Source organism: Protopterus annectens, chromosome 4.part0 (genome assembly GCF_019279795.1).
Source record: "Protopterus annectens isolate FY-2018-M chromosome 4.part0, PAN1.0, whole genome shotgun sequence".
NCBI lineage: Eukaryota > Metazoa > Chordata > Ceratodontiformes > Protopteridae > Protopterus > Protopterus annectens.
The window spans coordinates 238111994-238184082 of record NC_056733.1 but is presented as its reverse complement, the minus strand read 5'-3'; the positions used below and the strand labels follow the sequence as shown (position 1 = coordinate 238184082).

General features: G+C 38.9%; 1 non-coding gene across 1 annotated transcript; it reads left to right on the top strand.

Annotated features, from left to right (window-relative positions):
• The first annotated feature begins 23125 nt into the window (after positions 1–23125).
• TRNAK-UUU lies at positions 23126–23198 on the top strand. The gene has a single exon. It is a non-coding gene; the product is annotated as a tRNA-Lys (tRNA).
• The last annotated feature ends 48891 nt before the right edge of the window (positions 23199–72089 follow it).

Below are 72089 nucleotides of genomic sequence, written 5' to 3'. Positions count from 1 at the left end.
CTTAGAGGGACATAGGATGAGGCAGCCAAGATGGGTAGATAATGAGGAGGGGGTGGACTCATGCCGTGGCAGTGCATGTAAGCATTAATGATCTGTCAGAGAGGGGACAGCTCAAGTCATTGCAAATGTATAAAAAGAGGCAGAGAAAAGCCAAGTTAGGGAGCTGGAGGTAGCACTTTGAGAAGTATTATCTGAGACATCAGCCAGCATGATGGGGAAAGAAGGGATTCAATAGTGTCATGACTAGCAGAAGCACAGAGAAGGGGAGAAAAGCTTAACACTGATAAAAGGATTCAATGGAGGCCTTGTGGGAGGAAGCCAAATCTTAGCCCAGAACAGATAGAGGTGTTCAAAGATAGGATGGAAAAGTATGTCTTCATGATTGCACATTTAAACTAAGATTATAGAGATGTCCCAGAAATAAAACAGAGAGATATTCACTCTGGCAATAGCCAAGAAAGAAAACAGACAAAAAAATGAGTAAAATTCTTAGCAGGTTGTGTAGGATGACATCGCAATGCAAGGAGTCTGGAAAAGAAGATGAAAAAATTGTGGACTGATGTCAAAACATGAACACTCTAAAGAAAGAATCTTGTATAATCACAATTAAAACGTAAAAAATAAAACTTGAATAAAAAATACTAAATAAATAAATAACGAAACCACCAAACAGATTCTTTGGCGGGGGGGGGGGGAGCAAGACTTCTGCACGCTCCATGTGGAAAGCTTCCATCCCTCAGATCTCACTTACTTAAATCTAATAATTTCAGATTCATACAACTCTGCAGAAATAGCAAACACCCCTAAATATACAAACTGCTGTATTTGCAAACAGTGATATTCCTCACTGCACTAAAATACATTTTATACTCTCTGCACGCACTTCAAAAATCAAACACACAGGAGCAAATCTAACATTTAGTTAAAAAAAGCAGTCATATAAATTAATGTTGCCATGGTAACACTGATTTTCAGTAGTCCAGTTTCACAACAACCAGCTTGATAATGGAAACTGCAATGAAGTGCATGCAGTGCACTGATTACACTCCGATATTCAGAAAAAGACAAACCAATAAAGCACCCGAATGCCATGCAACCTGAGCTTTAACAATTAAGTACCCCCCTGCGAAAGTTGTTAAGGTTGGGTCCCATGCTAGGCAGTAAAATCTGCCTGCACTCACCAGCAAATGACAGCAGCAGAATAATAAGAAACTGTTTCTGCCTACTGCCCATTCTGGTAACATGTCCATAAGTTTCTGTAACGAATTTAGAAACTTGCTAGAATAACAGGATTTGTGTTTGCATATATTTTCTGAAGGATATGAACTCTGAAAGTCTGATATATGTCTTTATTTAGTGACTTCAGTCCTCAGTGGTTTGTTTGAAAACCACCAATTTTATGAGGAACACTCCAAAAATATGAAGCAATAATCTGGATGTACTGCAAAAATACGGACAGCAGAAAAGCATGAAAGGTTAAGTGTAAACATGAAGTACAGTGTTACACTGCCTTTCCAACAGTATCCATTGTGTTTTACAACTTTTTTTTTTTTAATTCCTTTTTATTAGGGTTGAAAGCCAGCAAAACATCTTGTGATTTTTTTCCCCAGTAACTACTAGTACATAGAGCAGATAAAACTCTGTGCTCTACAAAGAATTATGATCGTCTTATCGATCGTAACCCTAAATTATGTGTTCTCAACATGGACACCAAGATTCTACTTTAGCTTTATTCCCAAGTTGAATTTCTTGGAATCCATGTCTCGAACACATAATCAGCAGGTTATGATCAGTTAGCCCAGCATAATTCTCTATATCACAGCGGTCAAACTAACAGCGCATCTTATAGTCAATACACAGTTAAGCAAGACTCCATAAGCCACAATAAAAATACTAATTATTAAACAGAAAAAGAAAACAACGCATGCAGCCTATTTCTAGGTTAATATAGCAAATATATTACTAACATGACTCCACTTTAGTATGCTCCGACACTTCACCTACAGAGTTGCAGATTCTATCCCAAAATACTTTTAACAAAGTTGAAAATTGGCTCCTTAACTGTCATCTCATGTTAAATGCTAACAAAACCAAACTGCTGCTTTTCTCCCCCACTCACAGGTCTGCCCCTATAACCTTTACGTTAAAATCCAACAACGGCACCATTATTTCCCCAGATTCCTCAACCAAACTGTTTGGAGTTATAATAGATAATACCCTTAAGTTTGATCTGCATAACAATAAAATTATTAAAACAGTTAATAAAAAACTTGGCTCACTATATAGGATCAAGCTCTTCCTAACACCATTAGCCAGAACTGTAATTCCTCGAACACATCTACTCTCCACCCTCCTCTATGCTTCCCATCTATTTACAAACCTCAGCAAAACTGACCTTAATAAACTTTCTAGCAGCTACAATCACATTGCTAAATTTGCTACTGAAGCAGCCTACAGAACTCATCACTGTCATAGCCTAAATCTACTAGGATGGCTTTAACTGCCTAACCTACTATAATATGCTTATTCATGACTGCTATAGTACCTTTCAGCCTACTGTCCATAATGGAGAATAGCTTTTACTGGAATCCTCTTATCAGAAAACATTAAATTCACATCCCATATATATATATATATATATATATATATATATATGAAGAAATATATTACAGAAAAATCAAAATAACCCACCCTCAAACAACGTTCCAGTGATTAAATTACATTTACAGAATGTTTAATCAAAAACATCTAAATAAAACAAAAACAAATGTTTTTGCAGGTGGGCAAGTCCCCCACTCCACCACATGTGGGAATGTGTTCCCCAATACTATATATATATATATATATATATATATATATATATATATATATATATAATGTGTGTGTGTGTGTGTGTGTGTGTGTGTGTGTGTGTGTGTGTATATATATATATATATATATATATATATATATATATACACATACATGGGTTCACATCTAACTGACTGCATTTGGTCAGCTAAACAGATAGTCAACAGGTATGTGAGATCAACAATCCTTGGGTAGAGGAATATTCCCTTAACTTGGGGATTGTATAATCTCAGAGTTAGTATACATACAATTAACTGGATATGTGTGGGAGGCTCAACTTTGGTGCATGCATACTAAGAACTCAACAAAACACAACACACCACTTAAAACATTGCTGTGCCCCCATACCCTCCCTAACTAATTATACCAACTCCAAGATCACACTACAGTGAGGTAAAGGGCAATGTCATGGTTCTGGGGAACAAATCGCTGATCTGAGCTTTCGCTCTTGTCAGATTTTGTTCTATATGTGTCAGTAAAACGGCATTCACTGTAATGCTGTTTCGCTGACTTAATATAGAACCATTTTACTTTGGTCTAATGAATTTAATTTAATTCCTCATAATGTCATAAAAGCATATTAATAATCTCACTTCTAAATGTGAGGAACATTAAAGAATGCTTGCTGTATTCAACAAAATTGAAACTGTAAGGCTACTTGCCACATACAAAAACAGAAACCAAAAGGATTAACTTAGAAAAAAATATCTTCTTTCTCCCTGTCTGATGCCTAGTTCACTTTTCAACCATACTTTCAGCCAACTCTAGATTAATTTCTCACTTATATTTCTAAAACTCCTGAATTAAAAAAAGTAGAATTTTATCACAATCATGTTTAAATTATGTTCCTTTTATCATACATTCTTCCACCTAACCAGCATACACAACACATTTTATTTTCCATTATTTGTCCTAACATCTCCCTTTCTTTCCCTTTCACTACACATTCTAAGCACCATCACCACATCCTCATCACTTTTAAACAGCAGATTCAAATCATCCACATAACCTCCATCTTTTAGTACTATTCCTTACACATACAGAAAAAGATATTAATATACTCTGCTAAAGCTCTTACAGATCTGACCACATAAGCTACATACAGAAACTGACTGAAACAACATCCCTGATGAACACCTTACTTTACAGAGAAAAACCTATCAAACCTTTATCTACTCTTTCCTTATCATCTTCCCACACAAATCCGCTATCCAACCTGTACCCCTTCACCCACACAAGTCTGAAACCTACTGATCACATTTGGTAATCACCACCCCAACGTCTTCTTAAGTTGTTTCACAATCCATTTCAAATAAATCTTTACAGACAAATAGTTCCTCAGTTATATGTATCTTGAATGTTCCTTTTTAGCCTACTTAAAAAAATACACCTCAGAAATCATCAGCGCCCTAATTTAAAACACACTACAAGATTTCTAATAGTTCATCCTTAAGTAAAAGCTACAAAAACATAACATTTATAAGCCGACCGCTCCACTTTAGAACCTTCTCATTATCTATTTCCTTAATAACCTTCCCTACCTGAGCCACTTGAAAATTACTTACTACCAAGTAAAGTTTCTTTGGCTGAACTACTTGATTTTCTTTGGTTCTAGTTTTTATTCCCTATTACCAATTTCTCTGCTACACACTTATGCTCATATCGCAATCAAATTCACAAACATTTTTGCCAGGTTCCTGTAACATAATCATATCATCAGCATTGCTAATCCATATTCCAGATTCATCCCTTAACTATTTTATTATCTGGTTCTTCTCTGCATTTTCAACACTTTAAAAGGACACAGGCTGTTCTTGCAGTCCCAAAATGCATATTTCAGCTGCCACAGAGATTTTCCTGTAATAGTCTGCCATCCAATGACTCCATTCCATTCTTCCCCTTTCATTCACTACATGACTATTTCATTTTGGTTATGCCATTAATGTAACAATTGTCCTGTATCAGATCACTAAGTAGTCTCTTGTCAACAGATTTTTCCATTGTTATTAAAGAGAGTTTGAATTTCTCCTATTTTTTAAGAAGCTGATTTAGATGTTGATAATTTGGACAACCACAGACCAATGTCAAACCTTCTATTTATGGGTACAGCTTCTTAAAAGGTTGTGTATACACAGCTGGATTCTTATTTGAAAATTATTGATATTCATATGTATTGCCCATTACAGTTTTTTGGTCTAGATATAGTTCAGAGACTGTCCTTCTCAGGGTGTTTCACTATCTTCTTTTGGCTAGAGATCATCATTGTTACTCCGTCTTCGTCCTCTTAGATCTTTCATTAGCATTTGACAGTGCAGACCATGAAATTTTACTGGAGATACTGAGTCATTACTATAGCATTTCAGGTGTAGTATAGTAGTGCTTTGCCTCCTACCTTTTTGGCCATCCTTAGCAGTTTGTGTCTGGAGTTAGTACATTCTCTTCCTTCCTTCCTTTAGAAATGCGGGGTCCTGTGGGGTTTAATTGTGGGCCCGCTGTTGTTCGCTGTGTATATGTACCCACTTGGAGATGTTATCCTAAGGAGAGGGTTAAATTATTGTTGTTATGTTGAGGACATACCTCTCCTTTGTATAAAAATCTATGTCTGCCCACAGTGGATTTCCTTCAGACTTAGAAAGCATCCACAGTTGGAAGGTCAATACACTGTTGAGTTTTAATACCTTGCTATGGACATTCATGTCACTCTTCAATTCCTCTGCTCCTATTTTGTCACTAGACATCAGCAGTGGTGATGACAAACTGGAATCCATGTCAAGGGTATAGAATTTATGAATGATATTTGATAATCAGCTCACCTTTGTGGACCAGTTATCTGCTGTAGTCAAGTTCTCATGTTATCATCTGAAGAATCAATTTATTCCATCAAGTGATTTACTTCTGCCTATGCATGCTTTTGGTCTCTTCGTGGCTGGATTACTATAATGGCCTCTACCTGGAGATGCTGTAATCTAGGCTTGACCACTTGCAATTGGTCCAGAATTCTGCACCCCATCTACTTACTGGAGTATCCTCCTAATACCACCATCTTATGAAGCTAGTGTGAAATTGCACTGGTTGCCAATTTGGTGGTGTTGCTTGTAAAGTTCTCCTCATGGTGTATGTTGCCCTAATCAGCCTGGGTCCTCCTACCTTAGGGAAGTCATTAAATGGTATGGGCCTGTCTGTACCCTGCACTCTTCTGGCTTTGGGCTGCAAGAGGTTCCATGAGTTTGGCTAGAAACATCTGGCAAGTGTCTTTTTGCTTTCCAGAGGCCATATCTCTGCAACCTCTTAATGGGTTTCAGAAGTCAATCCCAACCTTTGACAGTTTTAACAGATTTTTATACATCTTTAACCTGTTTTTTTTTTGGGGGGGGGAGCATTAGCTATCTCATTTAAATATTTATTTATTTATTTTATTTATTGACGTTTGTTAACCAACTGGGCTTGTGGCCCATTTTCAGAGACCTGCAGAGAAAAGCTCCAGTTACAAACAATTTACAGTATATAAAAATATCAGAGTAATAGAATTACAGAAATGTGTGTTTTCATATTTGTTCATTTTACAGTTGTTATGTTTGTTTACCAGTGCCTAGCTGACATGTACTCAAATAAATCTGAATGGCTATTTTACATCTATCATAATTATCATATTTAGGATTGCATATATTTGCACACATTCTACAGTCATTTGAAGTCATTTTATCATTCATACTTGCAATTATATAATTCTGAGAAAGTTTTTCTTTCGTGAACAAAATAAATTCTATACTGTCAGACATTGAATTTCCACACCTCTTCCCCCCGAACTTCTCTCCACATCTCATCAACATATATTGCTTTATAATCACTAAAGCCTATAAAATGTATAAAATTTTGAAAACTTATACCTCCTTATGGATATATCATGAATATGAATGCATGAACTATTGTTCCTACCAAAAATAATGTCTTTTGAGGCCATAATACATTTAATCCAGCATTTTAATAATTTTTCAAAGTATTTTAGATCAGCTAAATGCTTTGCATTTTCACAATTATTAACAATTACTGCCTCCACTCCACACAATCTTTTCCTAACAAACAAACAAAAAAGTTTTATATCTTAAACATTTCTAAATGCTTGAACTCAGAACAGTTTGGACAAATCACTGTTATGGAAAAATGTATTTTCATGAATAACATCAATAGCTAATGTTCTGCCTTCATATGAACACCAGCTCTTCATTATCATCCAGATCCAACCTATACCTATTAATATACTAGAATATCTGTCCTCTTCCGCTACTGCTACTATAGCTTTCTCTTTTCTCAAACCTTTTTTAAATCACTTATTTCTTACACTCTTAAATGAATACCCTCTAAAAGAAAACTATCAGGATTAAAATGAACCAATAATCAAAAAGTTCCCCTTTCCTCTGAAACAGAGTTAGCACTAACAGTCAGTGACACAATATTCATTCATCGTTCCTCTTTTTATTTGCATTCATGGCTATAGCATGTTTTCTACTTTACTTTTTAGTATTAGAAACATTCACCTTACTGTCACTATCTTTTCTCAGAAATCTTCTTCACTATTGCCAGTTTCTTAGAAAATAATAAACATTTCCTGCTGGAGTCCTAGATAGGCCTTCATTTGCTTCTCCCACTTTTCTTACCCATTTTTCACTCTAAAGTCATTGCATCATCCTGTGACTTACATAAGCTAGTAGCATTTATTTCCCTTCCTTCTGATACACCCCTTTTTTCTGTCTTTTCATAGTTGTAAATAAACTCCTTCTACTTCTGTTCCAGACATATTTTATGTAGTATCTGAAATCCTGTCCTTCCATGTTACATGTGCTACACCAAAACGTTTTGCACTTGCTCCTTTTGTGATTTCTCCATACTGCAGGCATAACATTTTTGTACAGTAATTTTATCATGGCCCTACTTTCCATAGTGAAAACAGGATTTGGGCTGGCCAGCATAAAAAGGACGCCTTTCTCAGAATTAAAAATTAACCTTTAAGATAAATACTGTAGCATGGACTCCTTCACTTTTTTCACTTTTCTTCCCATCTGTCATTCAAAAATATTTCAGTATTAAAAATACACTCTCAGCATCTTCAAAACATCATATAAACACTGTTGAAAAATATTAAATAAGTAAAATTTAATGTAAATTGTAGTCTACTGATGAGTAAACCTGTTGTCTTTCTAATGCTGTCATTGGATAGAAAAGATGTTTAAAAATCAGGCAGGTAAGAGGAAGAGAAGGCAGCACACACGTCAGAAGGGAGTAGCAGTATGGGTTTTATTCCCTGCGCCAAAACAGCCTAGATGACTGCAGAGACTGGAGGTCAAGGAAGGTACAAATAATATGCATTTCTGAAACATCAGGAGGTGGGTAGAGGTGATAAAGCAAAAAATCTATAGGAACAGCTGGAAGACTTTGGTCCTATCAAGCAGCTGATGAGCGAAATCTGAAAAAATGTTGAAGTTACTGTTAATCAGTCTAACCAAATAAAACAGAGTGTAATTGATAAAGAGGACAAAGTAAGAAAGATAGTCCTGACAATATATGGCACTTTGGTTGGACATGAAAAGCAGGATTTGCTGAACTATATTAAAAGATGGTGGACTGATCGGGGTTTACCAATGTATCATTAGACAGTGAATCTTGTAGTTGCTAGAGACCGAGATGAAGTAGAGAAAACCTAGGCTGATTCCTCTTTTTTTATATTATATAATTTTATGTATTTATATATATATATATATAGAGAGAGAGAGAGAGAGAGAGTGAGAGAGAGAGAGATAGGTTTACTATCAAATGTTGAAAGGCAGAACATTTTTCCATCAAAAGATCAAAATATAATATCAAAAATGAAAATAAAATTTCATGTAAATGTTGAATGTGATAAACACAATTATCAACATTTGACATGCCAGACTTCCAGTTTTGAAAATTCATGTGTCCTTTTACGTTTTTGTATGGGGAGCAAGCCCCTTGCTTATTATATATACCAACACCGAGATCATACTACAGTGAGGAAAAGGGTCTATACACCTGAACATTTCACTTGCAGGCTTTCTTCATGGCCCATGAGTATTAAAAGGTAAAATCAAATGTATGGTCATGCTGTAAAGCATGAGCCAGTGTTAATGTGAGATACTGATTTAACTCTGGAAGGCAGACAGATATGGGCAGTGGATGGGTTTGCACAGAAGATTAGTAATTTGCTGTAGTTGGCTAATAACTGTGTGTGTTTATGTAAAATAATGTTAAAATATATTACTGAACTCCTTATGTATGTATTTATTTATTTGCTTGTTTGTTTGCTTGTTTTAGTTACAGTCAGACTGAGATGTACACAGACAACAAAGTACCTGTCATTGTTCAGTATACTGGAGCACTGTACATCAAAACGACTGCTGTTATTTGCTCATTTGTTTCTGGGTGGGCCTTACAGGACTAATGTGATTTCTGTGAAACAAGTTGAAATTATTTACTGTGTGCATGTGTGTGTGTGTGTGTGTGTGTGTGTGTGTGTGTGTGTGTGTGTGTGTGTGTGTGTGTGTGTGTATCTGTATGTGTGTGTATCTATATGTGTGTCTATCTGCAATAAAGATTAAATACTTAAGTGTGGCCTATTCAAATAGTAATCAGACTTATGAAGTGTACACAATCAACAAATTGACTATAACTGCTGGGGGGTGGGAGGTTTTCTATGGATGAAAATAGCTTCCTGTCTTATCATTTGCTTAGTTTAAATAATCTAGCATTGCAGAACCATTGTGAGGGAATTTGTATAAAGTAAGCTGGATTACTTTACTGTGACTACTGTGTGTTTGTGTGATATAAACTTAAAATCCAATACTCTTGCCATTATTATTTATTTTGCATGACAATCCATATATCTGAGCTGTACACAGTCAAAAGTAGGTCCATTATTGGATACAGCGGCTGTTTTTTGCTCATCATTCTGGTCTGGCTCTGCAGGACTAAGGCAATTTGTGTCAAGCAAGCTGGAAAGCTGACATTAAAGTCCCTTAGCAGGCAAAATCAGGAGAGGGAGTCAGAATTGCAGTAATAGGTAAGGCAGTTGAAAATACTGATGACAGCTTGTTTCAATTCATCACTTTCAAATATGAGTTTATAGGATAGTATTCGTGCCATTAAAACTCATTCACAGGCAACACCAGGCATAGGCGTGTCGTGCTATGGCATTAGATAAGTTAGTACCTGAAAATGTTGATGATATCTTCTTTAAAGTTGGTACTTTCAAAAAGGACTAAATAGGACAGTGTTCTGGTTGTTAAAACACTTTAAGAGGCAACACCGTGGGTAGAAATCCAGCATTGTGTTAATAGATAAGTCAGCACCTGAAAATACTGGTGATGGCTTGTTTCAAGTTATCACTTACAAACAGGAGTCTGTAGGACAGTGTCACTGCCATTAAAACCTCTTAAAGAGCAATCCAGGAGTAGGAGTCCAGTACTCTGGTGACATATAAGTATATGCATAAAAATACTGACAACAGCTTGTTTCAACCTGATGTTTTCAAATAGGAGTGCATAGGACAATGTCCCTGCAGTTAATATCCTTAACCCACATAACAAGGAAGGTAAAAGTCCAGCATTATAGTAACAGATAAGTCATCAGTTGAAAATAATGATGTCAGTGAGCTTGAAGTCATTGCTTTCAATTAGGAGTACATAAGACAGTGTCCCAGCTGATAAAACCTCTTAGAGGACAACAACAGCAGTAGGTGGCCAGTGCCGGAGTTAATAGATAAGTCAATACCAGAAAATACAACGGCTTGCTTCAAGTCAGCACCTTCAAATAAAAATGTATAGGACAGTGCCCTGTCCACTAAAACCCATTAAAGGGCAACACCAGGAATGGGAGTCTAGTGGCATGGTAATAGATAAACCAACACCAGAGGATACTCATGACAGCTTATTTAAAGTCACTGTTTTCAAACAGGTGTGTATAGAACAGTGTCTCTGCAGTTAAAACATGTTAAAAGGCAACATCAAAAGTAAAAGTCCGTCAACATAGTAACAGATAAATGAGCATCTAAAATACTGATGACAACTCATTTCAAGTCAGCACTTTCAAACAGCAGAGTATAGGGCACTGTCCTAGCCAATAATACCACTTAAACGGCAACACCAAAAGTACGCGCCCAGCACCATGGTAATAAATAAGACAGCACCTGAAAATACTGACAGTTTATTTGAAATCAGTCCTTTCAAATAGGAGTGTATAGGACAGTGTTTCTGCAGTTAAACCCTCTTGACAGGCAAGACCGAGAGTAGGAGTCTAGCACTGTGGTAATAGATAAGTCAGCTCCTGAAAATACTGATGTCAGGTTGTTTTAACTCCGTATTTACAAATAGAAATACATAGTAAAGTGGTACTGCAATTAAAACCCCTAACAGGCAACACCATCAGTAGGAGTCCAGCACTGTAGTAATAGATAATTCAGCACCTTAAAGTACTGATGAGGGCTTATTGAGTGTCGGCACTTTGAAACAGGAGTGAATAGGACAATGTCCTACTGTTAAACCGCTTAACAGGCAACATCAGGAGTAGCAGTTCAGCTCCATGGCAGCCTGAAAATACCTACAGTAGCTTGTTTCAAGTGGCTGCTTTCAAATTTGAGTATATAAGACGGTGTTCCTGTAATTAAAACCTCTTGAAAGACAACACCATGAGGAGGGGTCCAGCTCTGTTGTAATAGATAATTCAGAAAATTAAAATACTGATGACAGATTGTTTCAACTCTGCACTTTCAAATAGTTGTGTATAGGGCAGTGTGCCTGCCATTTAAGCTCTCTAACAGGCAACACCTATTTTTTTTTAATTTCTCCAAGTCTTGTTGGTTTCTAATGCCATAACAGGAATGGACCCCATTCCTAATTCAAAATATGATTAAAGTTCATGAAATTAATATTGTTTCAATCTTTGATGTTAGCCAGAAGTGCTCTTTGCAGCACCCACAATGTGCCCAGTAATGACTCCTACTGCGATTCATATGGAGTTACATGTATCGGTAACATATCTAAGTATGATTGGAAATTCTTTTTTATAAGACCCATTGCTCCTATTACTGTTGGGACTGTCTGGGTATCTTCTGACATGCTTGTTTAATTTCTCCAAGTCTTTTGGGTTTCTAATACCATGACGGGACTGCGTCTATATTACGTAATCGAAGAGTCAGTTCATCGAACGGCATTTCACAGTGAAAATATATTATAATACATATATTATAAATATATATTATAATATATAATATACAAAGGTCTATATAAATAGCGAGAAGTGTGGGGGCACAGCCCCCCACAATAGCAAGTTTGAGGTCTGGCATTTTCGACCTTTAGGTCATTCGATATTTAGACTATTCAGTGTTCTAATATAGACCCGACAGGAATAGAACCCATTCCTAAGTCAAAGTATGATTAAAGTTCATGGAATTAGTATTGTTTCAGTCTTTGATGTCAGCCAGTAGTGCTCTTCGCAGCACCCGCAATGTGCCCTGTAATGATTCCTTCTGCAGTTCGCATGGAGTTACATGTATTGGTAACATATCTAAATACAACTGTAAATTCTTTTTTAAAAGACCCGTTGCTCCTACTGCTATTGGAACTGTCTGGGTATCTTTCTTCCACATTGCTCTCGTTTCTGCCTGCAGATCCTGATATTTTATGACTTTTTGTCTCTCTGTATGCAAGACACTGTAGTCACTGGGTGTGGCAGTTTTAATGATCAATGCTACTCTTGTCTTCTTTTCTTGGACCACTATATCTGGTTTTCTAGCATATATCTTTTGAACTGTTGGTAATGGATAATCCCATGTGATGTAGACCATCATTTTCTATGATGCTTTGTGGCTCATGTTTCCAGTGTTTTTTTGGCCACTTCAGTACCATAATGTTTGTACAATCCCCAGTGCAACAGTCTTGTCACATTATTATGACTTTAAGTATACAGTCCTTCTGCCATTAGTATGTCGCAACCAGCAATGAGGTGTGCAACTGTTTACAATTTGGTTTTACAAAACCTACATTTCCGTTTCTCCCACATGTTCAATGGATTTTATAAACCAATGTGGATGCAGCCCACTATCTTGGGCCACAAATATTAACCTTTCATATCTTGGTTTGAATTTGCCTCTTCTTAATCATTCCTGTGTTCATTCCTGATCAACTTGAGGTTCTTCCAGAAGTTTTTTATACTTGCAACTATATTTATGCTTTTTCCATATTTCTTGCCTTCTCATCTGATCTTTCACCTTATATTCTTTCTTTTGTTTTTTAGCACATTCAGTTGCTGCCTGATTTTTACTACTTCTGGTTTGATTTCCATTCCGGCGTCGATGCCAATAGGTTTCTGCTAGATTAAGCAGAGAAGTCATCTTAGATTTATTCTCCTCATGTTTCAAAACTTTCACTATGTTTGGGTCTTGTGAGGTGAGCAGATATGTGTGGAGTCCCACAATTGCAGATCTATACATATAATCAATTTCAAGGAGGTCCATCCCTCTTTCTGAAAGTGGAATATATAATCTTGGTATGCACTCATTTTTATAAATCATTTGGTGAGCATGAAGCATCATTCTTGTTTTCCTATCTAATCTATCCAGCACTTTTTGGGGCCAGTCAATCACTCCAAAACTGTAAGTTAGGACAGGAAGAGCAAACTGGTTTATAGCTTGGATTTTGTTCCTAGATGTCAGTACTGTTTCAGGATTAATTTAAGTCTTCTGAAGTATTCTTTACTAAGTTTTATTCGCATCTGTTCGTGTTTTATTGTTGATCCTTCATTAGTTCCCAAATATTTACACACTCCTTCTTGTTCAAGTTCTTTTATATCACATTCTTGTCCCAAACTGATGTTTTCTTGGCATTGCAGTTTTTCTGTTTTAAAGGTTGCTTTTGCACATTTATCAAGACCAAATGACATGCTTATATCATCTGAAAAAGTTTTGACAACTTGTAGTTGTGCTTTCAGTTCCTCATCTGATGAGCTATACAGTTTTAAATCATCGACAAAGAGAAGATGAGAAGTCTTTACACTTTGTTGTTTTCTAGGAGCAGATTATAGCCATGGCCTAAGCTGTTGAGTAAACAGCTTAATGGATTAAGTGCAAGGCAGAATAGTAATGGTGACAGAGAGTTACCCTGAAATATCCTCTTTTTAATTTTTATCCCTGGGATAACAATTTGTCCTTTATCATGGCTTAATTGCAAAGTGGTCTGCCACTGTTTCATGGTCACCGTAATGTAGTCAATCAGTGTAGGTGTATCTTCTACATTTTTAAGCGCTCTTTTATCAATGAATGAGGAATATTATCAAGTGCTTTTTTGTAATCAATCCATGCCATACTTAGATTCTTCCTCTTTTTACAGTTCTCCACTATGGCTTTATTTAATAACAAATGATTCTTTGTTTCATATTTCTTCTAAATGACTATAAACTCTGTCGGCATTAACTCCCGTGTATAGTTTATACGTCATAGGAAGACAAGTTATTGGTCTATAATTTTTTGGGTAGCTTGCAGGTTCACTCTTACGTAGGAGCATTGTTTTGTGTGTTGTTAGCCAGGTTGGTGTCTGTTCTGGGTGCGTATATAAATAGTTCTTACTCATGGCTAAATCTTCATGCAAAGATGTTAATACGTTTAAACAGAAGTTAGGTACTGCATCTGGGCCTCGGGTTTTCCAATTAGACACTTTTCTTATCTTTGTTTCAATCTCTCTAGCTGTTACTTCATCCCATTTCATGTCCTGTACCTTTAAATGTATTATTCTTTCTTTTACTTCTTCTATCCATTTAGCATCTTTGTTATGTTCCACAGGATCTTCATATATACTTCTCCAAAATGTATCTATTTCTTCTTTTTTTGGTGATCTTTCGATTCCTTTTACCTTATTTTCCAGTTCTATATAAAACCTTTTTGGGTCATCAATAAATTGCTTATTTTGCACTTTTCCTTTATATTTATCTGTGTATCTTCTAAGTTTTTCCGCCTGTGCTGAAATTTTTAGTTTGCTATTTGCAATAGTGCATGATAGATCCTAGTCTGTTCTAATATTATGCATTGCTTTTATCACATCTAACTTTCTTAGTATTTTTGTTGATCTATTCCCTCTTCTATAGTCTTCTAAAAGGAACATTTCTTGTCTTAATTGCTTATAATTTTGTCTGTTCGATATTTCCATGATGGTATTCAATTTCTCCCATTCCTTTCCCTTCTTACCCTGTGTTCTTGTGGTAGAACTTTATCAGTTATTAATTTAGCTGAACAGTAATATATCCTGTTTACTTCTGTTAATATCACATGGATCTCTATGAACAGTCCTAATTACTGTGTTCATTTGTTTTATCAGACTTCTGACTTTTTGGGTTTTATTAACCTTGTGCAGTCTATTTCTTTCATTTATCTTGATATATCTCGCCATGTCTATTAAATCAAGCAATTCTTCTCTTAGCTCATTTTCTTTCAAACTGAGGGCACATCCCATGTTTTCCAGTTCCTGTGGACATTCTATAGAAGGTTCTATAGCATCTTCCTGTGACACATTCTCTTCAATTTCATCCTGTGCCATCCGTTGTTTTATCATATGGGAACTCACTGGCCTATCACTCCTCAACATTGACTGCATCAGAGTTTCCACAGTTTCCTGTTCCTTCCCTTGCTGTCTAGCTTTAAGTGAAAGTTTATACTGGTTTCCTGTGGAAGGCTCCAAATTATCTTCATATGGCACCTGACCAATTGCTTCCTATTCCACTGGTTTCCTCTTAATTTAGATATCCATTACTCTATCCTGTTGTGGTGCTTTCTGAATTAGATTTCCTACACTAAATCCTTCATATTGCAGGTACTCCATAACCTCAGTTTCTATTTCTTTAACTTATCCATTACTAACCTCCTTTTCTATTTTTCCTCTTTGTCTTCTTATTTTTTGTATTGTAAAGTTTTCCATGTCCGGATTCCTTTCTCTGTATTTCTCTTCAAATATCTTTGTTGCTGCTCTTTTTGTATTGGTTAGTTTTACTTTCGCCTTTGCATAAATATTATACCATATTAAATCTCCTTTTGTTTCCCATGTGCATATTTCTTCTTCAGATGTCTCCCGATCTTCCTGTTTCTCCCTGCTTTGGGGACTTACTCCATCATGCTCTGATGCAACCTGTGTTAGATCGTCTACACCAAATCCTTCACTTCACAGGCACTCCATAACTTCAACTTCTATTTTCCATATCCGGATGCCTTTGCCTGTTTTTCTCTTCAAATATCTTTGGGGTTGCCTTCTTTACATTGATTAATTTGGCTTTCTCCTTTGCATAAATATTGCCCCATATCAAATCTCTCTTTCTTTCCCACGTCCATATTTCTTTTCTATACTTTTCAAATATCTCTCGGTTTTGTTGTTTATATTTTTGCACTTCCTCTTCTTTTTCCAAACAGATCAAGGTTTCTTGATCTATATACTGTTTTTCACAAATCTGTTGTATTAATGAACACAAATTTTCATTTGAGGCTTCTGCCAGAGTTCCTTGTGGAAGTATTTTTCTTTTCTCTAATTTCTCTCTTAATCATTTTGTATATCTTGTGTCTGGAAATTCTGGGCTTTTTGCATAATAGTAACAATAAATAATTTCTTTCTTATCCTCAATAGTCCACTTTATCGTCTTTATGGATCTTCTTTGGCCTATCAGTTTTTGTGATTTTTGTGGACTGGTACTTCTTTCTACAACAGGGGGGACATCCTCCCCCTGGGCCTGACCGCTCCTCATCGTAGGAATGTTTTCATATTTTGAGGATTCTACACTGTCATCTTTTCCAGTCCTGGAACCAGTGCGCCTACCAGGATTGGACACTTTTTTTATCCTGGGTCTTGTGCACCCAGCAATGTTTTTTAGTTTTTGACCTACACCTGTCCATGATATATGCTATATAAATATAGTCTCTATATCAGTATTGCTTTGATGAGATTTTGTGAAAACAGGGTCCACCTCGTGAGGTACTCACCAAAATTTGAGGATGAATTCAATTTCAGCACTACTACTCTCCTTTGCTTGCTGACTTTTCATCTCTCCATTTGGACTGTTGTAAGAGTCAAGTGATGCAGTAAAAGATAAATCAGAGCCCGAAAATACTGACAACAGCTTATTTCATTTCAGCGCTTTCAAATATCCCTGTGTTCCTGCAGTTAAAACCCCTTAACAAGCTACAGTCCAGTACTGTAGTAGCAGAGGAGTCAGCATCTGAAAATACTTGACAGCTTGTTTAAGGTGACACTTTCAAATGTAAGCATTTAACACTTGTAGCAAAACATCCAATTGAGATGCAAAGAAATTGTTCACAAGACTTTGCTAGTAACATTCTATGCCATGACTTGCCAGTAACCCTTCATAAAACAAGAAAATAAAATTAACAGGAGTAAAAAAGAAACAGACAGAAACACACACATTCTACTGTATGGCTGGAGTGCCCCCCTCAGCAACAATTTCATCCTACTAAGTACTTTACTGGGATGGGGAGTACATTGTCCTAGTTTTTTTATGTACAGAAGTCTTATTGTCCTTCATTTTGCAATAAAGATCTCTGCATTACAACCCTTCAGTCATCACAAAACAAAACTTTCTTAGCTGCAGTAAGATAAAAAGTAGAGAATTAAGAAGACATGGGTTTTCCTCCACTGTGGTTATCTGTGTTTGTGTAATATCAAGCAGCAGTTGCCACAGGAAGTTTCTCCAGGAAGTTATTTTCTGGTGGGGGGAGGGGTCTGCTACACTTAGGTTTGCTTCACTCCTGTCCCCTGCCTCCAGTTCCCACCCACCTCTACACTGTTTATATTTACCCATGTGTCCTTTAAATATATGGTAGATGGACTACGAATAACAAATCTTTAATTACCACAACCCTCCTACAACCCTACTGTACAAATCATTCAGTCTTAGATACCAAGATCCCCTCTTCTAGCTCATTTTAATTCTAACTCTACACCCACACTCTTTCTACCCAGTATTAATTCCCATCCATCTATCCTACCACACTGACTTACCCAAAAGCAATGTTCTTCAAACTTCATTCCCCTCATCTCACCCACATTTTCTCTCAGCAGTGCCTAATAACAATCTTCTACAGCATTGCCTCTGACTCTTAATCACTCTATTACTATCATATTTACACAACACATTCTTCTCACTACGTATCTATCCACACCAATTCAGTCTTCTGTCATCACCCAATAACCTCTACTTCCAATCCATTCTAGTACTGCTTTTCATCAATTCATAATTACTAGTATAATCACCTAACCTGTGATGTTTTATATCAGTTTATAGTCTCCATTTGTTACAACTTATTCCTACTTCTGTTGTACTCATTCTAATACCTCAGCCTCACTTCACACTGTGCCTCATACCTCAATACTCAAGCTAACCAAGCCTTGTATCTCTCTCCCTCAGCTCTCTCACTCTGCTGAGCATTGTTTTACTCTTCCTGTTACACATTAGATTTATTGTTTAGTCAGCCTTCTGTACCTGGTATCTTAGAATTTCCCTGAACTCCCACAACATTACTTACAACACAATGACGCTGCAACTAACAGTGTCTATCCTAGTACTCCTAAGTTATATCACATCATACCACACTACAGTACTATCCAACATCTCCTCTCCAACCTATCCAGCCCCCCAATTTAACTTAACACAAACACCTGTCATGATAACCTCAGACTTGTACAGTTCCTATATCCAAATGTTCATACAGAAAATTCCTACAGTTACATCAGCACAACCCAAGTTAGAACTAATGCTAAAATTCAAACAAAAACAAATCATTACCTCTCAACACTTTTCTCCAAACCTACACCTATGTGGTGGCATCTACCCAAACCCTGGTCCTGATAGGGGACCAACCACAACCATCTAGTCCAGTTTCATTACCTCAACAGTAACACACTGTTCTCTAGGGCTACAGCCAGTTAATGTGAACCTGCAAAGTATATATAATAAGACAGTGTAACTCCATGCATGGATAATCCATCATTCTCATCATATCCTTTGCATTACACAAATCTGGTTAAAACCTGAAATAAAAGATGAACAAAATGTCCAACCTGGCTATAACATCATTGGAAATGATCATTAGAAAAAAGTGGATAGCATTCATTGATATTAGCTCTGTAAGTATCCCTTTACCCTCAGTTTGTTCCATAATTTAATCATACAGAAATTCCTGTCTCATTCCTTAAATAAAGAATTATAAAAGCATTTATACAATCACTTTTTACATTCCTACTGGAGATAACTTCTCAGCAGCAGAAGGCACCCTTTTGTAGGTTTCTAGCACCAACACCCATGAAAAGTACAGGTGTTACCATAACAGTGGAGGTTTAAGTGATCACTGCTGTACTAGCCTTATCTATATGGGTTATATCCTGCCAAGGATATAACAGTTGGCTAGCCTCCAAATCTTCAGAGCACCTTCCAAGTGCCTAAACTGTCATGCAACTCAAGATGAGCTGACTAAAAGGCAAGTTTAGGCATAAAGCAATTCAGATATTTCCTGCCAGAAGAGAGGGGGAGGTTGAGTACTATAAAGGCAATGCTAGGTGCTAGGAACAACAAAAAATAAATGCCCACATCCTGTTTTAAAAACACATAAAAAGGGGCGTGGAGGGAGGGAGGGAGGGAGGAAGTGGCTACTGCAGCAGTGATCTTTCAAACATTTACTGTTATGGCAAGTTTAACACAAAAGTACTACGTTCATCATACTGATCACTGCTGCAGTAGATTACCTTTGCTAACTACATTTGGGAGGTGGAAGGAGAAAAGGCCAGTAGCCAGGAGAATGGTCATAGCAAAGCCTGATCTAGACCCAGAGAATGACTCGAACTTATCAAGCTTATAGATCAAGCTTATAGTGCTTTGTAAAAGTATGTACAGAGGACCAAGTAGCAGCTTCTAGAATACTTCTAGAATCCAACCCTTTCCAAAAAGCCATAGATGAAGCCAAGGCCCTGGTAGAGTGACCCTCTACACTGCAGGGAATAGTTTTGTTATGGTGAATATAACCAAAGGTAATAGTATTAGACATCCTTTTGGATATGGTCTGTTCTGACAAAGGTTGTCTTTTCTTCTTCTTACCTTCACAAGAGATGAACACGTCATCCAAAGATCTGAAAGATTTAGTTCTGTCAAGATAGTACCTGAGTTGTCTGTGGACATCCAAGGTATGGAGAATCCTTTCTCCTTAATTTTTAGGTTCAAGAAAGAAAATGGGGAGATGGATAGTTTGGCTTTAAGTAAATTTGGATTACACTTTATGCATAAAAGAAGGATTAGTTCTCAAAGAAACCCTGACCCTAAGGAAAATGGGAAAGGGTTGACTCAACATAATAGCTTGCAACTCTGGTACCATTCTTGCAGAGGTCAGAACAATCAATAAAAGTGTTTTCCGTGCTAAGAACATCAAGTCAGCTAGATTAGCTATTTCAAATGAAGCAAGTGTTAACTTCTCTAACAGAAAATTAAGATCTCAAGGAGGGCCACCAGTTTTCTAGGAGGCCTCTTATACAAAACCCCTTTCAAGAACATTTTGAAATGAGACTGCATAGAAGAAGGAGGATCCATGGGCAGACATGTTGAAATGGCTGATAAATGAACCTTTATAGGGGAATAAGAAAGGCCATAGGATAGTGACTCACAGAAGTAGTGTAGAACCAGAGAACAACTAGCCCTGAATGGGTGCTGGTTATATTGCTGACATCAACTAGAAAACCTTTTCCATTTGCTAATATATGATTTTCTAGTAGCAGGCTTTCTTGCTTCCATTAGTACCTCCTGTTGTACTTTCTCAGTAAACAGATGCCTAAAAGGAATTAAGAATCTTAGTATCAAGGAAATCAGTTGAAATTGATTGATGTTATGGTGATTGAAACACCCCTGCTCTTGTCTGAGTATATACATTTTCTGAGGAAGCTTGTGGCAATTGTCGCTGGCCATTTCCAAAAGAAGGTAGAACCACAGTTGCCTGGGTCAGAAGAAATTCACCAGAACGATCTTGGGGGATTCCTTCCAATTCTTCAGTAATACCCTGGATTTTAGGGGAAAGTGTGGAAAGTGTGCAGGAAAATTCCTGTTCATGGAAAGGAAAAAGCATCTGTCTTCTAGGCCTTCTTGCATTGAGTCCTGGAACAGAATCTTGCCACTTGATTGTTCAGAGAAGAGACAAAGAGATCTTCTTGAGGAACTCGCCACAGATGGATCAAATTTTGGAAGATCCCCTGAGCTAGTTTCCATTTGCGTGGGTCTGTCCTTGTCCTGCTCAGCTTATCTGTCACAAAATTTTGCTCTAATGGAATGTAGAATGACTGCAGAGTAAGATTGTACTGTGAAGCTGTATTCCAAGATAACATTCAGCAAAGGGAGCACAACCTGGTTCCCCCTTTGCTTGTTGATGTACCATATAACTGTTGTATTGTCTGTAACCACTTGAAGAGGTCACAGGGACCAAAGATGGTTTAGAGAGTCAAGTGCCTTGATCAGGTCAATCATCCTTGATATTTATGCGATATTATGTCCAACACCCCCTGCAGTTGTATCCATCCTGAAACTGCTCCCCAAGCAAAATCCAAAGTGTCTGTAGTGACTGATTGCTTTGAAGTAGGGAGAGAGAAGGGGGAGACCTGGACTTAAGGATATCTGTTGTCTCCACCAGAAGATTTCCCCTCTGACAAGCCCCAGCACTAGGATTTGAAAAGACAAAGGGTGTTGATGCATTGAACAAAGAGAGTTCGGATACCACTGCATTTTTCTCATGTGGAGTCTTGCCAGGGGTATCATGAGAATCATAGATGCCATGAGACTCAAAACCCTGTGGTATTCCCTCACAGTTACCAAAGTCTGAATGGAAAACTTTAGAAATAGATCCAGACATAAAGATTTATTTTTTTCCTTTTGAAGAAAAGCTCTTTGAACCGAGGTGTCTAGTTGACATCAAGGGAATACATTCCTGTGGGAAGGAGTCAAGAAAGACTTTTGAATGTTCTCTTGGAATCCCGGCTTGTGTAAGAATTCACTCACTCAAGAGAGAGATTCCTGACACTTTGAAAATACTCTAAAAAGATAAGCAAGTCTAACTATGGTAAAAAATGTGGATACCCTGTAGACTGCAATGAGCTATAACTAGAGCTAGACACTTTGTGAACACTCTTGGTGCAGTGGATAATCCAAAGGGTAAGGCAGAGAAATGATAATTAAATCCAAACACAGAAAACCTTAAGAAACATCTGAAGTCTGGATGAATAGGGATGTGGTGTTATGCATCTTTTAAGTCTAGTGTTGCCAGGAAACGTAAAAGAGGAAGAAGAGGTAACAGGTTGTGAAGTGACATCCTTTTGGGCACAATCACAAATAGGTTTAGGAAAGAAAGATCCAGAACTGGTTTCCATTTATTTTCTTTCTTTGGCACTAGGAACATCCTTGAATAAAGATCCTTCCCCACCTAGGAAGGAGGAGCTGTTCTACCACTCCTTAGGACAGCATGTGATGAAGAACCTATGAAAACAATAGAGTCTGATTTAGAGGAAGAGGAATGATCCCTGGAAAAGAGGACTTTCCGTCCATTGTCATCTGTAACCTTAATGAATGTTTTTCAGAATCCATTTGTCTGAAAAAAATCTGTTGCCAAAGAGAAAAATGGAAATTCAGACTTTCTAGAAGGAAAAAGGGGCTAGTGTGGGAGGGGTCAAAAAATCTCCTGAATAGTCATTCGGACTTGTTGGACTGTCCTTGCTTTTGGGAGATCGAAGACATTTTATTCAACACCCCTCCCCATGCCACTTCTTTTTAAACATCTATTTACCTGCATTTTGTTGAGACTGTTTTTTCTGCTTTTGACAAAAATTGAATGAGGAAATAGAAAATCCCTTGGAAAATTTGAAAAAGAAGATATGAAAATCTTAGAGATTTCCTGGATAAGCTTGCCCATTTCATCACACCTTTTGATCATATCTGCAGTAGAGAGGCCAAGCACTAAATCTCTATCCAAGGAAGAATTTAAAATCTCATTTTTAATATCATCTGTGAGGTTCTGGGAATGCAGCCATTTTGAGAGGAATTGGCTCAAATGGTAGAGTGCTGTCTTAGCACGCGAGAGGTAGCAGGATCGATGCCTGCATTCTAACTTTTAACCTAGTCCTGTGGCAGCATGTGTAAGTGTAGGGCTACAGTACAGATGGTCCTGGGTTCTAGTACAGGGTGTGAAACCTTTGAAGCCCAGATAGCTCAGTCAGTAGAGCATCAGACTTTTAATTTGAGGGTCAAGGTTTCAAGTCCCTGTTTGGGCATGCACTTCTTTTAAAAACAGTAGAGTGGAGCAGCGGAAGTATGCTGGGCCCATAGGCCAGAGGTCGATGGATTGAAACCATCCTCTGCTATGGAAAGGATTGAAAACTTTTGGGGTTGCGAGGTTGGCATAATGGTTAATGTGTTTGTCTTAAAGACACAAGGTACAGGGTTTGATTCTCACATGGGCTAATTGGCTAGACTTAAATGGCCCACAAGGGCAGTTAGCCTAGTAGTAATCTATGAACCTAAATCTCCTCAACAGCACTAGTGGCCATGGCCTAGAAAAGGTATCAACAGAGTCATAAAAAATTATAAATAGTGAGTACTGACCTGTGCAACAGAAGAAACTAAGTTATTTAAAGCAGATCATTCTTCACAGGAAGAAACTTCAGATACAACATTCTTCATACTTTCACAATTTGTCAGAACAAACTTTAACATATGAGTGTGACAGTTCAAAATTCTGAAAAGCAAAGTTACAGAAGTATACACTTTTCCCACACCTATCAATAATTTTTCCATCCTTATCAGAAAGAAAAGGATTGGAATTAACTAAGTGCTTAGCAGCAGTGGGATCAACTAAAGCTATAGCTGTCGGGTCAGCTTTGGGCAGAGTGCATAAAAACTTAAAATAGGAACTTTATACATCCAACCTGCCTATTTAGGGACAGATGGCTGACTATCAGGAAAAAACTGCAGGCAGTAACACATATATCATCTAAAACAGACAGAACAGGTGGAATGGCTGTAGGTTTTGGAAAATCCTCCTGTAACAACTCACAGAATTTTCTGAGGGACTGAGAAATCCCAGTGTTCGCCCACTGAAAACACTGGCACATTCTAGCAATAGTCTCAGAGAAATACCCACACGTACAAACAGAAACTGAGCTCTCTTCAAAGTCTGAATCAGAAATCCGTGGAAAAAAATCAAATCCATCCCTGCATCTTCCTGTTCAGATTCAGAATATTGGATCTCTTTAGGAAAAGAAGAATCCCTTTTTCTTTTATCAGAAACTACTTTATAAAAAGGACCAATAGCCCAAATTAAAACCCCCAGCCAAAGAAAATTGAGGAGGAGCAAATACATGCTTAGTTTACTGTGTTTTTGACAGGAAAAATGAGACCAACAGAGTCACTAATGGCAGCAACAGCTTTACCAGGTATGGGTACAGCATTCTCCTAAAACAGAGAAACCTTCCTTGTTCCCACTCTCAGGACCATCAAGAGTGATTGTCCCTTGCCCACTGAGGAGACCTCAACAGTCACAGAGGACATGGCTAACCCCTGGTCCATAGTGGCTGTAGGTGCTACATCAGAGGGATCTGGGGAAAATGAGGGGTTTGAGGTACAACACATGTCCACAGCAGAGTCACCCACCTACAGCCAATGCAAATTTCTGGCCTGCTGCAGTGGCAAAGACTTTGTTTTGCTTTTTTTTTTCCTTTATGTGACTGGAAGAAGATCATGGGGCAGGTAGTCTGTTCCATGGTCAAGCCAACAATGGTGCCCCTTTCACAATCACACTGAAACACTATGCCAGCCCCACAAAAGTAAAATAAACACAATTTCTCCACAGAAAAAAAATGTTTTAAGTTACTTTACACTCATTTTAAACAGACATAAAAACATGATACTGCAAAAGTATAGCCACAGTACATCTGGAGTCATAATTCACAATGAAAAGGTTGCTTTAATGTCGAAATGTTGATAAAAACATGTAAAAAATAAGCACTTTCATCTTCTTAATGAAAACGTCTTCAGATAAAACCATGTTTGAAAAATTTAGTCCATATATACACCAATCTAGATCACATGAATGCCAAGCCCCCAGTGATGTCATGCTTCCTTTAGGAGGATTTAAAGAGGGTTTTTAGAAGATTTAAAGGGCCATGTAGGTAGAAAACTAACATGAATTACAACAGATTTAAGTTAGTTTATACATGTGCTTCTGATTTTTTGCATACTGATAATGCACTGGCAATATATTGCAGCCATCAGCTTTCTAAAGATTTCAGTTTTAAAATACAGGTGATGGATATTTGGTTTTTCAAACCAGGCCAGTTCATGGCATTAAGGTTTAAATTCCAGCGAAGTTCAAGTTTTTCCAGATTGAGTGTCCACAGGACCCCTCTATCTGACAGGACAAATTGTTCTAAAATGAAAAACTTAAAGGTATGATCAGGAAATTCCATGGCATGTTTGGAAATAGTATTGATATCCTTTCAACGCTTTCAGAGGATCTGTGAACTGGATATCCGCAACTACCTGGCCAGGGAAGCAAAACCAGAATATAAAGGTACCCCAAAGGATAATAACATAACTAAGGCCGAAAGTGAACTTATTCATAGTTTTCAAAACAACCGAGAAATCAGGATAATGCAACCTGATTGGGGGGGGTGGCTTTATTATTATGAATATGATTGATTATTGCAATAAAATGAAAGAAGTTTTAGACAATAACACTTACATAAAGTCCTGGATTAATGAACTTAATTCTGCTTACAGGAGAATTAGATCCAACATTGTGGACTTATTTCTTGATAAGCAGATCTCAGTCATTGACTATAACTTCTTAAATGTAAGCAAACCAATTATACCAACCATTTTTGGGGTTATTAAACTCCATAGGATTATTGAACAACCACCACTTTGGCCAACTGTAGATGCCATAGGATCCATCACTCATCCTGTATCAAAATGTGTAGATGTCAAGATCAAAGAATTTGTCAAGTCTGAACCTCACATCTGTCAAGATTCATGGGATTTTTTGGATAAGATTAGTCACATTCCCTACAATGAATCATATGTATTTATAACAATTGATGTAAAAGATTTGTATTCTATCATTCCACATCATGTTGGCCTAGAATGGTTTTGTGAATTTTTAGCTGACAAAGGACTACAGCAGGACAGCATAAATGCATACAAAAATCTTATGGAACTCATACTGAAAAATAATTTCATTATTTTCAAAAGAGATTTTTTTACAGACAAAAGGCATAGCCAGGGGTTCAGCATGTGGGGATCTATTTGCCAATGCATTCATGATACAGTTGGGAGGAAAAGTTTCTGTTTGAGTCCACTTTCTATAGTTCATGCAAAGTCTACACCAGGTTCCTGGATGATATATTTATTTTGTGGGATGGAGATGTTGACATCATTCCCCAGTTCCTAGAATTAAACAACACCACAAAATTTATCCAATTCACCCACCAAGTCCATGATACACATATAGCATATCTAGATGTTTGGCTCAAAAAGGACATCTACAAAAGATTTACTTCTGAAATTTACTGGAAAGAAACCTACTCTAGCAAATTTCTCCACTACACAAGTGCACATCCCCGAGTGCAGAAGAGAGCAGTCGTCAAAGGCTAATTTATCTGTGTTGCCTGAATGATCACAGATGAGAAAAGGTTTTAGGACAAATGCAACTTGTTAAGGGACATATTTTTGAAACGTGGATATCCACTCATTTTTATTAATTAATTAATGACTGAGGTCATGAATAAATGTGAAAGGAAGCACTTTGTACCCATCCTTGGGGCAACAGTGCAAGATCATATTAGTCCATCAGTTATGGGTACACAAACATCCACACATATCACTAATAGGACATATAACTATATGAATCCTTTTATTGCAGTATTTCATCTGAACAGCTACTGTATTAGAAACGTACTTACTAAAAACTGGAATATTTTGACAAATGGCAAACACATTACAGAACATGTAGGTTTGGCTTCAAGCATTGCTTAAAAGAAGGGGCATGCCAAACAGGGACTTGAACCCTTGACCCTCAAAATTGTCAAAAGCAGAAAAAAAGCTTTATTTGAGAAGAAATCAGTACAACAATCAAAGCACTTTGGGATGGCAAAATGTGGCTGCTGCCCATATTGCAAATATATTTTAACTGTTAATTTGTTTGTCATTAATGGTGTGCAGTTTAGACCCATATAATATTTTAATTGTAATTCTACTAAAGTCATTTATTGTGTTCAATGCCAATACTGTGAAGGGTTTTATGTTGGTAAGACAAAAATACATCTATTTATGAGCACACTTATGATACTAGAACTAAAAAGGATACAAGTGCTCTTTACAAACATACCATGAAATTTCCTGACCATACCTTTACATTTTTCATTTTAGAACAATTTGTCCTGTCAGATAGAGAGGGTCCGTGGACACTCAATCTGGAAAAACTTGAACTTCGCTGGCAATTGAAACTTAATGCCATGAACTGGCCTGTTTTGAATGATCAAATATCTATCACCTGTATTTTAAAACTGAAATTTTTAGAAAGATGATGGCTGCAACATGTAGCCAGTACATTATCAGTATGTAAAAAATCAGAAGCACATGTATAAACTAACTTAAATCTGTTGTAATACATGTCAGTTTTCTACCAGCATGGCCCTTAAAATCTTCTAAAAATCCTCTTTAAATCTTCCCAAAGGAAGCATGACATCACTGGAGGCTTGGCATTCATGTGATCTAGATTGGTATATATATATATATATATATATATATATATATATATATATATATATATACACTCAATTCTTCAAACATGGTTTTATCTGAAGAAGCTTTCATTAAAAAGATAAAAGCACTTATCTTTTACTTATTTTTATCAGCATTTCAATTTTAAAGCATCCTTTTTATCATGAACTGTAGCTCCAGGTGTACTGTGTCCATACTTTTGAACTACCTTAGTTTGCAGTTTGTTCTTTGTGGATGACAGAAAAACATGAGTGGACTGTTTAAAGGTGCATTACAGTTACAAAACAGTCTGTTAAACACAACACACCTAGCTTTAAAATAACTTTCCTGAAGAGGAAATTATTAAAACATCAACAAAATTAAGAAAATAGAAAGTTTTTCCCCCAAAGGGAACTTATCTTCCGAGCAAAAGAAAGCATGATTTGATTTTTGATCCTCAACAACCTCAGAGGATCGTAGTCTTTGGTGGTAGTCAAGCTCTGAAGGACTTCACACCCATACTTGTCTTTTGGTCAACTTAGCTCAGGCTGCCTGATGGTTTGGGTGTATGGAAGATGCCCTGAAGCTTTGCAGGCTGTCTCTCTGTTATATCCTTAGCAGGATATAATCCATACTGATGAGCCTACTGCAGCAGTGATCAATATAATGAAAAATCTATCATTTAAGGTGACTTAAACATACAATTTCAGCTCTTTGCCACATACTATCCATCTTCCTTCATAAACAGAAATGGCATCACCAAAATCATCAGTACCCCTTGTAGATACAATAAGCCTAATAACAAGCCATTTATACATGACACCCCACCTGCTTGTTACCCCAAGGCACCTTTCCAGATATACCCAGTGATTATCTTCCAGCTTTTTGTCAACAGACTCTCCAAAAACTCACATAAAGTTCATCACTATAATCTAGTATGCAAAGTATTAAATTTCAACACTGAAACTTTTACCTTAAAATCCTATAACTGGAGCACATCAAAAACTCTGCCACTTAAAATGCAGTGCTAAAATTTAATAGAGTGGTCCTTACTATATTTAATGAGCAGGTTCCTCTTAGAAGAAATAAATCCTGTTCTATGGCTAACTGCAAATACCATCACTGTACAGCTCTTAAACACCTTAATTGGCTTGAACTACTAATTACATCACTTACATTCATCTAATCATAATTTACAGCATAGTTCATAAACAAGAAAAATTCCCACCCTTAAAATATGTCATTCAGCACTATTTTGCAGGCTAGAACCCCTCTCTCAAAACTTAACATATTCATCAAGACATACATGTCACACAGCTCATCTGGTAATGTCTTATACACCAACTGTATCACTAAAGTCTGGAATTCCATTCCCATATCACTGATATTTAAGAGTAACATTTGCCCATGCAAAGCTCAGCTAAAACAATTTCTGAAGGACTCATTCATATGTTTATGCTCATCTCCTTTTTAAATTATAAACATTTCAATCACTTATTGTACCTCTTTTCTTCTATAGGTAATTAATCGCTCTTTAAGCATATCAAGTCTATGGCTAATCATAACTCATGTACATAAAGTATGTAGTATATCTAGTTACTTTTCCCATCTTTTTTTCTCAAAACTACTATTATTTTTACTTTTGATTGTCTTTACTACTCACTATTGTGTAGGTAAGCATACAGTTTTTCTATATTGCATCTTCTTCAACTAACTTGCTTCACAACTAAACTACTTCTCAGCTATAACTGACCATTACTGTTCTTCATGGACATATTCCTTTCAGATAGTCCATATCTAAACATCTACTGCTATTGCACCATATAACTGTATTTAATTTCATGTAATATTTCAAATAGTGTTTCATATAATTTTGCTGTATTGGGCATGTTACAATCTGTTATGTTGTGTCAATGTAGCACACTGTTATTTTCTGTCTTTATTTGAATACACTGCTTGTTTGCTTATATTAATTATAAACTATTAGCAGAGCTTTTCTCCTTGGGCCACCACTGAAAATGGGTTCTAATGCCCAGGTGGACTTTCCCTGTAAACAAATGCAAATTAATAAAATAAATAAAAAATACTTCATTGGGACTACTGTGTGAAGCAAAGTTGAAATACAGCACTGTGGACACTATTTTTATGATGATCAGATATCTAATGTGCACACAGTCAACAAAGTAGCTATAACATCTGGGTGGGGGGCTCTCTATGGATGGAAATAGCTTGCTGTCTTGTGATTTGCTTAGTTTAAACAGTCATTAATCTGCCTTGCAGGACTAGTCTGTTTACATTTATGTTAAGCATGTTAGAATATTTTACTCCCACTATACTGTGGTTGTATAAAACCAACTTGAAATAAATTACTGTGGTGATTATTTTTATCACAGTCAATTGTCATTTAGATGTCTGAAGTGTGCACAGTCACCAATGTAGGTATAACTGCTGGGTGGTGGATGGGGGGGCTGTCTGTGGCTGAAAGTAACTTGCCCTTTTGTCATTTTCTCAGTTTAAGCAATCATTAATCTGTTTTTGCAGGAGCCAGGATTAGTGTGCATTTCTGTTAAGTATGTTGGGAACTCTTTACTGTATATATATGAAACTATATTACTGTGGCCATTGTTATTTATTTTTACCACAGTCAGATATCTGAGGTGTACACTGTCAACAATGTGGCTATACTTGTTGGATACAGGGGCTCTCTGTTGATGAAAATGACTGACTGACTCAGTGAGTGCTGGGACAAAGTGGGCTATGTATGGCAAGGATGCAATTCATGGCTGTCTGTGTGCCCTGTAGTATGTTGTAGCTGTGAGTGCTAGGGTAAAGGTCTCAAGCAAGAAACATAATGGTACACAGCATGGTAGCAAGGGTGCACTATTTCTGCTAATTGTTTCAATGTTGGGAAAATATACATTAGAAAATTATTTGCAAAACATGGCAGTTTGGATACCCCTTAAGTATATGGGGCTATATGGGAGAGGATAAATATTTTCTGTAACTGTAAAATTTGGGAAAATAGAAACATATAGACAATATCTCTCCATTGCATCATAAACACACACTCACACACAATCTTGCACATGTATGTGTCTTTGGGTTTGTCAGTGTGTAAGTGTGTGTTGATATTCAGTCTTATACTATACAGGTCCTGGAATTAGTTGTACAGCACTACAAATATTGGATGAGTGGTGCACAAGAATGGATCACACAATACACAGAGGTTTTGGCTTGTGTTTGGCTCATTATGAGGGTGGGGGTGGGGTTGTGGGTTGGGAAAATTGGTTAAGGTGCTTGCCTCACAGATACAAGGTGCAGGGTTTTATTCCTACCTTTGGAAGAGAAATTAGCTATGCTTAATATGGCTCGCAAGGGCAGTTATCCTAGTACTTGCCTATGAACCTACCTATGAACCTGGAATGGGGTTATTATCATCACCATTTCAAAGTGCATTTCATGGTGACACATAAAGGGGGGTGTTACTATCACCACCTCGAAGTGCATGTCATGATGACTAATGACTGTGGAGTGTTATCATTGCCACATGATGAGCTCTGATGGGTGATACATAATGGGGGGAGGTAGGTTGTATAATACGTTATCAAACTGTTAAAAGTTCGAACATCATACGGTCAACACCATATGATCGAACTTTTAAAAGTTTGAACATTTCAATGGAGATCACCATACAGTGCGGAATGGAAAGATTTCCCTTTCCTGCACTGTAGTACGATCTTGGAGTTGGTATATTTAAAGAGTGGGGTGGGGGAGGTGTGTTTGTCCCCCTGCTTAAAACGGTCAGGTAGTTTTTTTCTGTTAATTTTTTTTAACATTTCGAACTTTTAAAAGTTCAATCATATGGCTTCGACCATATGACGTTCGAACTTTTAAAAATCCGATAAAGTAATATACACACGGGAGGTATTACCATCACCACATAATGAAGTCTGATGGTTGATCCATAATGAAAACCTTGACCAATGGATAGAAAATTGGAAATTCATCCTGGGCTCAGTCCCCATGTCTCTGATAGAGGCAGAAAGTAATGCCCAAACTAGCATACCACCCACATAACCTGTAGAACCTTTCTAACTAACATACTCTCTCTTAATAAATGCCCATGATACATAGGGACATGACTGGGTTGGATTGAAGGGCTAGGCTTACAAAGGAAAAGCAAAAACAAAGCCAGCAGTTGTTGGTAACTATATTTAATTCATAAAGGAAGGAAAGATCCTTCCAAGCTAAATAACAAATAGCTCATACAAGCTCATCCAGACCGGTTTCGGCTCAACAGAGCCTTCCTCAGTGAAAATGACAAATATATATAATCATGAAGACACAAACCCAGTGACTATAAATATATAGAAACTGGGAACCAATCACAATACATAATCAATAAATCATAATTGGTCATTAAGACCAGGTGGAAACAAAGCCCCAAGTCTAATAATCCATTTCCTCTTTAGAAGTAAGTATTTCATGCCACTTCAGCTTGTCATAACATTTACCCTGATACAATCAATAATACTAAACATAAAATTGGCTGTAATATGTTTCAAACTGTGCTTATATAATGCATTGTTGCCCCGTTTATTTTTAATGTCACTCATGTGTTCACAAATTCTAAAGCCCTGGAAGTTTGACCTACATAAAACGCAGAACAAGTGCAGGTCACCAAATAGATGACCCACTCAGAACTGCAATTGGCCCAAAAATTCATCTCAAAAACCTCCGGGGTATTAAGACTACTAAATTGAAACTCTAATACAAAATTTGCAATGCCCACATGGGGTACAGCCAAGCACTGGTGCCCCTGTTAAAGTTGATTGAATAAGAGTTTTGGTATTAGGCAGAGACCTCTTATAATGGCTCAAATATGACCCAATAGTTCGTCCCCTTCTGAAGGAAAAATAACATCTGTCCCTGAGAATGTTATGTAATTTATTGTCCGCCAGAAGAATGTTCCAATGTCTGTCAATAATTTTTATAAAACCCCTGGTATTACGTCCATAGGTGGTGAGCAACCTCAACGAACCCCATCCTGTTTGCGATCTTTGTATTTCAATAGATCTTCTCTATTGAAATTTGAGGCCCATTGTTTGGCCATACAAACAGTGCCTGAACGATACCCTCTATCTTTAAACCTACCTGCCAAATCATCACAAATTGTAGCATAGGACCGTTGGCTAGAGCATATTCTTCTAGCTCTTAAGAATTGGGATTTAGGTATATTCTGGATGATATGTCGTGGGTGGAAGCTGGTGGCATGCAATACAGAATTATATTCTGGAAATTTCCTAAATAGGGTAGTAGAAAGAGTATCATCCATATTCCTACTGACTTCCACATCCAAAAAAATCATTTTGGATTTGTGAAAACTCATCTTGAATTCAATACCCCATATGTTGTTATTAAGATAATCAAGAAATTCCATAAGATATTGCTCATCAGCCTTCCACACCAACCAACAATCATCCAGATAGCGGCCACATATCCATCTCACACATATAAATATTGTGATTGGCATCATAGATTATTATCTCCTCAATATATGCCATAAAAAGATCTGCATAAATGGGTGCAAAAGATGCACCCATAGCAGTCCTTGATTTGCCAAAAGCATTTGTTTTGATAATAAAAAACATTGCTGGTTAGTACATATTCTGTAAGGCAAACCAAAAAGGTGTTAAAACCAGGTTTATATAGATCAGATCTAACTAGCCAATAGTCCAATGCTTGTAGGCCTGCCCAATGGGGAATATTGGTATAGAGGGACGTGATGTCAAGAGTACATAATAACCAATGGGGTTCAAGTTGTATTTCATTGATGATGTCCAAAAACTGAGTAGTGTCTTTAATTCTAGCTCTGATAAAACCAAGTAATGGTTTTAAATAATGAGTCAAATATACAGACAATGGTTCCGTCAAGGAACCATGTCCAGAAACAATAGGTCGACCTGGGGGATTGCTAGCATGTTTGTGTATTTTGGGAAGCATATAGAGATACTGTTTCTTGGGGGACTGAACTGTCAATTGTTCTTTAATGGCCTGTGTAATTATGCCCTCCTCCACTGCAAGTGTGAGAAACTGATCAATCTTACGTTGAAAATTTAAAGATGGATCCAAAGGCATAGCCATATAGTGATCCTTGTTCCCCAATTGTCTCATAGCTTCCTCATGATAGAACTGCATGTCTAGCATCACCACCGCCCCACCTTTGTCAGCTTGTGTAATGACCACATTTCGATTTTTAGCAAGCTCATCAAGACTACCTATTTCATCATTGGACAAATTATTATAAGATATAGAAAAATCTTTATAATAATAGTGTAAGTCATGTAATACATTCTTTTGAAACACACCCACCAATTGTGTCATGGGTGGACTAAAAGAGGATTTTTTAAACTTGAAATCTTGAGATTTCTCTCCCCCATTATCTACATATAACAGTTTCAAGTTTAACAACCGACAAAAGTTGACCACATCTTGGGCTAGAGACTGTTCTGGTACAAAAAAAACGGGGACAAAGTTTAATCCTTTATTTAATAGTTCACTCTGTGTAGCAGTGAGCTCAATAGAAGAAATATTGTGTACATTAGAGTGAGATGTTACTGTGCTGTCATCATTTTCAAAAGTGCCTCCATACTTTGTTTTGGTGTATCTTTTCTTATGTTTCCGCCCCCCTCGTCTATGAGTGAAACGGAAGGGTGTGACAAATTATCCCTCTTTGCATTCGGCAAGACCTCTAACTGATTATCCTCAAATTCTCCCTCTGTATTGGAAGAGGTCTCATCCCCTGAAGTAAAATTTGAAGATTCAAAACCATTCTTCAGAATAGATTTTGGTCTTTTTCTTTTTGGGGTAGAGAATCTCTTATTCCCCTTATCATATTCTCTGGGTAACCTGAATGACACATTTTTGGAACTATCAAAAGGTTTACCCTTTTCGTAGTCACCAACATCTCTGAAAAATTTTTTAATTTTCCTTTCTTTAAGTGTCAACTCCATCTTGGATAAATCTAATGTTAATTTTTTAATTTGTACTTGAAAGGAATCACAAGATTCAAACTTGCTAGCATCTGCACAAATAGTTTCCAAATCTTTGACCCCTTTATGTACTTTCCGTTCATAAAAATCTGTCAAGGCATCAACAAATTTAGAAGAAGCCAACTGTTGAACCTGACCCCAGTCTTCTAATAATTTGTCATCAATATTTGAGACCAAAGGTTGCACCTTCACCCTGAGGCCACGGGGTGTAATATTTTTTCCTTGATATGCCTTAAACAGTCGTAGATGCCAAACATTGGTCCTAACCATTTTCATGTTTTTGCTAAGTAGACCAAAAAACATGTCACACTGACTATTAAGATTAGGTTCACCAGTACAAGAAGAATGTGTTGAACTGTGCGGACCCAAGCCAAACACAGACAAGTCATCCATATCAGATGATAACCCCTGAATAAGAGGTGATAATGCCATAATTTCAACCAAAGGACCAGACCACACCAAAATACAATACAATAAATGTTACCATGAAAATAGCCCCAGCTACACATGAAACCAGATAGCAGGATATGCCAACCATATAAATAATAAATCCTTCATAATCTATGGTTTGGGCCTGTTCATTCACCTTCATAAACAATAAAAAAACCACAATACAATCAACAGTCAAGAAGTACTTCATATAGGTACTTCATACTGTGTATTGGTTTATTAATTATTAATTGAAAAGTCCCTCACATATACAAATACAATCAGCAGTCAAGTGAAAAGTTGAAATATCACCCTGCGTATTTGTATAAAACACAATTGTCGTGTAAAAGAATGAACACATAAGCCCAAAAATCCCCAAATTCTCAAATATACATATAGTCCAGTAGCAAATATATAGTCAACCAAACTGTATATAAACAGTAACTCCAGCAATAAACAAAAAACTATATGTAAAAAAATGTGGAAGGGTCCAATGGATAAAGAATGGCATTAAAAATCAAAACAAGTGAACCCAATCTCAAAATGTCAAACCCAAAAGCAAGTTGGACAAATAGAAGAGTTGTGGCAAAAATGTCACAGCAAAAATCTGAAGATGTCAGTCCCTGCCTACCAAATGCAAAAATTCTGAGGCCCGAAAAACAATGATATACTCATATACCATATACAGCAAGCCATATAATTGTTACAAGATATCCAATTAAATATAGCATGGATATCAACACGGTAAGCTGAAAAAATCAATATCCTACCTCTCTAATACAAACTCCCTAAAATAATAACAATCAATATGGATATATTTATACTGTATATTGAACCATATATATATAATAATATATATATTTTCCAAGTCATAAGGCAGAAGTCACCTATACCTAACACCTGCTGCTCAGCAACAACACATTTGAACAAAATGTATTTAGAAGACTATTACATATAATGACTAAATCTTAGCGACCCCAAAAAAAGGGCCAACCTAATTACAATGTGCATGAAAATATAACAAAGAACCTTTGCAGAGGCAAACAATGTCAATGTTCAAAGTCCTGGAACTCCCGTTGACCGTACACAAGCCTGTGTATGTTAATCAGCCTGTCACTCGACGAAAACACACAGGCGTCAACCCCAAAAGGAGAAGTCTTAGAAATATCCGTGAAGCAACCAACGGTTCACAAAAAAAGAAGAAAGGTGTCAAGCAACCAACAGTAAAACATCCAAAAAGACGCCCAAACTCAAACTTGATTCCCTGTTCGTAGCACAGCACCAAAGGGCAAAAGTAGACCGGAAATAACACCACGTATATCCGGCAATGTATCCACCGGCAGAAAGACAGCCAAAAATGATGAAGAATTAGTCTTGAGCCTTCACGAACAAGTGAAAAATATATATTAAGCCAAAAAGGCTGATAGTGACCAACATAAGTCCCCAGCAACCAAAATTAGAGTCCATACATCCAGAAAAGATTGCACGGAGGACACTGCACGGCTAGTAGACCAAATGAAAAGCAAAAACAAAGCCAGCAGTTGTTGGTAACTATATTTAATTCATAAAGGAAGGAAAGATCCTTCCAAGCTAAATAACAAATAGCTCATACAAGCTCATCCAGACCGGTTTCGGCTCAACAGAGCCTTCCTCAGTGAAAATGACAAATATATATAATCATGAAGACACAAACCCAGTGACTATAAATATATAGAAACTGGGAACCAATCACAATACATAATCAATAAATCATAATTGGTCATTAAGACCAGGTGGAAACAAAGCCCCAAGTCTAATAATCCATTTCCTCTCTTTAGAAGTAAGTATTTCATGCCACTTCAGCTTGTCATAACATTTACCCCTGATACAATCAATCAACACAAACATGCTAGCAATCCCCCAGGTCGACCTATTGTTTCTGGACATGGTTCCTTGACGGAACCATTGTCTGTATATTTGACTCATTATTTAAAACCATTACTTGGTTTTATCAGAGCTAGAATTAAAGACACTACTCAGTTTTTGGACATCATCAATGAAATACAACTTGAACCCCATTGGTTATTATGTACTCTTGACATCACGTCCCTCTATACCAATATTCCCCATTGGGCAGGCCTACAAGCATTGGACTATTGGCTAGTTAGATCTGATCTATATAAACCTGGTTTTAACACCTTTTTGGTTTGCCTTACAGAATATGTACTAACCAGCAATGTTTTTTATTATCAAAACAAATGCTTTTGGCAAATCAAGGGGACTGCTATGGGTGCATCTTTTGCACCCATTTATGCAGATCTTTTTATGGCATATATTGAGGAGATAATAATCTATGATGCCAATCACAATATTTATATGTGTGAGATGGATATGTGGCATCGCTATCTGGATGATTGTTGGTTGGTGTGGAAGGCTGATGAGCAATATCTTATGGAATTTCTTGATTATCTTAATAACAACATATGGGGTATTGAATTCAAGATGAGTTTTCACAAATCCAAAATGATTTTTTTGGATGTGGAAGTCAGTAGGAATATGGATGATACTCTTTCTACTACCCTATTTAGGAAATTTCCAGAATATAATTCTGTATTGCATGCCACCAGCTTCCACCCACGACATATCATCCAGAATATACCTAAATCCCAATTCTTAAGAGCTAGAAGAATATGCTCTAGCCAACGGTCCTATGCTACAATTTGTGATGATTTGGCAGGTAGGTTTAAAGATAGAGGGTATTGTTCAGGCACTGTTTGTATGGCCAAACAATGGGCCTCAAATTTCAATAGAGAAGATCTATTGAAATACAAAGATCGCAACCAGGATGGGGTTCGGCAGCCGTTGAGGTTGCTCACCACCTATGGACGTAATACCAGGGGTTTTATGAAAATTATTGACAGACATTGGAACATTCTTCTGGCGGACAATAAATTACATAACATTCTCAGGGACAGATGTTATTTTTCCTTCAGAAGGGGACGAACTATTGGGTCATATTTGAGCCATTATAAGAGGTCTCTGCCTAATACCAAAACTCTTATTCAATCAACTTTTACAGGGGCACCAGTGCTTGGCTGTACCCCATGTGGGCATTGCAAATTTTGTATTAGAGTTTCACGTACTGGTGAATTTAGTAGTCTTAATACCCCGGAGGTTTTTGAGATGAATTTTTGGGCCAATTGCAGTTCTGAGTGGGTCATCTATTTGGTGACCTCCACTTGTTCTGCGTTTTATGTAGGTCAAACTTCCAGGGCTTTTTGTCTTAGAATTTGTGAACACATGAGTGACATTAAAAATAAACGGGGCAACAATGCATTATATAAGCACAGTTTGAAACATATTACAGCCAATTTTATGTTTAGTATTATTGATTGTATCAGGGGTAAATGTTATGACAAGCTGAAGTGGCATGAAATACTTACTTCTAAAGAGAGGAAATGGATTATTAGACTTGGGGCTTTGTTTCCACCTGGTCTTAATGACCAATTATGATTTATTGATTATGTATTGTGATTGGTTCCCAGTTTCTATATATTTATAGTCACTGGGTTTGTGTGTTCATGATTATATATATTTGTCATTTTCACTGAGGAAGGCTCTGTTGAGCCGGAAGTCTGGATGAGCTTGTATGAGCTATTTGTTATTTAGCTTGGAAGGATCTTTCCTTCCTTTATGAATTAAATATAGTTACCAACAACTGCTGGCTTTGTTTTTGCTTTTCATTTGGTCTACCAGTGTCCTCCTTTCTGGATGTCTAGGCTTACAAAGGCCATGGTGGTTATTAGAGTAGTATATGCCTATGAACCTATGAATCTCATTTGCATCTCATTAGGATTTTGTACTCAGATACACACACCAGTGCTCTACTACATTTCTCTGCCCTATTGGATCTGTCTTGTGGAATATTCAGGTCATGCTTGCTTGTAGCAGTGATTGCACATGTTTATAGGTTCATAAGTATTTACTAGGCTATTGATCCATGAGTAGGATTGCCAACTTTTCATGTCAAAAATTTCAAACATGTTTGTGAAAGCAAAATGCATACTGTACCTCTCTAAGATTAACCTCATGTTAGATGGAAAGGAGGACAAGGAGACCACACTGTCTCACAGAAACACCACCAATAAAGAGTCAAGCCACATTACAGTCCTCCACCTGAAATAATAGGAACATACCTTGGAAACTAGAACCAGAAGCTGTTAATGTGCTGCGCTTGTCTTGCTCAATCTCCATCCCATGCAGTAGCCTTTGAAATGCAGACAGGATCATCTTGTGTGCACTGAATACCAGAATGCTACCACCAGTAAACCTGCATACTAAGATACCTTACAAGCATGTGGAAGAAAATATGCTATCTGCTTCATGCAACACCACTTTCCACTGGTGTCATAAATGCACAGCCAGAAACTAAGCTGTCTATACACGTGAGTTTGCAGCATGTTGTCAAAGAGAAAGATTATTGCTACTTATGAGTTGTATTTGTGGAAGATGGGAAGGGGAACGGGTTGTACTTGTACAGATTTATTGATTTTGTTTTTTTCCAGACAATATGCTGTCCGGAAAAGCCAGTCTTCATTTTCCAGACAGTGTCACTTAATTCCAGACAGTCCAGAAGAATTCTGGATGGTTGGCAACCCTATAAAGGATCTTTAGAAGCCTAGCTATACACCCCCATGAGGTTTTTAGCCCTTATATTTTAAGTACAGATAACCCAGAGATGAGCAGAGCATTTACATGTTCACCCTATCCATGAGGGACAAGAGTGCTAAACCAGCAGTGAATTTGTGGTTACCCACCTATTCATCCAGATTACATTTGAGTGATGTAAGAGAAGCATGTTACTTTATGTGGAGAGGAAGACTATTCCACGGAAGTGATATTTTCTGTGATACATATCTGTTCCTTCAGCATGTTCTATTTATGTTGCAGTCTGTGTTTCATCTGCAGTACCAACAGGTTAAGGCACTGATACTGTTTATGGCAGTGCGTTGTGTGCTTCATGTATATGCACATATATGGCTCATATTGATATAGCTAGGTCAAATTACTATACCTATAAAGTCCCCATATGTGTTGAGATCTATATGTGTTCAGCAGTGGCGGCTGGTGACTTCAAATCAAAGGGGGGCTGCAGGAGATATCCGAATGGGTGGGTCAATGGGAAGGGGTGCGGACAACTAGAAAGGGGAGGAGCTATGCTCAAAATCACAAAAACTAAACTTTAATTAAATATGCTGCCCTGGGTGCCAAACCCTCATTATGAGAGTCCAATCAAGACAAATGAAGTGCAAAAGAATAAAAATATTTCAATGCATTGGCTGCTTGACAGCTTACTTAATATCTAGATAGAAACAAAAAGGTTGTGAGGCATGAAAAAATAAATTACTTTTTAAATACATTACTGGAATGCCAGTCAAAATCAAGTATAAGAAAAACATGCAGCACTCAGCTCAAACCGCTTCTCCTTGCACTGCATTATAATTTATATTCAGCTTTATTAAAGTACCAAGTAACATGCTGAAAGTAGCAATCTCTGTGATGCCCCCACTTGTAAAAATGTTTATCCAAAAAAGACTTGCTGCCTGACAACTATCTACTTGTTTCATGGGGAAAACATGATCAAAGTAAAAAATGAAAAGCAAACAAGCTCAAGATACATTGCTTAAAGGCTTACTGTACAGGTTATGGACCACACATGAATGGCATTCTGTTTAGTTTACGGGTAAAGCCCTCAGAGATCATTGGAAGTCTCCAACAAGTGTAATGAGCTTCTTAAAATAATGTTATCATGTCCTTTATTACAAATACTGTCATATGCATTTCAATACCCAATGCTTATAGATTATCTAGTTAAGTATTCTCTGCATGGCAACAACAGAAAGGCTTCAGTGTTGGCAGTTCTTTAACAGTATGCTTATTAAAGCTTACTTGCATGTTATGATCTCAGACAAGCTTACCTGATGGTCATTAAAGCATTGCTACTTAAAACACAGAGCAAAAGGCACTTTGAGTAATAAGCATAAATCAACTGTACAAAAATATGACAGAAACCAGACCATTCTGCAAAATCAAGAACAGATGAAAAGCCACTGCAGTACTTGTGTCTACCTTGGATTGGGGGATACCCTGCACATTTACACTGCATGGGGGGGATACCCTGCACATTTACACTGCACAACTGCTTCTTGCCTTGCTTGGACACATCCAGAGTCACTACATGGGGGAGTGGGGTGCAACAAGTATGTCACAATTTGAAATGTCTCTGGCTGACTGATGGCCCAGACACGTTTGTCATGCCTCACCATCAGAGCAAAGCCATACATAGAAGTGGGACAAGGGCCCAAAAATAAGGACAATTTTTAAATATTGCTCTTATAATCTTAGAAAGATAATAGAATAGTAGGTCTTGTATTAGTATGAATTTTCTGAAGGATATGAAATCTGAAACTCAAATGTATGTCATTATTTTCTAACTTCAGTCTTTAATGATTTACCACTAATTTGCCAAAAAACTATTTTATGAAAAATGGACCAAAAATGTGATGCAAAAATATAAAATAGCCACACAATACAGCTGGGAACCTGTCAAAGAAGGGACATTTTTTAATAATACTACTGCTAACTTGAGCAGCTGACAAAATAAAAGAATCTACATGCATTTCTGAAATAAAAGTAATCTATAACTCTGATTATTACAGTTATTTCTAAATTGTAAACCCTCCATGTTTTCTTCCAAAATTGCTATTTTGCGGAGGGATTATTAGGGGAAGAGCAACATTTTGAGCCATATTCGGGGACAGTTGAGAGGTTTGGCTATGCCTAATTCTATAAAGCAATTTGTATGTACCTCTCAACCTGTTAATGCAATAAATCTGGACAAGGCCAAATATACTGGGGGAACATAAACAGTACCAAAAATTGCTCTTGTATAAACTGAGACAGTTGATAGAACAGGTCTTACTTCAGCATGCATTTTTCTGAAGGTTATGAAGTCTGAAACTCATTGTCATTAGTGACTTAATTCCTAAATGATTTTCCAGTAAACCACAAATATGAGGAACAAACCAAAAATAAGAAGCAAAAATCTATTAATTCTGTGAAAATCTGGACAGTTGGGAGGTATAGTTCAGCTGGGGCTGTCTTTGAGTTTGCCACCCTTCCCCCTCACAAAATCATGGTCGAATGGAGCCCTCCCCCCTGCAGCCATTCCAATGTTCCATTACTTGGCTATATCACTCCATTTACCATAAGCACTAAAGTGCATACTGCTTTACTTCTATGATGATCTGGATTTCATTTGAAAGTTTTATTTTGCATTTTACAGCACAAACACTAAGACATCTGCTAAACAAAGCAACGCAGTCTCACAATGAAAACAGGCTTAGCATTAAAAACTTCTCTGCCCTTGAAACGCACATTCAATGAAACAGCATTGAAACCCACATTCAAAGAAAATACATTTTGCCAGTGGCAGATAAAGATTAACTTTGGGCTGTTTTCAAATCATAGGCCCCTTGCACATGAAACATACATGTGCTCTTTGATACACCTTCCTGATTCTACTAAATTATATTCCTTGTACAATACAGTACAGTTGTTAGACGGCATTTTAAATTTATTGTTTTGAACATCTTTCCAGTAAACAATGAAACAAAATGCATGCACCAATGACAAAACTACCCAATTCAGAACATTTCCATCATAAAAGTCTACTCAACCTTCTACAGTCCACCAGTATCAGTAAATATGCACAATCTCTGAAGTAGTAAAAGTCATCTAAATAATTCCACATTAAAGAAATCTGTAACAATGAAGAGGTTGCTGCTAGCAAACAACTTTATATGTCACTGTTTATTCATCTACAAATAAAGTGCCTGTTGCCCTTGAGGAATAAATTGCCTATGTTGCATGCATTAAAAAAAAATAAGCTAGTAATATTGCAATAGGGACTGTATGGCAAACTGATAACAGGCTCATGGTTACTACTCTAGGTATCTTTGCCAAAAAGACTGCAGCATCCACCCACTTTACAACACAGTACAGTATCAGCAATGGATCTATCTATTGTGGGAGTAGAACCCACAGCCTTCTGCATCAAAAGCAAGTACACTACCTGTTGTGCTATTAATGCAAGCAGACTCAAAATAAGCAGCACTAAAGTTTTGTTCCCCTGCAGCTCTCAGCTCCTTGTAAAATCTACTCGACACACAGTTGTATCACTGAACTTTGCAGCACAAGAAATCTGGAAAAGGCCAAAATTTATTGGGGGGGGCAACCAGGGACACATTTTAAACATTGCTTGTATAATGTTGGAAAGTTGCTAAAATAAAATGCTGTGTTACCACCATATATTTCACTGCCACGTCTTTAACCCAGGGGACCCTGTGCAAAACAGTCAGAGAAACATACCACTATGCCAAATCAGCTGTTTTGTAAAAGAGAGGAAGATAAACTTAAATGGCTACCATTTAGTGAATTCAGTTCTCAGCATAGCTATCAGTCTCTTGGCACAAAACACCTGAACAAAGCCAATAATGAGGGGAATACAGCCCCCAAACATTCAGTGAATTCAGTTCTCACTATAGCTCTCAACCTCTTAGCAAAAAACATGTGGACAAAGCCAGTAATGGGGAGGGAATACAGCCCCCAAACATTCAATGAATACAGTTCTCACCATAGATAACTCTCAACCTTAGCACAAATACCTGGACAAAGCCAATAATGGGGAAATACAGACCCAGAAATAGGGACAAATTTCAAATATCCATGTTATAAACTTAGACAATTGCTAGAACAATTTTGTGTTACCATGTATTTTCTGAAGAATATGAAGTCTGAAATTCAAATGCCTATTATTTTTTAAACATTTAACCAGGAAACTAGTCTGACTTGGAACAAAAGACATTTTTCAGCAGAGCAGAGAGAAATGCCAATCACATCTTTGCAAGATGAGAGAACATGCAGACACCACACAGAAGGCACCCCAGCCAAGAATCAAACCAGAGAACCTGTAGTTGTTAGGCAACAATGCTGCCAGTGCACCACTACACTACAGACTTTGCAAGGAAAAATGTAGATACAGAAACCACAGATTTTATGAGGAACAGAACAAATATGAGGCAAAAATCTGCAAGTTTTTTTAGAAATGGTGGTGGATAGGGAATTCAGGTCCTTGCCACCTGCATCCAAGGTACAGGGTTCAAGCCTGAGTATCTCTATCCACCACCATTTGCTCTCTCTAGCCACCAGTATATAGTAACTGGGGCATTACACACACACACACACACACACACACACACACACACACACACACACACACACACACACACCTAAATCCTCCAGCCAGCAACCAAGTAGCAAAACGACCTGAAGCAACCCATACCAGTGACCAAACACCTAAATCAATCCAAGCAGCAAAACAATCCTGCAGCCAGTGACCAAGTAGCAAAACGACCTGAAGCAACCCAACATCTAAATCCAAGCAGTAAAACGACCTGAAGCAACACACATACTCACTTATCTGATGTATGTCTGACCAAGCAGCAAAACCACCCGAGCAATCCAGCGACCTGAAGCAGCAAAATCCAGCCAGCGACCAAAACCTGTTACACCTACCTCCTGAATGAGTCCGTGCAATGAAAGTCCCACGAGAGCAGCTCACCTCTTTCAGTCCTGATTGGATCTGCCTGCAGCTGAAGCAGTCCGGACCTCCTCTTCTGTGCGGTCATCCCCGCACTGATTCCTGTGTGCATTTGCAGCAATGATTGCTGGGTACATGTCTTTCTCTATCCGGACTGCAGTCTAGACTCGTGTTTTTTTTTCTGTTTGTTTTTTAGTTTTACAGATTTTTATTTATTTTTTTTCTAGGTGGGAGGGCTGCAGTCCGGCAGTCCGATACCACGAGCCGCCTCTGGTGTTCAGCTAATGCCTTATGCATGAGGTTCTTTCACTATACCATGTATCTCAGTTGCCATCCTGTTTCAGCAGATGGGAGGGTTCTTCTGGACAGTTGGTAGATGTCTGGGACAGCAATGTAACACCATGCCAGATGACATCCTTGGTACATAAGCTGACTGTACTCAAACTGTTTTACCACTGGTATTCATGCTGAATTGCTTATTTGCATATGTTCTATGTCCCATCAGCTATAATGATACATAGTAACATATCTCCTCTGGAACTTAGAGGCATTGAAACATATCCCCTCTACAGCTCTGATACATAGTAAAATATCCCCTCTACAACTAGACTGATGTATAGTAACATAATTCCTTTGCAGCTGTGATATGTAGTAACACCTCCACTGCAGCTAAAATGGTACTCAGTAACATATCCCCTCTGGAGCTTTGATACATAGTAACACAACTCCTCTCCATCAACAATGATATATAGTAATAGAACATCTCTATTGTTGATAGACTGATATGTAATTAATTCCTCTACAGCTAGAATTATTCCAGCTTTGCTTAAATTGCAAGGATTAGAGTATGCCACACCTCAGTGGAAACAAGTGATGCACCTTTTTATTTATTTACCACCTGTATATCTGCAGCAACTATAAGATTTGAAAATAATAACACAATTTTAATACAACAATTTTAATAATACACGGGACACATATGTATATACATGTATAGGTAAACATATGTGTGTGTGTGTGTGTGTGTGTGTGTGTGTGTGTGTGTGTGTGTGTGTGTGTGTGTGTGTGTGTGTGTGTGTGTGTGTGTGTGTGTGTGTGTGTGTGCAAGATGGAAAAGACAGTCAATGAAATATGGAGGTAGAGTAGGAACACTAAAGGCCTTATTTAAAAAAAGAGAAAGCATGGTATACATTGTAGTAGCATAAAATATCTATGTCTATGGCTGTGGAAAATACATGATTTTAACAATAGTCAGAAGGCAAGGTTTTACAAAAGAGACATAGCCCTTCTGGTAGCTAGCATAAAATGAATAAATTACATTTTGACAGGCTAAAACCCTAGCTGAAAGCAATGGGGTTGCCACATCATCAAGAAAGAATGAGTAAGTAAAACTTGTTGATATTATGGGAGATGTATTCTGGAGGATCAGGTGGATATTTTGCAGTTTTGCATTTTAACTTAATACAACAGGAGGAACTGACAGGGCCATTTGGAAAAGGGGCATTTCAACTATGATAAGGCACAGCCTTTTTCACAGCAAACCAAGGGCATAAATGGCATTCCATAATTTTTCTGACTATCTATCTACTTTCTCAATCAACAAACGCTATAAATAAAAATCTAAATGGTCACATTTGGTTTTATACAAGTTATGTTTTAATTTATGTTCTAAAACCATGGAGAAATATGTGAGCAAAGTTTTGCCAGCATTAATGGTGTACATTGCAGAGTAAACAGGAGCAAGGATCAGAATATTTAAATTATCACATTTTTTTTATTTTTTATTTTTGTCCTTTTACTGTAACAGATTGGTCTGCGGTTTTAGTGGAAAAAATTATTTTACCTGGGCAGTGATATGGTGGTTCATCATATTTTACTAATACTTATTTATCAGTGCTTAAGATACTTATGAAATACCCACAATACAACTGGAGGTTAATAGGTGAAAAGGTTCAGAGAGTTGAGGTGTAGAAGGTGGGTTTAGCAAAAATGTTCCCAAAGCCCAAGCCTGGTTTTGTTAAACCTGAAACCACCTTTCATTTGGGATCCACAAGTGGGTGGGACAGGTATGACATGTTTTGTTAGAAAATACCCAGGAACGTATTTTGATGTTAAATGTAGACATTGATAAAAATAAAGTGCATGCAGAAGGTGATACACTGGCTTATTATGACAGCATCTAAAGAATCTTCATACTAGATAAAAAGAGAAAGTACAAATGTTTCCAGAAGAATGCAGTGACTTACATGACTGAAAAAGCTCTTTTTCTCAAGAAATGGATCTACACCCAGAGTGCCTCATGGGACAATGTAATACATAACTAGAAAACGCTCAGTGCATGGTTGACTTACAGAAATTCAGTTGCATCTGTTAAAGTTAAAGCAGCTCTATTTAAGCAAAGGGTGTCTTGGTCTGTATGCATCTCCTAAGATTTCTTTGGTCTATCAACCTAGAGAGGTAGCATGGGATTCAGACACCTTTTACACACACCAAATGATTATTTACTTTGCACTAGGGCCAAATGTTTATGATCTAGATACAAAATATCCCTGGACAGATGAAAGTAGTGTTTCATAGATTCATAGATTAGTACTAGGCTAACTGTCCTTGTGGACCATTTTAAGCCTAGCCCATTACCCCATGTGAGAATCAAACCCTGTACCTTTTGCTTGTAAGGTAAACACCTTAACCATTATGCCAACCTCCCACATGTTAAACTTCACCAGCATCCTCGAGGCTAAAGCTCATCAGCAAATGGAGTATGCAAATATCAGTCCCCACATGATGAGGCATGCAGTCCAGCATACCAACAGCTGAAGTGACACAGAGGCCAGACAGAAGCAAAATTATGTTAATGCATTCGTAATGCATGTGGTATGGATTCTGCATAATTGTTAAATAATGATTTCAGATTAATAGTAGAAGAGGAAGAAGTGTCGTGATGACTATTGTCATTCCATTAATAATACCATATCATGTCAGATATTACTCACCCCAGTTCCCTGTGTTACCTCAACTTACTGTTGCTGTCACAATGGTGTGACCCCATGAGGTTATTCAGACCACATAGTGTCCCTGCACTACAGTGTCACTATTACAGTTAACTGCATAATGAGACTTGTCCATGAATCATTTACACAGGCTTACAACTTGAACAAATGAGTGATTCAGCATGACACAGGGCACTACAGCTGCCGATATCCATATTTACATAGAGAAATGTAAAAGATGGAATATAAAATGAACGTCAGTCTGTTACATGTGCTTAGGTTAGAACTGTACACTTATTGTGTTGCCTCTTCTTTTATTAATGATCTTGCACATGATGAGTATCTGTTTTGAAAAGTACATGTCAATCAACACATTGACCCTCCCAGGGAAGGTATCCAGAGTGCTTTATGCATTTACCAAGGGAAAATATTAAAATGATACATTATATTCTATGAATCTATGAAGGCCTGCCTGCTCTGAGCACTGAGTTATATATATTTCAGATAGTATTCTTGAATGCGTCACAAGTGTTCAGTATTAATTTGTTCCTCACATTATCGTTTTCAGATGTTATTTCATGTACTTCTTCCTGTTTGCAATATGACACATCCTATGTTCTGCAATTTAAAATTTGTTTTTGTATTACTCTGTAATATCTCAACCTCTCAGGTATTTCACAAGGGTTCATTTCAGGGCATGTGGTGTTTCACAATGTTACTATTAAATGTCATCTAGAAATATTAAACATTTAAAGATTCATTGTAATGGCTAGATGTAAACTTTTCACAAATTGTTACAATAATTTAGGAACAACATAATGACTTATGCAACTAACAACTTTACCTTTGCATACTCAGTTATCTCAAAAACAAAGTAAAATTTTAATTACAAAAACCCTGGTATAAACTGGCACCCTAGAGTAGACACACACAGGCACTTATATATATAGATACACACACATACACACACACACACACACACACACACACACACACACACACACACACACACACACACACACACACGTACATATACACAAACAACACTGAGAAGTACTACACTAGATATATACCTAAAAGATCTCATGTTATAGTGTTACAAGTGTGTTATAAAGACAGACTCTAAAACCTCCAAAGAGGTTGTCAAGGTGCCTGTATCCAATAGAATATAGTTTGCATGTATTGTCAATGATCAAATAGTTTAACTCAAAGGTTAAGGCTGCTAGCCTGTCTCAGTTATGATGGCAATTTGATCCATAGTGAAGTCGGCTTTATTGTCATTGTTTTCTTTAGATGTATTATGTTTATCAGTTTCAAGAAGGAAATTGTTGATTTTGCTGCAAAGTTAAAATGTCTGTCTCTGTATTCACTCTCAGGGGTTTCTCCATGTAGACTCATCTTGCATTTAAAGGAATTCATGGCTCTTTAGTGATGGAGATATTATGTGGCAAAGTTAGATATTGTATTGTAAACATCAGAAGTGTTATTCATAAACACTGTGTATAATATTTATATGTGATAAGTAATAAATACAAAGATGTGTGATTTGTAAACAAAGGCAAAGCAACCATGGAGGCACAGATCACCACTGATACAAGGCCTGCAGGAAGACTATGAAAATGAGACCAGTGAAGTACTTGTGGGAAGTAACTTGATTCGTAAAGTGCGTAAAGTGCAAACAGCGACATGTGCAGTACCACTCATACCCGTATATTTGAAGACAAACAGCAGTAAGTGAGTAAACAGGAGGTAAAACATGGATTATATCCCATTTGTAATTCCTCATATGATAGCTGCAGATGGTGCCACACTGTAGCAGCTGGAGCAGCAGCCCTGTCAGTCATGTGATGTCATCAAGCCAGATGGTGCTTTCAGCCTTGGCTGCCATTTATAGCTCTTACCAGGGGTAAAAAGAGAGGTGCTGCATGGATGCCTAAACATTGTATGAGTAATCCATTTATGTTAGCTTTTTCAGGAGCCAACAGGCAATGTAATTAGAATACTCCTGGCATCAGTCAGCCACATCCTGTAGCAGTTCCCATATTACCTGCTAGCCCATGAGACCAGTATATAAGGATTCTTGAGATGCTGGCCAAGGTTCCTGCCAAAAGATGAGTTTTCCACACAGTATGCCCCCAAGCATTCCTGATGCTGTGGATGACACACACATATTTGTAAGCAGGCCATTTATGGATGATATGACCTCATACCTCATCAGACATGACTATTACTCTGTCATTTGCAAGGCAGTATATGATTACGCAGGCCAGATCATCATTTGTGTGCCTGCTGCCCTTAGCATAACTATGATAAGAATGCCTGACATTCCAGCACCATGCAGCATACATCTGAGATGGGACACTCCTCCTGCAGACTTCTGTTGAGAGGTGCTTGCTGGTTATTGCCTTGAATCATGACTGTTAATACTAATAATATCCCACAGACAGCAGCTCAGTAGGTCTGTCTTCATGCCCAGTTTCATGGCAGTAACACCATAAAGCAGGTATTTGCCAGTTTTAAATGTGTTTTAATTGTCTCAGGGACTCTGGTGACATACTGCAATTTATCCTGCAGAAGGCATGCAAGATCTTTACAGTCTGCGGTATACTGCATAATATGGTATATGACAATATGGTTACCCATCCAGAAGATAACACACCTGATAAGGGAGAAGAACATTAGCCACTATTCCACCTCTACACTGAGGAACACAGCTAGCCTTATACACAAGGGCACAACAAGTATAGAGCAACCTTATCACCCACGTTTTCAGAAGAAGGTAAGGTGTCACCTCTAAGAAAAAATACAATGCAATGTATATGACAGTGGTTTATCTCAGGTAAATATGAAAGCATTAGCAAGGCATCAAATCACTAATGTCATTATTAGACACAGCATATATCCACAGTACATACAGACTAACATAGGTCATGACCTCATTTCTTACCATGGCCTTGTCTGATATTGTCAGTTCTTTTTCAACATTTGCCAGAGATGGTAGGCTGTGGCTGTGATGTACATGCCTTCATACATGCATGTTACCTGGAGGTACCACTATGGGATGGAAAGCTAAATATACGTCTCATGTCATGCCATCTGACATAGGAGCGTGCATGACAACATACCTAGGTAGTATGAATGATGATGTGCCCACAGTTGATGGTCTCCCTTCTGCACATGGAAATGGTGTCGATAGTTGTAAGACTGAGGGTACTGACTCATGAGATACCAGAAATAAGGTGCTGCAGTCTGTCCCTGGGAGATATAAAACAGAAGTTGCTGTTGTTGCATCATATATGGCTGCATATGCACCATTTCACAGAACTTTCTGGCTGAACTTGTGTAGTTTTTTACACAGTTTGCTCTTGACATTATTACATCTCCTCTACTGCTGTAGGATAGCAGTATAATATCTTGTGAAATGATTAAGCATCAACTCAAACCACTTATGCATCATGGTTGAAGCATTATGTAGTGTATTTCACATCCTGCAACACTCTAGCTGTCCATATTGTGCCTGTATGCTTGAATGCATCAGGTCACCATGTTATACAAGGGCATCACCCTCAGAAATACCAACACTGGCAGAAACACCCTTATGATGCAGGACCTGACTTGGAAGCACCACAGCAAGTTTAGGCCTATGCTGCAATTGTGCTCCCATTGTCCATCTGCCTGTCATAAATATCAGATGCAGAACCACAGCTAGCTAAGAGGTAGGGTTTCTTCCAGTGAGGTGCCCCTACACCCTGATTTAAGTCCAAATGGTCCTCAACAGATATGCATCTATTGACCCCAAGAGTGAAAATATAGGCTCTGGATTACCAGACAATAGAGCTCCTACTACATATGCAGTTTCTAACTGGTACACATTGCTCACATAAGATGCATCATTGGTATCACCACTGGTACCAGGCCCAGGGTCATCAACCACTGAAGAGGCCTGAACATGTACTAGTATGGCATTGTCTGTCTTACAGGTGCTGAGTTGATAAAAAAGCACCCATGATGGAGCACAGCTCCATGACTTCCAGGAAACCAGATCCATACCTCTCAACTTGCAGACATGTGAAATAGGAACAAAGGCCCTTGAAAAATAGAAACATCCAGCTAGAAATCTGGCCATCTAATTAGCATAATATTTGAATACCAAATAACATATAACTCTTCACCCTTCCATTAAGAAAGTAGGATACTAATCAGAAGCACATGTTTAAAAACAGTAAAAATGGTGGAAAATATAAGCAAATTATCAAAGAAACAGTGTAAAATCTGTAGACTTTAATGAACTGTATTACAAAATTCTACCACACAAGATAATTTATTTTGGCTTCAGAAAAAGTGAGTTGTAAAATATGGTTCTTCTTCAAAATTATTGTTGCCACTAGTGTGCTGGTCATGTAATGTGGTTTTCTATGTACTAGACAGCTTCAAATACCACAAGTGATGAGGGGGATTCAGAAAATTGTGTGAAGGGGTATATCAAGCCTGAAAATAGGAACAAACCTCCAAAAATAGGGATATCCTAAATCAGACCTGAAAATAGGAATGTCCTGCCAAAATAGAGACAGTTGATAGGTCAGCCATATACACATGAAGAGGAAACAGAGCAGGCTATGTACAAGGACCCAATGACTCAAATACAAGCAGTGTACAGTCTCACAGAGGGATTCTCAGTGGGAGTGGGTTACAGGCAGACTCTGAGTAAGAACTTCAGCAATGAACAGGGGAATGGAATGCAAAAGTGAAGGTACATGGGATGAAACTAAGCACACATGACAGTGGCAATGACAGAAAATTGTGGAAATCAGAAGAAGCTGAGAATTTAGATAGAAGGGAAAATAGGGGAACAAGTTAATAGCTTCAAGTATCTGGGAGGGGTGGTTCGGGAGAAGGGAAGTCTGAATGAAGAAGTCAAAACTAGAATCAGAGGGACTGCAGCCAACTGGCATAGAGTCTCAGGTGTAGTAAATGACAAAAGAATGCCGAAGAAGCTAAAAAGTAAGGTGTACAAGATAATGGTGAAACTAGTACTACTGTATGGCATAGAAACCGGGACAGTAAAGGCAGAGCAGACAAGGAACTTAGAGGTGATGGAAATGAAGTGCCTGAGAAGGGTGGTAGGATGCACACTGTGGGATAGACAAAGAAATGAGGACAAAAGAACAGAAGTCAAGTAGCTCCAATTGCATGAAAGATCAAAGAGACTAGATTACAGTGGTTCAGACACATGTGTAGAAAAGCAGAAGACAATCTAATGAAGAAGATTTGGGACAGGCAGGAGGAAGGTAAGAGGAAACAAGGATGTCCAGCAAAAAGGTGGCTGGACTGTGTGAGAAAATTTCTGCGACAGAAAGGCATGAGTGTCAAAGAAGGCAGGACTGCAGCATTAAATCGAGAGAGATAGTGGCAGTTAACACAATACCCCAACCCCATGTAGTAAATGGGGAAAAAGGTGGGGTTGATGATAATGATCCAGGTGACAACCTATGAATTGTAAATCTTGAACAGGCTGAAGGCTCAACTTGGGGTAATTGACTGCAATGCCTAAGTGGTTGCACAGCTGGAGTAAGGTATCCCTGGCTGTGATCAAAGATACTCTTGTTGTGGGGACAGTAAGGAGCCAGTCAGCCAAGCACAGGAAGACCTGGAATCCATGCAGCTTGACCTAGGCTGCAACCACTGCCATGCACTTGGTAAACACACAGGGGCAGTGGTGAGAACAAATGGCAGGGCCCTGAACAGGTAATGGCTGGCTCTCATCTAGAAGTGCAGGAAGCTCCTGGAGTGCCTGTCTATCCTGATAATATGGTAGGCATCTGTGAGGACTATCAAGCACACCCAATTGTCCTTACTCAGAAGAGGTAAAATGGAGTGCATTGTGACCATCTAGAACATAGTCTTTTTCACAAACTGATTGATTCTGCTTAAATCCAGAAATGGCCTGATGTTCTTTCTCTTTTTGCATACTAAAAAGGATCTGAAACATACCCAGGATCCTTGCTGGTCTGGTGGGACCCCCCGGATTACTCAGTTGGTCAGAAGCTTGTGAATCTGTCCAGCTGCATGCAATGTCTGATGGGGTAAAACATCTGGGAGACACTTTTGTTGAAAGTTTGGAACCTTAAAAAAAGGAATGTAGTAACCTCTAGATATGACTCTTAACAACCATGTGTTCAAGGTGATGGCCTCCTAAGCTTTTGAGCATAGAGCCAAACAAATCCTGACTGCCTCCAGAGTAGGACAGCCTGGCAAACCTTCAGGGTTGCTGAAAGGGTCCACTGTAGAAAGCCTCTTGGAACTCCTGATTCTGTGGACCACCCTTGTCCTCAGGTGGTGTTCATTATGATTACCTCCCACAACTAGATCTGAGGATTAGGGTGAAGGAGCATCCTAAGAAGACTGATGCGAATTCCTGAAAAAGAAAAGACACTTACTCCCCTTCTGATTCCTTGAAAAGGTCCATTGAGGGATGGTAAAGTGCTCCAACCATGGAGAACTTCTTCCTATTTTGCTCATTCCTCATTAGCATATCCTTAACTTATGGCTCAAATAAGGAAAAGCCATCAAAAGGGGCATTGACAAAGGATGCCTTCAAGCAATCCACAAAGTTGCGTAAGCACATCCAAGCATGGCACTGTATGGCAATACCAGAGCCAGCTGCTAGGGATGCTCCACTGGCTGAGTTTGAAATGAGCCTCATGGAAACATTGACGATGGAAAGCAGAGCTCTGAAGACTGCCACATCTTGACATTCCTTGACACTTCAGACACCAGGTCATGTTCAAGTCTGAAGTGTGATAGATAACTAAGAGCTGTCAGCACAAATGTGGCTGAGTCATAGGAGTGCTTCCCTAAATGATGCAAAGCCCAAGAATCCCTGTTCGGGGGTGGACCGAAGGCCTATCCTCAGAAATCTCTTTCTTGGTGGCTGCCACCACCACAATAGCATTGATGACCTGACCCTTACTTCAATGCGGCCAGTCCATGGGGAAAGCGAGAATCTTATATGGCTTCCTGGGGATAGGCTGCACCATGTTTGGTTTCTTCCATGCCCTCTAGAACACTAGCTGTATAAGAACATCTTGAGGGGGAGCCACCTAAGGTATGGATGGGCCTACACTGAAGGCCTCCAAAAATACTGACTCCTCCAGAGAGGGGACTTCAGTGGTCCAGCCTCAGCATTGGTGAAGCAGCTTGAATAAGTTGCCAAAAGAGGCATCATCTCACAGAGACTTAGGAGAACCCTCTCCATCCTTGAAGTCAGTATCATCTGTGACAGACTTCTCCAGGGAGTTGAGGTGTTTCCTCTTACACTTCCTCTTCAATGAAACCTCCTACTCTGGTGAAGCTGGGTAGGACAGGAAGAGGCAGGACGGAGACCCACTGATGCAGGCTGTCCTGGAGCAGACTGATGACTGGTCACAGGCAGAGATGAGAAAGGGGAAGGGACACTGGCTGGAGAAACCTAACCCTTTTCCTGAGATGAGAACATCCTCTCTGCAATATTGAAGACTGAGGCAGAAGATGGCCTCTCAGGTCTGAGGGTCCCAGCACCCAAAGGTAAAAGAGTGAGCCCCAATCCCGAAGGAGCTATGCCTAGCCCCAACATTGAGATTGGAGCTGAGCCATTCAAAGCTGAAGCCCCAAGAGGAAGAGACAATCCTAAGGCAGGGAATGTCAACTCCAACCCCAAAACTCCAGCTTCGACACAACAGCTCCAAGGTCCTGATGTCTCTGAGGGAGCTGGAGTCAATGTGACCAAGGAATGAGTTGGAACCAAAGATGGCCAAGCCATTGGATCTGACCTAGAGGGTGCAGAAGCAGCTGGGCACCATACATCAGATCATACATTATAACCACACCAAAGTCTATCTTAGCCAGTATATCAATAATGGACACCTCAGGCAAAACAGCCAGCAGCATTGTCATTGTATTTTTTACCTACTTTTGCTTTCATAACTGCTGGCCATCACACCCTCACCATATAGGTTCAGCCCAGTCATTCCTCAGAATATAGGACATTTCCAGTCATGTACTGCATTGAGAACCACCCAAGGAATCTGTCATACAAAGATTTTGAGTTGCTTGTCCCAGATGTCTGCAAACAATTAGTTTCCACTGTAGTCTAGCCAGATGAATGCCTCTTGCTCTCTTCTCCATGGCTTATCCAATCGGCCAACCCAGGCTTCTAAGGTAGAAGGCCAGTATCACCACAGATCCCTTCTCCGCAGTCCACCTGCCAAATGTTTTTCTGTCTGCCTGCCACTGTGAGTCCCCAACCCTCCCTGTGGTTTTACAATGGAGTCTTCATCCACATGGACCACTCAGGTTTTTTCCCCTGTCCTAACCCCATCCTAACCCTTCTTCTAGTGCTACCACATTCCTCTATCCCACTCATTTGCACTCCTTCACATGCATAGATGAGGGCTACCATCACCAGCCTAGGTAGGCAAAGATCCTAATCATCTCCACAGTGTCTCATACCAATTGCCCACAGACAATAATCACACACACTTTTCCCAAGATGGAAGAACCACAGCCACTCTCTTCACATCCTTCCCTGCACAGCTTTCCAGCACCCAATCTGCTGCTCAGACTTATGTCATCCAGATCATAGTTAAGACTTTAACCCTCTAAAACCCAGATCTGGACTGGGCCAGCAGCATTGTCTCATAGGGTGACAGCAGCATATCAGATGGCAGATGGCGGTGCCACAGTCTAGGGTGGCTACCAACTTAATGGCCCTCTTAGTACAATTTATCACGTCATTCACTTTATTTATTTATTCATTGCTGACTGTACTATTCCTTCCTTCTTTATAAGTTGAGGGTAGTTATTACCCATGTGGTCAAGTAGATCAATGAGGAGCATAGCTCAATTTTTTAATTACTCCAGAGCAGTATCTGGCTAGGCCAGTTGATCAGAGTCACACAAATGAAGGCAGAGGGACCTAAATCTTGTACTACAGGAAGGAGCTTGTTAACAGCTTGTAGTCTTAATCCTTTGTGCTAAATAGCAGACTGCCACTGCACTAATGTCCACACAGTCACCTCTGACTATCAGCTCTACCTTACCTTATAGTTCCCCCCAAGGCTCATAAAGTGCTTCATCCTCCTGATTGCATTAAACAGAATGTATGTCTCCTGCTGTGTAAAATTCATCTTTTGCTTTCTATAAGATGATTACATCTGAGTGACGCCTCCAGGTGCATCTGCAGTTACCTCCTACTGCTTTTCTAGGTGTCAAATATTGCTTGTTTGTATTTACATTAATAATTCCAAAACCATGCCCTGTACAAGGTATCAGAACATTTTATTGTGAAGCATACATGATGGCAGACACAATTGTATTGATATTTGACCTATGTCAATGAGTATTTGTTAGAATTGTAAGGTGATAACTTTATTTTTTAAAGACTCTAGCCACACCCACTAGGCGTTAAAGGTGCACAATCAAAAGAGCTGTACTGGAGGGAATGAGCAATAAATATTCAACTACATATGAGTATTGCATGTGAATAAAGTAATGGGCTTCATTACATAGCCACTACATTATACATAACTGCATTATATTCATGTTTGTCCATCTGCCTTACAATACAGATACATAAAATGACCAAAAATAAAGAAAAGTACCACAACAGTATGCATAACAGGAGAGCAGTGCACCAAAAACAGTAAGCAATTATTTATATGTATGATATATATGTGTGTGTGTGTGTGTGTGTGTATGTGTGTGTGTGTGTGTGTGTGTGTGTGTGTGTGTGTGTGTGTGTGTGTGTGTGTGTGTAGATATATATATATATATATATATATATATATATATATATATATATATATATATATATATATAGCAACTGATCACACAAGCCAGGACTGAGCACACATGCCTGCTCAACCTGGTTGACTTCTTTGAGTCAGTCACCAGAGCTGTGGATGAGGGAAAGGCAGTTCATACAGCCTACCTCGATCTGGCCAAGGGCGTTGATACCATTCCCCACTCAGGAATTATTGATAAACTCACCAGACTAGGCATCAACCCCTATATCACAAGGTGGGTTGCAAATTGGTTCACAGATAGAACCCACAGTGTGAAAGTAGCAGACTCCAAGTTAGACTGCCGACTAGTCATGCGTGGATTCTCACAGGGATCAGTCCTGGATCCCCTCCTGTTTGGCATCTACTTCTCAGAAGTCTAGGCCAACACTGAGGGATTCTGACTGACTAAGTTTGCAGACAACTGCAAGCTGGGAGCCATTATTAACTCCCCAAGTGATGTAGACATCCTACAGAAAGGCCTTATGGAGACCGATGAGTGGTGTCAAAACCATGGCCTTAAGCTTAATGCCAAAAAATGCATCGTCATCCCCTTTGTGAAAAATTTAGTTCCTACTAATTACTGCATCGATGGGTGCCCACTGAACACTGAAGGCATTATAAGAGATCTGGGGACTAAGGTTGACAGTAACCTCTCCTTCAACCACCACATTGCCACTGTGGTCAGAAAGTCCTTGTATGTGGCATATCTCATTACCAAGGGTTTTGCATCCAGGTAAGAGGTCATCATCTCTCTCTGCTCTTCCCTCATTAGGCCAATCATTGAGTATAATGCCCCATTTGGCATGTACCTTACTAGACACATGCAGCAGCTGGAAAGGCCAGAAAAGTACCTCATGAAGACGATCTTAGGTCTTAAACACAGTTCCTACATGGACAGACTCAAAAACCTCCAGCTATTCTCTGTCTCATATCATCTACTAAGAGGCGATCTCTGCTTGACTTACAAAGCCATGTCTGACCCAGCTCTGTTAGAAATGCTACATCTAAAGAAATCCCAATCCCCCCGCACCACACACTCCAAAGACCTCAACCTCATTACCACAATCAACAGAACGTGCTGGAGGGACAGGATCATAACCCAGAGACTGCCTATGCTGTGGAATAGACTTGCCATACATGTCAACCAGAGCACCTCACTGGCCCTCTTCAAGAGAAATTTTGATGAGTGGATGGGAAATAGAAAGTTCACCCTGGGGATCACTCCAATGGCTCTACTTGATAGAGGCACTGGGAACTAACGTCGGGTGGCACGATGCCAGGGCACTTCTATGGGCTAGGCTTGTAAAGGCTCCAGGGCCATTAGCCTAGTACACATGTATGAACCTATGAACCTAACACTACACTAGTGGGGATCAGAGAATTTGCCTTTTCCCTACTGTAGAGCAATCTCAGAGTTGTTATATATAATTAGCACAGGGTGTATGGGTGTTTGTCTCCCCGTGAAAAATATTTAACTTTTTTTGTAATTTCTGTTAGGTTGGTGTCTGAACATTTGTGCTCGATCACTTTTGGTTTGATATTTTGATTATTCAATGTAGGAACATACACATGGTTACCAGTGCTTTGATTGAACTAATTTTTGTTTGAAGAAAGTTAAAGATGCTATGTTTAAGTGGACATTTGAATTATCTCACAATCACGTAATTGGAGGGCTGGTTTGTCAAAAAGCCAAGTGAGTGAGTGTGTTTGTGTGCATGCATGTGTGTGTGCATATGTGTGACTGTAGGCTTTTTGAGATAAGGGGATACCTTTAGTGTGTGTGTGTGTGTGTGTGTGTGTGTGTGTGTGTGTGTGTGTGTGTGTGTGTGTGTGTGTGTGTGTGTGTGTGTGTGTGTGTGTGTGTGCGTGTGTGTGTGTGCGTGTGTGTGTGTGTGTGTGTGTGTGCGTGTGTGTGCGCGTGTGTGTGCGCGTGTGTGAGCCTGTCTTGTGTAGTGGTGCTGTTAAGGAAAGCTTTTTAAGATAAGATGTTGGGTTAGGGGTAGGATTAGCATGCATTACTAAGGCGGGCAGTAGGAAACACTTAACAAGAAAGTGTAGCAATTTGATAAACCTATTCAGTATAATAATGGGTTAACAAGACAGTAACACTTGTGCAGAAGCCCAGAATTAAAACCAGGAAAAAAGAAGATTAAACACAGAACTACAAAAGGGGCTAGAATTCGGGTCTGGTTAGACTTTACAAAAGGATTCTCCCTTATCAGACACCTGCACCAAAGATAGAACAACAGAAACTCATAAATGTAAAGGTTGCGAGTACAAGGGCTGAAGGTGAACTGACAGAAAACTCTGAGATAATAATCATTACAAGATCAAGTCTGCTCAGAGACTTAAATTACAAGAAATTTTAGCACAGAGACAGAGGAATGGAAAATTATAATGTGGTATCCACTCACACTAGGACAGAGGGAGAGCAACCTGAATTAAAAAGACAGCATTTGAGAGATTTGTGCAGGTAAGAGAGAAAGTAAAACAGAAAGTGAGCCTTGTCTAGAATTATGCTCTTTGCAGGAAAACACTGAAGAAGTTGCTATGTCAGTGTTTTGGGAGGGTGAAGTTGCATCCATCACCTTGAGACAATTTGCTGAAAACTGAGTTATTTGATTTACAAGTAAGCCATCTAAGCTATAAGAAAGCAGAGTGGAAAGATGATATTAGGACAAGAAAGCATATAACCACATTGGTAATGAAGAATAGTGAACAAGATAGTCCCATTAGCACTTACCCCTATTCTGAGTTACAGGAAACCTCTTATATAATGAATAAACAATGACAGGGAAGAAATTATATATCAACTTTTAGTGTCAAAAATCTAACAGGACACCACTAACAAAGCTTGCCCATAATCACATATTACAAGGGCAGCTCAGGATAGTCAAAAGAAAAGCATGATTATTAGCCATAATTTACTCATTAAGTGGCACCTCATCTTAATTTAAGAGTCCATTAATCTTAATTCCTATTATCGATGTGCTAGTTGGATGCACTACTATGGACATTGTGGAGCCACTAGTAAAGCTCAGTAAAGGGTACTAGTACATCCTATTAGTATTAAACTATGCTATAAAATTTCCAGAAGCAGGGCCATTATGTAAAATGTATGCTAAGTGTATATACTGCCAAAGAACCAATACTGTTATTCTCCAGATTTGTCATCCCTGAAGGGACACTTACTGACCGAGACACTGCATTTATGTCAATGATACTGCATCAGTTATGTCAGTGCTTTAAAGACAAATAGTTGAAAACATCAGCCTGTCATCTGCAGACTGATGAATTAGTAGAAAGGTTTAATAAAACATTAAAGTCCATGCTAAGGAAAATCACTGACATACTGTAAGAACTGGATTTAGTTGTTACCCCACTTACTGTTTGCTGTAAGAGAAGTACCGCAAGCTTCATCTGGTTTTACCCCCAGTTGAACTGTTATGTGGCAGGTACCCAAAAAGATAGTTTGACATTACTAAGGATGCTCAAAAAGAACAAAATAGTTTATAGGACAGAATAATGCTGGTGCTGTTCATATTAAAATCACACATGCATACAGCTTGGAACATGAAATGAGTTTACAATACAAATTTAACGTATGAGATCATGTAGTAGTGAGAATGTCCTTCATGAAAAACAAATTTCTGGCCAGGTGGCAAGAACCATTGAGGTGGCTGAAAGAATAAACATAGTGAACTATAAAGTTAGAGAACCAGGAAAGAGAAAAGTTAAGCGAATCGATCATAACATCAAAGTACTGAGGTCATGGAAAGTAGAGAATTCTGTAGGAAGCTTACAGGCTGAAGTCCATTCAAGACAGACCAATGAATCTCATCCTGAAGTGCAGTGAGAGTTCTCATCAAAAGCACAGAAGCAGGAGGCAAGGGAAATTGGTGCTGCGATAGCGTTGTCGCCTCACAGTAAGACGCTGTCCGGTTCGATTCTCAGCTAGAGCGTCTTCTGCGTGGAGACATGCATGAATGGGCGTACCTTCATTGAAGGTTGTGCAGCAGAGCTGGCAACTCGGTACGTAAAAATCAACTGCCAGTCATTAGCGGACTGGAGCTCCGCTGTGGCAACCCCTAACCGGGAAAAGTCGAAACACACAACATATGTAGCTGAAAGAACCAAGCTGATAGAACATAATATAGAGACAACACCAGGAATGTAAGTTAGACTGAGATCTTAAAAAGTACTAGAATCACAAAAAAATGTTTGGAAGAAATTATTGAAAAGATGCTCAAGGTAAGAGTATCACAAACAAAGTGGAGCGGCCCAATAGTGCTGGCTCCTATACATCATAGAAGTATTAGATTCTGCAAGGACTTTAGGAAGCTGCATTGCATTTCAAAGTTTGATACCTATTCTATATTCAGAAATGATGACTTGATAGATAACCTAAAGAAGGCCATATACTGAACAAGCCTAGGCCTATCAGAGGGGTGCTGGTAGATAATACTTATCCCCTCTGATAAAGAAAAAAATGACTTTGTAATCCTTGAGGGCCTATTCCAGTGTAAGAGTTACCATTTAGCCTACATGAGCTCCAAATACCTTTCAAAGGCCAACAAATAAAATACTGAAGCTTCACCTCCTATATACTGCAGCATACCTTGATGATATGGTCCTTTATTCAGAAGACTGAAAGCTTCACTTGCTAAAAGTGCAAGGTGCATTAGAATCAATACAACAGGCAAACCTTGCTGCAAATGCTAATAAAGGTAGACGGGAAATGGTAGAAGCCAAGTATTTAGGTTACCTCATAGGAAGAAATAGAGGCCATATAATCTGACTTTTACATTTAACTAAAAGACAAGTGAGTTATTTTCTTGGACTAGCCAGGTCTACAGAAAGTGTATGACTGATTCTGTGCCTATAGTGTATGTAATGAACTAAGAAAAAGATCTTATGTTCTGAACCTGTGTTAGTGACTCCTAACTTTACTAAAGAATTTACCCTGCATTGGAGGTAGGTCTAGAAGTGATATCCCAAGACAGTTCCATGCGTACTACATCAGAAGAAACCTAAGCAATGCAGAAAGGAGATACTTAGACAATGAAAGAGATTGTTTAACAATAAAGTGGATCCTGTATTCCTTGAAGTATTATTTATTTGGTAGTCATTTCATCTTAGTAACTGACCATGCCTTGTTACAATGGCTGAGTAGACAGATGAATGGCAGTACAAAGTTGTGCCACTGGGCACCATCTCTGCAAACCTTTCTAATTAACAGTAACTCACAGGCCTGGTCTAGTAAACTGGAATGTTCACAGGTTCATAGGTAGGTACTAGGTTATTGGCCCTGGGGCCTATATAAGCCTAGCCAATTACCTGGCTTTTGCCACCCAAGAAAATGATTTTCCTGTGCCCCTGTCAAGCAGTCTGCAGAAGTAATCCCCAGGGTGAATTTTCTATTTCCCATCCAGTCATCAAGATTTTTCTTAAAGAGGGCCAATGAGCTTTGCTTGACATGAATGGGTAGCTTGTTCCAGAGTTTGGGAAGTCTCTGGGACAGGAATCTATCTCTCCAGCATGTTCTGTTTATTTTGGTGACAAGGTTTAGGTCCCTAGAGCGTGTAGCTTGGTGGGATTGGGATTTCTTTAAGTGTAGCCTGTCCAACAGCTCTGGGTTTGACATAGCTCTGTATGTTACTCAGAGATCACCTCTGAGTAGGCGATATGTGACGGAGTAGAGCTGGAGTTTTTTGAGGCGGTCTGCGTATGGCATCTGTTTGAGGCCAGTAATCCTCTTAGTGAGGTATTTCTGTGGCCTTTCCAATTGTTGTAGGTGTCTTGTGAGATACATGCCAAATGGGGCATTGTACTCTATAATTGGTCTGATGAGGGATGAGTAGAGAGGAACAATGACCTCATTTTTTCTAGAGGAGAACCTTTTTGTGATGAGGTGTGCCACGTAGAAGGATTTCCTGACTACTGTGGCGATGTGGTTATCAAAGGAGAGACTACTGTCCACCTGTGACCCGAGGTCTGTTATTACACTTTCAGTGTTTAGTGAGCTACCACCTGTGCGGTAGTTCATGGGTACCAAGTTTTTTCCAAAGAGGATGACAATGCACTTCTTGGCATTGAGCTTGAGGCCATGACTTTGACACCAAGCATGTGTCTGTGTGAGGCCCTTTTGTAGAATATCTACATCATTAGCTGATTCTATTATGGCTCCTAGTTTGCAGTCATCTGTGAACTTTATTAGCCAAAGACCTTCTGTGTTGGCCTGCACTTCAGAGAAGTAGATGCCAAACAAGAGAGGACCCAGGACCGAACCCTTTAGTACTCCACTCGTCACTGGTCTGAAGTCGGACTTGGAGTCAGCTACGTTTACTGTGTGGGTTTGGTCAGTGAGCCAGTTGGCCACCCATCTTGTGACATAGGGATTTATGCCCAGTTTAGTGAGTTTATCTATAACTGCAGAGTGGAGGATGGTATCAAAAGCCTTGTCGAGGTCAGGCTAGGCTGTGTGCACTACCTTGCCCTTGTCTATGGTTCTAGTGACTGCTTCAAAGAAGTCAATCAGGTATAGTAGACATGCGCTACCTTTTACAAACCCAAACTGAGTGGGGTCCAGGGTTTGGAGGTTATCTATGTCTTTGTTTATAAGTTCTAAGATGATACATTCCATGGCCTTGCAGACCAGGCTCATGAGGCTAATGGGGCAGTAGTTTCCATGGTCCGTGGTGGTACCCCCTTTGTGGAGTGGGATAACCATTGCTGTGTGCCATTCAGTAGGCACATAGCCTGAGGTGAGGCTATGATTAAACATGGTACTTAGGTGGGGTGCCAGTTTGTTCTGTAGTTCGTGCAGTAAGCAGCCTGGGATGTTGTCTGGTCCCATGGATGCTGTGTTCTTGGCTTTGGAGAGTGCGGTCTTTACTTATTCTTCCATGATTACAGGAACTTTGCATTCTTCTGGTATTAAGATGGGCCCTTTGGAAGGTGAGAGGGGGGTAAAGTTAGCACTAAACCTATCTGCCAGGATGTTGGCAATATCAGTTGGTTCTGTATATTTTGTGCCATTGTGCTGTAGCTCAGAGCAGAGATGAGTGTTACCATTGAGATTCTTGACATAGCTATAGAATGTTTTGTGGGTGTTTTTGGAATCAGTGGCAAGTTTATTTTCATAACTGGCTTTGGAGGATTTTATGAGGGATCTCAGCTTCTTGCTGAGGCTGACCAGGGAGTTCCTTCAATCTTGGGATTTTACTCTTTTTTGCAAAAGCTTCTTCCTTCTGTTGTAGAGTTTGTTTATCGCAGGGGACCATCAGATTGGCTTCCTTTTTTTGGAGGATAGTGTCTTGGTTCTGTTGAGGGTGGCACAATCCATGCACTTATGTGTATGTGCTTATACAGTGCATTTGTGCAAGATTCAGCAGTCTTACCTCTATTTTCCGTCTGCATGGGTGTCGTGAAGTTTGCCACTTCTGTCTTAAGAAGCATGAAGTTGGCTTTAGAGTAGTTTTTGACTGTGGTTTCCTTAATGGTGGGTGGGGGTGGGATATGGATGTCTACGGTGATTAGCTTGTTGTCGTATCTGACCAGCGAGGAATTGACCTCTGATGTGGAACACCGGTTATCCATATTGGTAATGACCAGGTCCAGACTATTATTGCCCCTGGTGGTGGTGTGAACAAGCTGATCCAAGGCATTGGAATTTATGAATTCCAGAAAACGTTGAGCGAATGAGTTGGTACATGAGTAGTTTTCCCAGTTGATGGTGGGGTAGTTGAAATTGCCCATAATTAAAGTATTGGGTTGTACCTTAATATTTTCCAGTATCTTAAGAAATGAAGAGTGGGAATCCTGGGGCATGGTAGGGGATCTGTAACAAGCTACAACCTGAATTGCAGTCTTGCCCAGTGTTAGTTGCACTTGAATAATTTTGTATGCATTATGTTGAGCAACTAGCCTGGAGGTGTGGATATCCTTATCGAATATGGACATGACTCCGCCTTTAGTGTTTCTGTCCAGGTTAGGTGGCCGAAAGGTGTGGTATGAATTATAGCCTGGTAATGCAGGGGTGCTCTCTGGAGCCTTGAACCAGGTTTCTGTCACTGCACAGATGTTGATGCTCTCCATTTTAAGGAGTGCCTCGAGTAAGTGCATTTTGAGGTTTAGACTTCTAGCACTGAGTAGCATTACCCTCAGAGTTTGTTTCCTTGTACCTGTTACAGTGGTGAATTTAGCATTTGAACCTTGCCTAAAAAAGGCACTATAGGGGATGCAAGAGCCTTAGCCAGTATCCGGAATCCCAGGGGCGACAGGTGCAGGCCATCTCTGGCAAAGCATCGTGGTCTGTCGACCATGTCATCCCAGACAGACAGATACTGGATCCGCTTAGAATGACACCAGAAACTTAGCCAATTGTTGAAGTCAATCATTTTGTCCTTGTACTGTAGTATCATTCTGGGCGATGGCAGGATGCTACTCAGGGCTAGGGTCATGCCCTCCTGGGCTACAAGATCTGAGAGCTCCTCCATGTCTCTTTTCATGTAGTTCAGGGAGGTATGTGTCAGGTCATTCACACCAACATGGACAATGACAGAGACATATTTGTACTTGTTGTGGAGTGACCTGAGTGTGTGCATTATGTGGTGGATCCTGGCACCCGACAGGCAGCTGACAATAACTTTCTCCTTGCTTAGCCTGGTGAGTGGGACATCAGTGTGTCTGGCTATAGATTCACCTATGACTATTGTGTTGCATATGTTGTTTTGCATTATGGGCTGAGGTTGAGTGGCACACTGATGTTGTGGGCTATGTGTCATTTGGGTAGTGTTGGGGGGTGTTGGTTGTCTGCGTTTCAGCTTAGGAGGTCTCTGTTGCTTGGGCAGATTTTTATTGAGAGCCTCCATGAATGTGGGTGCGTGCTTTGTGTTTCTTTGTGTGGGTTTTGGTAGTGTGTGTTTTTAAGGACTATGTGTTGAGTGTGGTGTGGTGCAGGTGTTAACCTTCTCCTCTTGACTGTCTAGTCCAGTCTTGGCTTCCAGTTTGGCTATATAAGTGCATCTCTCACAGGTTGTACTTTTGGGTGGTAGGAGGAGAGGGTTGTCAGCGTACATGAGGCAATTGCTACATTGCCCCAAAAAGACCAGATTCATCAGGTGGACAGGAGAAAACACCAGGAGCTGGCCCATGGACATGGCTTGATAGGTGCCTATTAATTTAAGTACTAAGAACTATTTTCCTCTTGACAATTAAGGAAAGTCGAGTGCTGTAGTAATTTTTAGTTTATTTAGTGCTTACAATGAGTTCTGAGCAAGTGCTGAGCACTAGGAAACATTTTTGAGTGCTGAAGCTAAAAAACTGGCTAGTTTTAGCACCAATCCCAAGAAGAGAAACAGGCCACGGCCTGTTTGGTGATCTACAGTCTTGTCCCAGATGATGCAAGGGTTTGCAGGATTGTAGCCTTTTTCTGGTAGATGCCTTGAATAGCAACCAGACCAATCAGGTATTTTAAGCACAGACACTCACTCTCCAACCAGAAAGAGTCAGGAATCAATGCACTCTGCTCCTACTCTCACCAGGATCAGAATATAAGCACAGATTCTAAGCTGCCACCTATAAAGCAGTTATTAAGCTTTCTGGTGATCAGCAGTCTCCAGGAAATAATGTAACTGCACTCCTTTTCTCACCAGGAGAAAACAGAAGCACTAATCCCAAGATGACTATTGAGAAGCAGAATGTGGGCTGTACAATAACTGGTGGTCTTGCAATAGATGCTTAAAGGTAAGATAAAAAAATGGTTTATCCTAAACACTGCAGTGTGCACTAGAGGAGTTAGATGTGAAAGTAGGTAACTTAAGTTTTACCTGTCTAAAAGTTAAGTTTCAATGGAGAGTCACTATTTTTAAAACAGCAAAATAGATTGAAAGGGGGTGGTCACTTTTGTATTCTGGTACTATGGAATACAGTAGGATGGCCAATGAATTTAAATGGTTGAAGGGGAGTGATTTCACAAAATGATAAATTTCTGCTTACTCACATCAGCCAGTAAAAGCAGAGAGGAAATGAGATATGTGGTCAAATTAACATAAGGGGCAGGCAACTAGAAAGACAGTGGTGTTTAAGAACACAACAATAACCGGGTGAGAAGGTGGGAAAATTTCTGTCTGACTCACAAGAAACAGGCTGTGGTCTCCTTTCAAGTTTTAGTATGCAGTTAAAAGCAGAATACAAGTAAAACATGGTGTAAAGAAAACAAATCACAGTATACAAAATAGAAAAAGACAATAAAGTAATAAAAAAGACAACCAACAAAAATCAAACTAACCTTTCCCTCGCAGCAAACCGTAGCAGAATCTGGGTAAGCCTTTCCAGTAGCCCAAGTCCTACAGCTCATAATATTAAGTCCAAATTTGCGAAGTTTGATCCTGACCTCTTACCAATTCCTGTTTGGAATTTGCATATTCTCTCTATGGGTCTGTGGGATTCTCCCACCTCCCAAAAACATGCTTGATGCTTCCACCTCAAACACACCCAAAACTTGAATGGAATCATGGATAACAGTGCAGATTTAGGTGGTGCCTATGGGGGAAGTGTTGTATAGACCAATGGCTTTAAATGTTAGTTGTGATGTGCAGTATCCTTTAGATTGGAGAACATGAATCACAGAATGTGAGCTATTTCAGGTTCAGTGTAAAAACTGGCTGTAGGTGATTTGATCAGATTAGTTAATGTCACCAAGAATAGGCATGGGTATTTGCCAGTGAAAAGTGGGTTGAGGACCCAGCCTACTCTGACCTTCTCTAGGGACAAATATTAACAATTGAAGGGGGTCACCACAGAACCTAGCAACCCTGGGTCAATAAGCTACTGGTCAGCAGGGGTCTAGTTGCCCAGCCTGGGTTACCTGGGGTAGCTCTGTTGAGAAAATGCTGGGCATAAAACCAAGTAATTTACAAACATAAACTAATGATGACTACACTGAATGTAGGTTCACTATCAGGATCCAGCTTACATGTGCATGACATGATGGTAAGGAGGAGGCTGAGCATCCTTTGTATCCAGGAGACAGGATGGAAGGGTAGTGCAACAAAGCCACATGGCTTGGGATCCAAAGTCTACTACTTAATGGGAGGATGGACTAGAAATGGTGTGGGAATTGTGGTGAAGGAGAGTCTTCTGAAGAGATAGAGGGATGTCACCAAAAATAAGTGAATGACTCATGGTAGTCAGACTCCAGTGTAAAGAAAGGGCAGTATTAATAATCTCAACCTGTGCACCACAGCAGGGATATGATACAGAAGAAAAGAGTGCATTCATGCAACAGTAGTAGGATTTACTAGATAAAGCCAGACAACATGAATTGGCATTGATAATGCGAGACATGAATGCTCATATAGGGACAGACATAACAGGATATGAGGACTGCCTGGGTCCACATGGGTGTTGCAGCAGGGATATAGAAGGAGAGGCCATTGTGGGCTTCTGTCTGGCAAGTGGCTTGATGGTGGTCAACATATGTCTCAGCAAGAGAGACGTCACAAGATCACATATGAGAGTGACCAACTTGTAACTCAGGTAGACTTCCTCCTAGAAAGGAAAGGGCACTGGAGTAAAATCAGACATTACAGTGAAACATTTGGCCCACAGCATAAAGCACTGGTGACCACAATCAGTTGCAAGCACTGCCCAGAGAGGGTTTTAACATCAACAGAGACTCGTCTGAAAACCTAGAAGTAGATTGGAGGGAAAGCACAAGAATTGAAGGAAATACCCAGGGCTCTAGCATCTCAGGAAGAAGATGAAATAGTTGAAGTCAAAGAAAAAAAGCCGTATCTCAAAGCAGCATGTGTGGAGACTAAAGAATAGATGTGTGGCTGAGCCTGCTGTAGAAATAAGGTAAGGAATGTTCAATGTCCAGATTAATGAAGTCTGAGATAATACACTCTGTAGCTTTACATATGATTCTAGTGGGACTGGAGTAAAATCAGACATTGCAGTGAAACTACTCGACAGGGGCACAGGAAAATAATTTTCTTTGGTGGAGAAAGCCAGGGTACCTTTTTGGCTAGGCTCGTATAGGCCCTAGGGCCGATAGCCTAGTATCTACCTGTGAACCTATGAACAGCTGTGCAGTACATACATCATATCTAGATTTGGCTAAGCCTTTTGATACAATTCCCCACATGGGCATTTTTGACAGACCTATAAATCTAAATATAAATCCTTATGTTGTGCAATAGTTAACTAACTGGTTATCTGGCAGAATTCATGTGGTTAGAGTTAGAGATGCCACTTCTGAAAGTAAAAAAGCCACCAGTGATGTACCAAGGGACTCAGTGATAAGCCCTCTCATATTTGGCATGTATTTCACGGACCTTCATGTCAACACAACACTTCTGTCCTTTAGGTATCTACATTTGTAGATTACTATAAAATGCGTGCTGCTGTTTGATCTTCCACTAACTCACAATTGTTCCAAAATGGGTTAGACCATGTTAACTGGTACAAGAACAATGCACTCAAATTAAATGTTGAAAAAATATAGCATGGTTAATTTTAATACAGAAACTGTTTTCATATACTGCATAGATGACACACCCCTTCAATTGGACACTGTCATAAGGGATCTAGACATTCTTGTTAATCATTTCATATAGTTTGACAATGATATCTCTACAGTAGAAACCATTCTGTCTAGCTCATCTAATTTCCATCATATCAAAAGAAGTTTTAGTTCCCCTTTACTTGTATCTCATCAGACCCATTACTGAAATTAATGTATCTTTTAGCATGGATTTGTCTAAATATATCACTCAAATTGACAGACCCCAAAGATTCATAACTAAAAAGCTCAGTGGCTTCAAAAATCTTAATCAGGGCAGACTGGCAACCCTGTCTCTTTACTCAGTCTCTTATAGACAAACTCCTGCATGATGTTCTGTGTCTAGCCTTTCCAGCCATGAAAAATCCAATCCTTTAGACCTGTTATTTCTTCAGAGATCAAATGATACCTCAGGTACCCATTTAAAGGAAATGAACCATCACCAACATATAAACAAGACACTTTGGCATGATAGATTAATTTCCCAATGTATCCCCTCACCTCTAGAACAAACCTCCACTACATGTCAAATGGAGTAGCACCCTTGCCACCTTCAAGGTAAACCTAGATAATTGGATAGGCAGTCTTAAGTTCTACCCTGGTCTGTCTTATTTTGTCCTCCTTAAAGCTAGAGAGAACTTTTGAATGGCTTGTAATGGTCTACCATTTGCCTAGTACTTAACCTATGCACCTGTGAAATTATGAACCTTTAGCCATTCTAGTGCCAGTGTACAAGAACAAAGGGGACATTCACAAAAATGGGCAGTATGGAGGTATCACACTCCTACCACACTGCATGAAAGTGTTGGACAGGGTGATTTATAAATGCAAACACAGAGTACTAGAAAGTAAGATGGGACATGAGCACTTTGGATTTAGATCATGATGCAGCACAACTGACCCAATGTTTGCAGTGAGACAGATAGTTAAGAAGAAGCTAGAAATGAGGAAAGATTCTGACTGGCCATTCCTAGACCTGGAAAAAGCATATGACAATGTCCCAAGAACTCTGGTATGGGCAGTCCTGCAATGGTTCAATGTCCCGGATTCATTGGTAGAATAAGTGCTGGCTATTTACAAAGACCCGATGACACAAGTACAGTGCACAGATTCACAGAAGGGCTCCCAGTGGGAGTGGATGTGCTTTAGAAAACCATTTTGAAGGGGATAGATCAAAAAGATGCAGTATGTGGGCAATGTGGAATTAATAGCAGACTCTAAACAGGACTTTTAACAAATGAGAGGGGAATTAATTCAAAACTGAAGACACATGGGATGAAACCAAGTACAGTCAAAAAAGTTGTCATGGTAGCAAATGGGGGAAATCAGAAGAAATTGAAAACTGAGATAGAAGGGAAAATAGTGGAATAAGGGGGACATCTTCAAGTATCTGGGAGAAGTGTTTGAGGAGAAGGGAAGTCTGAATGAGAAGATCAGTGCTAGACTCAGAGGAGATTTAGTCAAATGGTGCAGATTGTCTGGGGCAGTGTGTGAAGTGCTAAAGAAGTTGAAAAGCAAGGCGTACAAAATAGTGGTGTGAACAGTACTTCTATATTACACAGAAACTTAGGCAGTGAAGGCAGAGCAGTTGAGGAAGCTAGAGATGATGGAAATTAAGTGCCTCCATATTTGTAAGTCAAAGAGTACCAGAAATACAAGGCTAAGGACCTGAATTTTGCCTGTGACTTAAACAGAACATGCTGGAGATACAGATATGTGTCCCAAAGATTGCCTCTTCTATGGAACAGGCAGTTCATCCAAGAGAAGCTGAGTTTGTCTATTACCCAGTTTAAGAGCAACCAAGACCAGTGGATAGGGAGTAGGACATTTACACTGGGCCTGCACCCATATATTTTCTGGACAGAGGTAGCTTATAAATGTCTGGCTCTCAATGTCCTATTCAGA